At 36.0% G+C, this 58,229-nt stretch overlaps 5 protein-coding genes and 1 long non-coding RNA gene across 6 annotated transcripts; 3 read left to right on the top strand and 3 right to left on the bottom strand.

Moving 5' to 3' along the window:
• Positions 1–2,410: 2,410 nt before the first annotated feature.
• On the bottom strand, positions 2,411–3,877 carry LOC111634648 (proteasome inhibitor PI31 subunit-like). Its single transcript, XM_023379480.1, has one exon. It carries the CDS (start codon positions 3,258–3,260, stop codon positions 2,742–2,744), a length of 519 nt encoding a protein of 172 aa, XP_023235248.1. The 5' UTR covers positions 3,261–3,877; the 3' UTR covers positions 2,411–2,741.
• Positions 3,878–3,968: 91 nt separating this feature from the next.
• Positions 3,969–8,887, bottom strand: LOC111634645 (acetylcholinesterase-like). Its single transcript, XM_023379478.1, has 3 exons — positions 8,585–8,887; positions 6,218–7,691; positions 3,969–4,429 (listed from the first exon to the last, which is right to left on the bottom strand). The coding sequence occupies exons 2-3, from the start codon at positions 7,681–7,683 to the stop codon at positions 4,279–4,281; spliced, it is 1,617 nt and encodes a 538-aa protein (XP_023235246.1). The 5' UTR covers positions 7,684–7,691; positions 8,585–8,887; the 3' UTR covers positions 3,969–4,278.
• A 2,590-nt stretch (positions 8,888–11,477) lies between these two features.
• On the top strand, positions 11,478–12,699 carry LOC111634649. Its single transcript, XM_023379481.1, has 3 exons — positions 11,478–11,821; positions 12,022–12,214; positions 12,287–12,699. The coding sequence occupies exons 1-3, from the start codon at positions 11,708–11,710 to the stop codon at positions 12,331–12,333; spliced, it is 354 nt and encodes a 117-aa protein (XP_023235249.1). The 5' UTR covers positions 11,478–11,707; the 3' UTR covers positions 12,334–12,699.
• Positions 12,700–13,720: 1,021 nt separating this feature from the next.
• Positions 13,721–14,456, top strand: LOC111634650 (colipase-like). Its single transcript, XM_023379482.1, has 3 exons — positions 13,721–13,980; positions 14,055–14,241; positions 14,313–14,456. The coding sequence occupies exons 1-3, from the start codon at positions 13,867–13,869 to the stop codon at positions 14,363–14,365; spliced, it is 354 nt and encodes a 117-aa protein (XP_023235250.1). The 5' UTR covers positions 13,721–13,866; the 3' UTR covers positions 14,366–14,456.
• Positions 14,457–14,812: 356 nt separating this feature from the next.
• Positions 14,813–15,865, bottom strand: LOC111634646. The gene has a single exon (XM_023379479.1). It carries the CDS (start codon positions 15,737–15,739, stop codon positions 15,029–15,031), a length of 711 nt encoding a protein of 236 aa, XP_023235247.1. The 5' UTR covers positions 15,740–15,865; the 3' UTR covers positions 14,813–15,028.
• Positions 15,866–36,131: 20,266 nt separating this feature from the next.
• Positions 36,132–57,936, top strand: LOC111634656. Its single transcript, XR_002758257.1, has 3 exons — positions 36,132–36,484; positions 36,770–36,945; positions 57,229–57,936. It is a non-coding gene; the product is annotated as an uncharacterized LOC111634656 (long non-coding RNA).
• Positions 57,937–58,229: the final 293 nt, after the last annotated feature.

Genomic DNA, 58,229 nt, shown 5'->3' on the forward strand with positions numbered 1-58,229 from the left:
AAAAAAATATATATACTTTCTTACTACGTTTATTTATATGTAATAATAATAATTACATACATACACAGTCTTGCATTTTTATTAGTCATGTTTTTTTCAATTTAAAAGGGTTAAATAATCTGTCTAATGTCGATTGCTTTTCTCTCTTCAGGATTTTTCGTAAGTAGTTATTAATAGCATTGCAATTGTAGAAATCCCCAAGCCTCAACCTGGTTTGGATGCCATTCTATGATCGTTATTTTGACATCCTTCTACTACTACAAAAGATCTTTAATAACAGATATCGGCATTAATCCTCTTTTTAAGAAGAAACATATCTCGCCGAGTTTCTTGGTGTTATTCATTCAAGAGTTCTTGGCGTTCTTCTGTCGTCAGATCCGTTTCGGATTCCCTTATGAACTCTTCGATATTCTTTATATTTCAGATGTGATTTTTGTTACTCCTTTAGGTGTTTGAGTCTTCTTGATAATACAGTATCTTTCTTAGATAAGATTTAACTACGGTCTACTGTAGACCTGTTCAAAGCCATACTGCCCAAAAACATTAGGCATCTTCTGCCCACTCTCTACCTTTGCTATTATACTCTGACCTTTCGAAAAGAAAAACAGACGCAAAACTTAACGAGTGCCTACCCGACAGTCTCGCGAATACATAAAAGAATTGTTTTGTCAGAAAAATAAAAGGCTGGAATTACAAGNCTGAACAGAAAAATTCTCAAAATTTCCATGTTCGACACTAACGAATAATAGAATGACGTATGTCATTTATTATAGAATTTTGTTTATTTCCGTAAATAATTAGAATACAAAATAACTTCTTAGAACGAGAAATTATCTAATATAATTTAAAATTCAAATTATCTTTTGTTCAATGCAACTTAAAATTTTGTTTTTTTTTTTTTACTGTCGAAACCGTTTATCTTTATTTTTTAGAAACCTTTTTATTTTTCTTGGTGGAGACTTTCTGTTGATTTTCCTTTGATGGAGGTTCCGGAGCTTCCTTATTCGATGCCTTTGATGAAGTAATTGTGATGTTTTTCTTCGTAATCTTACTCGAAGACTCCGGTAATTGTTTCTCCTGTGTTTTACTCATAATTTCTTGTATTTTAGTTGCTGTTGTAGATAAATATTCGGCGCTTTCTTCAGTTTTCTCTGACTTTCCATTTTTCGGATTTAAGAGGAATTCCTTCATACGTTTTAGAACGCATTCATACACATCGACACCTCTTGTATATGCTGTTTCTGAACTTTTCCACCACGTCTCAGTGTCCATGGCGCAATGTTTAATACTAACGATAGTGCCGCATGCCCTATTATTTTGCAAATCACGTAAATAGACAAAAAAAAGATTACCTTCTTTTTTCCTTTCGTATCTGGACACTTTCAACAATAATCGATTAGCATAGTCGTCTACGTATTTCAGTTTATACGATTCTTGGCTGGAGTTCCAGTTGTGTGGTATTTTGTCTCCTTGGAAGTCCTCGATTGGTTTAGCCCATTCCTCTCCCACGCCAATGAAATGCATTCCATTGGAAAGCAAATAATGATGCAGCATGACGACTACAAGAGCATCTTGATGGCTACTTAATTTATCTTTCACTTTGCTGTAAAACGAATGTAGATGCTCCATTGTATTTAAACAATCAAGTTCTTTTGTTGATGTACTAATAATGATCCTTTTTTTGATTCTTACAATTATATTTTTGCAATTACATGCGTATTTACAATAAATAGCCTAAAGTTATATATTTTGTCTTCTTCATACACTTTTAACTCGAAAGGAATAACATATTTTATCATTCTGCATCAATTGCATTAACCCACTCTTATAATGCTTAATGATATCACTAATTAGTTTGGTCAAAAGTTGTGTCAACGTTTTGACGTTTTACGTATGGCCCAATGCTAATTTCAGACACTGCTTAAATGAAATTCGTGATAAATAAATCATTTGAAAAATTGCAGACTTGTAAATTCCCACTGTTGTCCGTTTGTCTATCCTTTCTTAATCTGAAGAATGAAGATAAACTTTAAGAATAGATATAGAAAGCTTAGGTTCAGTAGATCCCTATTAACTATATAAAAATTTCCGATGATTGCGGAAGTCACGTTATTTCAATTCAAAATTTCCCCGATGGTTTGTGTATAAGGGACATTGATGCTATTCGATTTTGGTAGTTAACTTTGGTAGAGATAGTGGGTTGTCACGTGTCATATCTTCATAGAAGCCAGACTTAATATAAAGTAAAGACTGGTTATAGGCATTTAAAATGTTTATAAAACTCATCTCTATCCCCAAAATTAACCTTTTTGCCATTTAATAATAACTAAAAATACAAAAAGTTTTTATAACAAAATCTCGTAACAGATAGCGCCACACACAATTTTAATTATTTATTATGATTAATAATATAAAAGTTATTTTTTACATAAAATCTCATAACATTCGATAAAGTTAAGCAACTCGTCGATAGAATTTTAAACCAATAAGCTGTCATGCAACCATCAAATCCAACACAAATAATTCTTAAGATTCAATAGAATTTACATTAATTAATCATTAGAATTTCAATTAAATCATAAAAAATTGATTTAACGTATAACAGTGAGCACCTCTGGCAAATAAAAAACCCGGAACGTAACTAATTGTTATTTTATTTTAATAATATTTTGAAAGATATATGCACATTATAGTTAAAGAATTTTGTAAACTGAAACTACTTTCACTATCGCACAGATCGCTCATTTAGTAATAATTTGGGTCTTCTCTTTCTCGACGTTTACGGGCAGTGTTTCAGATGTCGACACCTTCTCTTCTCTTGACGCTTTGATGGCATATTTTATCATATCCGTGATTTTACTTTGAAAATCATCCAGATTTTTGTACGCTGTCTCTAATTGTTTCCACGATTCACCTGTGTATTTGGGCATGTCTATTTCCATCAAGTGTATATTTTTTTCTTCCTTATCCGTCCAGGAAACAACGAGTCGCTCGAATTTCTTGTCGTAGTCCACTTTCAACAAGTAACGAAACCCTTCTTCGTCCACGTATCTCAGGTGATAAACCTGTTGATCCGCGTTCCAGCCTTCCGGTAGCTGCCAGGGATCCATCTGTACGCAATCCGGTGTCCGACTTTTTCCGATCCCCACGAAGCGTATCTTCAGACACACGATAAAACAATGAATGCCGAAGACCAGAGCATCCGTGGCACTTGTCAACTGAACTTTCGTTTTCTCGAAGATCTCCTTAAGGCATTCCATGTTTAATGCATCACAATTTTTTTATATTATTGTGACAATAATGCTATTTTGCAATTGTTTATACCTTATTTTTTATGAAGTGTTTGTTTCAAATGGTGAAATATATGAAATTAAGAAAACGAATTTAATTAAGAATTTTTCAACGGGTTGAAAATTGTGTATTATATTCGAATCACTCCAACTCCGTTATTTTCGTGAATATAAATGATCCAAAGGATGGTGATGGTGGTGATCAAACTTATGAACGTCTCTGAACTCATTATTCTATCATATTCATCTCAAATGGCTCGAGTACCATTTGTCAAGATGGCACACAAGACACTGTTCTCAATTTCTGCAAATGCCATTGGAGCCGTCTAATGATTAGAATCGCTCTTCATCGGAAAACCATACGGGTGCTTTGTTTTTTATAAAATATTTTCTGAACAAGAAATTAAATGGGGGACAGAAAAGTTTCGAAGCAAGGAGATAACAAGAGGATGATGGTGAGAGGGAGTTTCAAATATCATATTTAGAAGGAAGTACGTCGGATAATAATGTAAATAATGAAAGAAAGACAAGTGAAGAATTAGCATAAATTTAAGAATAATTCACGACTAAGACAATAAATTAATATACAGACCATAAAATCAATTGAAATAATGTGTATTCGATTAATTAATTATAATATTTATATGAATTTCACTCAAAATATCAATTATTCTGTCTTTTAACAAATGGTTGTATCGAGACATTTTATTAAAATAACCAAATATAATAATTTCATAAATACAAATAATTATATTGTTTTCACTTGTAATATTATTCAATTCAGCATAAGCAATACGAAATATAATTTCAGTATTATACCGTAGAATACTTGGTTTTTCATTGTTAGAAAGAAATTCTTCTTTGTAACAGTATTACAAGACGTACCGTTTCTATTATATTTTTGCATATTTAATTGAGTACAAGTATAAGCATTAATCGATAATACAAAAGTTAAAAATAAACAATTATTTAAAATTATTTTTCTCCATTAATTGTAATTGTGGAATTTCTCCCAAAATCTGCACTTTTCTATTGTTGCATCTCTCAGATGAAAGTTTCCTAGAGTTAAGGAAAGGCTGTTTCTTTTTTCCTGGTTAAATGTCTTCCATTCGAATTCCATTCCGTTGTACGAAGGTTTTCTGAAACGAATAAAAAATAAAGATAAATATAAACGAATAAACTTCATCTTTCCTTTAAATTTTCAGACTTTGCAATTTACTCACGTGAATGAATGTGGATAAATCATTGACATTCAGCGCAGAGGCTTTTCGTTTTTTTTTTTTTTTTTGTTTTTTTGTATTATTTTCACAACATTACTTTACAAATTTATGAATGTTATTTGTCTATAATACACTCACTGCCATAAAAATTACCGCACCAAGTAGTTGTCGTATCGCTGCGAAACTTGTCATACAGATCAGGTTCAAGTAGATATGAAGATGATTACAGTTATAGCGTAATGGTTCATTGCGTAATGCTAGCAGAAGGCGTTATAGTGCGTTTCCTTTGGTCTATAAAAAGCGCTCAAAGACATCCTGTTTATAGTTTACCTATTGCAGACATCGTATCACTAGAAATACCTTTACGTCACAATTGAAAACCGTGTGAACAACTAACCGAGTTTCAGAAAGGAAGGGTCATCGTGTCGAGAGAAGCCGGTTGGTCATCTCGCTGAATAGTCTACCACCTAGGTCATTCTTACAACAGCGTGAGGAGGTTTTCGGACCACTGAACAAGAAAGAGCTCGCACATAGGGCACCCAGACTCGAGACGCCCTCAGCAGACCACGAGCCGAAAGGACCGCCTGGTCCTCGGAGAAGCACGCACACAACCGATCGTATCGTTGAACACAGGTGGCGCCCTTTTTACAGACACCTGTATCTGTCCTTACCATTTCGAGGTGCCTGAAACGGTAAGGACAGACAGCATGGAACCGGTTTGTATACAGCGATAGTGGTTTGCGTCCAGATTCAGTTTGGGCACTGACAACGGCCGTGTTCGTGTCTAGAGGTCCCGTGGTGAAAGCCTCAATTCTTCCACAATTTGGAACGGCAAACCGCCCCACAGCTGGCGTGATAGTTCGGAGTGCCATCACGCCATCTGTGGAGATAGCCGGTCTGTCATGGTCACTTGGATCATTTCTAGTAGTAATCCAAGGGACCATGACAGATCAGCGGTATGTTAGTCACATCCTTGCAGCCACATATGTTGCTTCTCGTGGCAGGGATCCCAATGCCATTTTCCAACAGAACAATGCTCGAACACACAGATGCCCCTCCGCCACACTTTCCTGTCTGCCCAGTCCCCTAATTTGTCACCGATCCAACATGTTTGAAATCACCTGAGATGCCAAGTTGGACAGCTAAAAAGATTGGCCGAACTAGAGGACCGCTTGCAGCAACTGTGGACCGAGATGTCGCAGGACAATATACGAAACTTGTATGCCTCTGTGCCCGTTCGTATCATATTGTGTGTTCTCGCTACAGATGTCCCAACAGGGTACTAGAACCTTCTTTCATTTGTACTTTTGCATACAATAAATGGTCTTCTCTTGTTGTAATCACTTATTTCACTGTTTTCCTCGCACAAAGAAGGAATTGTTGGAATTGACGAAATTGTACAACTTCGTTCAATTCCAAAAACTCCTTCTTTGTGCGCTAATTTTTATGGCAATTATATTTCATTGTTATATTACTCTTCTTCAAATTTATTAAAATTTCATCTTATATACAGCTTTACTAATACTAAGTCATTCATAAATATTTTTCCTGAATTGATAATACAAGATTAAAAAAAACACTAAAAACTTTAGTGAAAATATATATTTAATTTGATAAATTATTAGAATTAATTACGTAATTGGCATTATACTAAAATTTGAATTTAATAGGCTTAGAGAATTATAAATGATTGTAAAACAGCCTTACCCTGTTTTGGCAAAAGAAGTCCACAGTTCAATTATTCTTCTGCTAAATCGCACTTCTTCTGCCGTAAAGTTTTCTCTTCTTACAAAAGGCATTCCAAACACGAAGTACACATCTTCGAAATGAATTACTCCTACCCATTCCTTCGCTTCCGATTGGAATCGAGTGTGATTGAAGGTATAATGGAAGACTTTCCTGTTGTATCTCGACAGTTTCTCAGCCAGATGCAATATAGGACAAGAAAATACTCCATCTCCTAAAGCTTTGATAAACTGCTGAAGGATGGTTGAGGAATCTGTTTCGGATACGTTTCCTAAATATTCCTCAAAGAGGCGATCGAGACGTTCACCTTTTAACTCGTAGTATTTACCTAAAAAGTATTTTACTTCCGATTTTGACAGAACGGGGTTCTCTTGAACCCATGTTTCTGGCTTATACCCGACTACACTAAGTGAACCTTCATCCTTAGTTTCTCCTATCAAAACATCGACGTCGTGAAATTTGCCTATATCTATGTTATGACGTGGATCCTCTGGTAGATATGGAAGTCCTTTTTGTGGGAAGAAACTCACAAACTTTTGTTCGGTTATTAAATATTTCTTTTCGGTGGCTGCTAAATCAAAAGGGTTTACTTTTCTCATGCAGTTTAAAGTGTTATTTTCTATACACCCTAATTCCTTAGCGAACTTCGATATCAATTCGAAGTTTACTATAGGATCTGATGCATAATCTTTGTAGTAATTACTTCCACTTTGCAGGATTGCTCGTTTAAATAACCCCTTCGTCATTGGCGAGATCATATGATGCGCAGCTGAGACTGATCCTGCGCTTTCACCAAATATCGTTATCAAGTCCTTATTACCACCGAAATCCTCTATATTCCGATGAACCCATTTTAACGCCATCACTTGATCCAACATTCCCATATTTCCACGCGCGCATTTCTGTTCAAAATTTGCATAACCAAGTGCTCCAACACGGTAATTGAATGAGACAACAATAACATTTCCCACCGCTGATATAACGGAACCATCATAAATATCCATATTTGAGCTGCCGGTATTGAATCCACCTCCGTAAATCCAAACCATGGTAGCAAATGGTTCCCGACCTCGTTTAGAAGTAGGAACCCATAAATTCATATAAAGACAATCTTCGCTTATGTCTTTTGGATCACGCATCGGCCATTCGTCACTGTAATAATGTAAATCTTGTATGCATGCCGGTGGTTTCCGTGTTGCATTATACACAGAATTCCAAGCTCTCGCACGTCGTGGTTTCTGAAATCTTAAATTTCCAACTGGAGGAGTTGCGTAAGGTATGCCTAAATAAGCATGAACACGTTCATCTCCAACTTTTACTACTTTGCCCGAAATTTTCCTAAAAATGGAAGAACTTTTTGCTTCTTGCATGCATTGAGATATAATGCAAATTGACAACGCGATCTTTAATACTGAGAATGACTTCATCTGTAAATCTGAAATATAAGCACTTTTAATTATATTTTCACTTTAAAAGATATCCATCTAAAACACGCTGAGGTTCGACCTTTTTACTTGATTTATGTAAGAGGCAAAATGGGACAAATAAAGATGCTATTAGAATATTAAAAGTGCGTATTTGAACCAACTTATGTGTCCTGATTTTTAATTATAATTAATTAATACTCCTTTACACACTTTATCATACTATTCTACTAATATTTTAAGTAAAATCCATTGAAATAATTCGTCATCTCTTCATACAATATTATCGTGAATTTAATAGTAGCAAAATCAGTTTATAATTATAAATATTATATTATATAATATAATATAAAATATTACTATTTAATGAGAAATTTGCCAACTCATTTTTATTTCTATATATTAATTGCCAGCGCCCTTCGGCGACGGGAAGACAATTACACACCCAAGAATCAGATGTCTGCTGTATATCCTTTGGTTTATTCACAGAAATATTGCGTAACTGAAAATTATATCAAGATACTTTCGATATCAATTATAAACGTATGGTGTAGTCAAATTTATAGAGATCTAATTGGTATAAGACTATTTAATTTAAACAATGAACATAATACAGATGGGTTTAATAGACGTAATACTTTATCGGCCATTGAACTAAAAAGTTCAATTGCTGATAAAGTGTTAGGCCTATGTTTATGTAGTGTTCTGAGTAAAGATTAGCCAGTTCTATTCTTACTCTGTTCACCATTTGCAACGCGACGTGTCTCTGACGTTCTCGATAGAAACAATATACCTTATGACGCACGCTCCACCCTTATGAATAATTTAAATTACACTAAATGACTATACACGTCTCTAATTATACAGTTAATACAATTTAGCAATCATAAACTATTATATTTACCTGTATTTAAATCATAGAATAACTTCAAAGCCGAAAAGTAAATGGTATCCTCGAAGAATATCAAATGAATTTATGTGATTGGAACCGGACAAACCACTCCTAGAAATTTGCATCTGGTGTTGTAACCGGGCAAAGAGAGTGACGAAATACTGTACTTTTCGATAAAATTAATATACTGTATCTTCCGTTTCGATTCGCAGAATATACTTATCGAGTTATACGTTCCAAGTAATGGATAATTTGTGATGTGCCAATTAGATATGTCATCAAACTTTACTTTTACCTCTTTCACGTGGAAACACAATGCGTATGTGTATACATCTATCACATCTGTCAGTAACTCTATGATAATACAGAGTATACTGTGAACCGAGGGGGTTAGAGCGGCGAGCTTCTCCCCCACTTATCGGCTTCGTTGCCAGGGATGGCCTTGTTAACTGAGTGGGGAGGGGTAGTGAACTGAGTGAAGGGGTAGGTGTCGATCGTATTCAAAGATGACACAATATTAAAATTAAGAATAACATATTTAATATAAAACAAATGATACAAATACATGCAAGTTTTCAAAGGTAGTGGAGGCTTGGAGGCTTCAGTCTTGGAGCTTCTTCCCGACGATCGCTCGGAGGTGCGGGAGCGATCCCCTTTTATACCCGATTAACATGGGAAAAATCTGGGACTTTTTTGACGCAATTGTCTTTGCAGCGTGTGTTGTTTACTTGAATTTGACACCTTCTCCAGATTTATCACCGTCTCCCCCGTCGTGGGTGACGAAGTTACATAGCCATCTCTTGACCAATTAGTATTAAAATCGTCATCACTTGGGGTAGTGACTGGCCATCCTCGGTAACGTGATATAGTTTTCACCGTACGGTCTACCCATGCAGGTGACCTTTTCGTTCACCCTCTATACAGTAACGTATGTTTGTTGTCGCTAATTGGTTGTTTAGTTACACACCCCCTGGGGTGTGTAACTGGGGTGTGTAACTAAACAACCAATGAGCGAGCGATCCCCTGGGGAGAATCAACTAAACAGTAGAGTCGAGCGATCCCCTGGGGAGAGGGAATTTCTTCCGCGGTCGACTAGGACGACTTCGCCCATCTCGGAGGTCACCCTTTGAAACTACGCAATACATTGCCCGGGGAATAGACCTTTCGACCCCCGCAAAGGGGTGAATACGGGAGAAATAAGGAGAATAATGATAAAAGAACAAATTTTTACACGAATTTAATACAGACTCTCTTGTGACAGCCATAAGTACCAAATTCGTACACATTATTCTCACAATACTATACATCAGGTACAACGTTGGGTGTGTCGTAACATTATGCAATTGCTATCTTATCTCTTCTTTTTATTACATTGTATTAGGTCTTACGTTATTAATCTCTTTCAGAGGATGGCACGACACATCGTAAATTATTTTCAAATTCAACAAAATAATTTAATTTATTCCCGAAGCAGATTCCTTGTAAGAGAGCATTTACATCTGTTAAACGTCTCAAGATTTATCTGTTTCGGATGCTGGAGAATACTCCATTATTTGATCTTGATCATCTTCTTCCCCGGTTGAGCAGTACACAATATTCTATTTCAGCATACATATATAATATAATATAAGAAAAATTCAGGATTCAAATAGGAGGCAATACGGGCATTTCATTATAAAATTATATATGACAAGATGGCTGCCTGCAGTGTCAATCAATGCACATGCCCATGAACCAAACTTTATCATCTAAATATTCGCAGCAATAATACAGCTTGTGTTCAATTATTTAATTAATAATTACAACACATTGCAGAAGCAATTAGGTAAAATACTTAATATCGTAATTTTATATAATTTAGGTATATACTTAGTCACTGTGGATTGATGGAAGTCTGTATATGCTGCCATCTGAGGAGAAAAATTATAATTAATTTATCAACTGTTAAATGATTATACAGTATTTGTGTATTAAAAGGTCTTAAAAATTTAAAATTTCACTTAAAAAATGATGAATTTAGAGAAAAGGTTTCCTTTTTAATCTATTTTTTTGTTATGAAATGCTTTAAATGAGAGTGTGAAAGTTTATTTTCGATTTAAAATATTCTTATTTATATCTAATTCTTACATCTAACACGAGATGGCGGTTTCGCTGCTTACTTCTTGCCCAATTACTTATAATCTTAATAATTAATTAGCCAAATTATAGCCTATAAAAAAAGTCCGGCTGTATCGTTTGAAAATGATTTTTCTCAATTCGTGCGATAAAAAGAAACGTAAAATAATTTAAAAAATATCCAAGAATGCTTAAAAAACAAGAATTCAATTTTATCTCAATGCAAATGAAGGAGTGAACATTTACTTTAATTTCTTCCACGAATAGAGATATTTCACGCGTGCCTTTATTGCATCATTTCATCTATTGTAATCTTCAACCGCATTTTTTGGTTTACTCGGAATTTGTCGTGACTTTCGTGAAGCAATTTAAGTCACGTCACTATATTGAATATCGTGAGGCATTTCATCGAGAATAATGTGATGTCACACGCACCAAATTTGAACTCGATGTGTGACTAATCGAAGAATCGTCATCCTTGTATCTCCAGTTTAAACCACGTGACAAATTTCCCCCTATCACAAAGATACTCTTCAAATTCGTTACGTATCAACTCAATATTTTCAAACTGATGACGAATGCCTAAAATCAACACAGGAAATACGAATTTCCTGTGTTTATTTCCTCGACTTTGAACTCGTTGTATAATACGTGTAATTATTTATAACACCTAAAAAAGTGGAGTGTGGGCATTAACGACGTGTTAAAAACAAGTCTTTTATGAATAACACGTACTGTACGTTGTATAAACAAATATACATCTGTATTAGACTCAACGTACAGTACAGTGTCGTAACGAATTACTAAACTAGAAACGATGAATCACCGAAGAAAATAAACGAATTGTGTTTTTTATGAAATATTTTAATTCGTAGTAAAACGTAACACTGTAGTGATATCGAAACACTGACGTCAGAACAATAACCTCTTTCGTAGGCGGTGACGTTTTCCTATCCAGTTTGAGAATAAATTCGACGTTGACCTCGTCTGTGTCGCAGTTTCTGTAACTTGTTAGTAAATATGGCTGCTTCGTACTGTGTACCGCTCCTTATTTTGTATTTGATTCACGCTGTGTTAACACAGGGTGATCATATTGAACAGCGTATGATCGATTCCTTCACCGGTGAAATTATCGTAAGTTTGTGATTTTATCTTTCTTTAGAATACATGCTTCGTAAACTTAATACGGGAGAAATAACACCCACTCTTTCTTTATAGAGCGCATACACAATCAAGAACAGCTTACAATACGACATATCTTTGTTTTTACTTTAGTTGACAGTAAAATGGGGTATTTTTTTCAATTAATTTTAAGTATTTTCTGTTCCTTTTAGCCATATAAATACGGTTTATCGAATGGAGATTATTGCATCAACAGTGTAGAATGTTCGAGTGGATGTTGCTTGAGCAGTAACAAAAGTACCCATAGAAAATGTACAGCCAAGTCACTGAAGAATGACAAATGTAGCAATGACGTATTGAAGGGACAAATATATTGGAATCATTGCCCTTGTAAATCGGGAGAAAGTAAGCAATTGTCTTTCATTTTTTCACTTCTATTGATGTATTTAAATCATGTTCGAATTGTATTTATTTCAGATGCGTGTGTTAAAGGTAAAAGAGGAGTCGGCATATGTTCCTCCTGAGTGCACCTCGCGTGTTTTCTCATTGTATCTAGTTCCTACTTGATTAATAAAGCATCCGACTTATTTTCATACGCTTCTTGAGTATTAGTGATTTGTTGATGCACGGTTTTCTTCACTCAAACGTAAACATTCTGTTGTTTAGTTATCACAAGGCTTTTGATCCACAGTTAAATCTAAAACAATTGCTTATAACGTTCAAGTAATCAGTCGTGGGCACACCTGTGGTAACTCCACGTTGGGAGGCGCATACAAAGAATTACAGAACACAAATTGTCTAGACACATAATTTAAAGATAATTATTCTATTTTTACGTATGAAGCACGAGTTTTAAGAATTCTAAGTTTACAATTGTCTTAACTGGAATAACCAGGGTGTGTTTTGAGATAAGTGATTCAGTTGTTTGGGGTGTATGACTTCTGCTACGTTCGTTACACCTAATTATTTCCAGGTTGAATCTTGTGTCTTCCACACAACACAGAAAAAAGAAAGAAAATTCTTTGATTGCTGCTAATTACGAGTACGAAAACACACGCAAACATGCAAATTCTGTTTCTATTAGACTCGTACATAATAAATTGCATCTGTTATCAGATTACGTTGCGTTTAAATTGTTTTCACACGGAAACTAAATTTTATGTTAATTTAATAAGTATTTAAAGTGAAATTTGACCTTAAACAAACAAAAAAAGGCAATTATTGTTACGACATTTTCATATTTATTACTTCTCGGATAACATTCTTTCCTGTTTCTTCTATATGGAATTTCTATAATTTTAAATGTAAACAAAGAAATTGTATTATTTCTTTACATTTGCCAGGCAATATCCATTTAAGTTCAAGCACGGATGTAATTCTCTGCATGATTTCGTATTAAATATTCGTTTTCACGGGTTTCGTCACGTGTTTACCGACTCGCCATTTTTATTTTTAGCTCTGATTTCGTGTCATAAAGTTGTATCACCGGGCAAAAGAAGTCATAGAGTGAGCAATGTTTTGTATTTTTACTCTATGAGTTTAAAGACTTTGGTGTATTATACTATTATTTTATTTTCTAAATTTCATGTAGCATGTTTCGCTACAAGAATAAACGGCAAGAACAAAAATGATGCAACGTCATTGCATACAGAACCGGGTCAAGATCGGAATGTGCAATGTTTCACCTAAAACCTGTTCGGTATTTATACATTTTTAAGTAAATTTGACGTGTTTAATAAGAATTACTCACTATAGAACCAAAGAAATGACGTAAAATATGTGCACTATTCTAACAAAACGAACAGATGACGGTACATATTTCATACTCTGTGTAATTTTAAAAGGTTTTGCTTAACACGAACATTATCTTGACAAGTAGATGATGGTTAATATATCGGAATACGTGTTTATTCACATTAAACAAATTGTTAAGGCGAATTTTCTAGTTCAGGAGTTTCGAATGTAGGTAGACCTCAGACGTTGACCCCACGATGACGTCGTTACGTCTCGTTTTCGATTAAATTCAAGAGTCGACCTCGTCTCAGTAGTCAACGGAGATGGAAACAACGTACTGCGTGCTGATCCTTTCTTTATGTTTAATTTGCCAGGTGACGAGTCAGGAGGAATACTTGGAGCAGCGTATGATTGATCCCTTTACCGGTTGGATTATCGTGAGTAGTATTTTAATCTATAACTAAATTCTATGGAGCAACACAGAATAACACGAAGAGAGATCTCGTTACAGCCGTACAAGCGCGATTTATCTGATGGTCACCCTTGCATCAACAGTGTAGAATGTTCGAGCGGATGCTGTTTGAGGAGTAACAAGGGTAGAAAATGCGCCGGTAAATCTCTAAAGGGACACAAATGTAGCAAATTCGCATTGAAGGGGGAGATATACAAGGATTACTGCCCTTGTCTGGCTGGAGAAAGTGAGTTAAATTCATATTTTCTATTCCGATAACGTATCGAGTGACGTATTAATTCTTTGTTGGCGTTTCAGGTGCTTGTTCCGTGACAAAGGGTAAAAATAGATTCCTCATCTGTTCGTTCTAAATATAAACCTATCTCGATGTATCGTGTTTTAATTGTTTAATAAATAAAATTCTAAATTTTCTATTAGTTTTTTTTTGTCCCATAATATAGTTCGCCATCTCCATTAGGTAGAAGCCCATATTTTAACGTACAGAATGTGGATCCTAAGTAACAAACCACGAGAAACACTAATGAAAAAGAAGGATGACATTACACACCAGAACTAACCTATCTATAATGATTTTTGTTCATTTGAAACTCAACTCAACAGGTAAGGGTGGGGTATTTCTACTCGGGTGTCTCCTAAAAAACATTGTTTGCCTCATTAGACGAATTCAATTACCCGCCTTTAAAGCCTACACTATCCTACATCGTTTAATTCTCCTTAAATTATTAACGGTACTTCGAATTTCAATTTCTTAGAAACTATCTTTCGTGTAGAGTGTAATCGTTGCCATATTTATTTAATGATAAAAATATTTTTCCGGCTGAATTTGAATATGAAATTACACTTCTTTTGGAGAATTTTATACCCTTTTCAGGTAATTTCACTTCCTTCAAAGAAATATTCTAGGGATTTTTACGTTCCACTTTATCTACTTTAAAGAGTTAGAATATAAGGTAGATTTTGGCAAGAGTTTCTTTAATTTTGACTATTCTTTTGTAGAAACGTTCAGTTTATTTTTATTCTTGAGAAACTTTCCCCTTCTTCTTGGGTACTTCCTGTTCTTTGGCCTTTGATGGAGATTTCGGAGCTCCCTTCTTCGACGCCTTTGACGAAGAACTTGTAACGTGTTCTTTGGTCTTCTTAGACGAAGGTTCCGACGATTGTTTCTTCTGTGTTTTACTCGAAATTTCTTGTGTTTCTGGTGTCGGCGCTGGAGACGAAGACGATGTGCCTTCTTTAAGCTTTCTCTTCGATGTCATTTCTATTTCCGTTTCCTTTGCGTTTCTATTCGAGACGATATCTTTCATGTGTTGTAGAATATTTTGATAAATCTGAATCTCTTCCTTATAAGGTTGTTCCGGCGATTTCCCAGTGTCTTCGCTATCTTTCACATTAATAACAGTGGCGCAAGTGTTTTTCTCCTGTAAGCAGTGTAAATAGACGAAGAGTTTCTTTTTTCTTTTCGTTTCGTACGGATGCACTTCCATTAAGAATCGGTTAGCGTTGTCGTCCACGTATCTCAGTTTATACGATTCTTTCGTGGAGTTCCAGTTAGGAGGCATTTTATCTTTTTGGATGTTCATGACGGGTTTGATCCATTCCTCCCCCGTTCCCACGCAATGCATTCGGTTTGACAGCAAGTAGTGATGCAGCATAACGACCAGAGCATCTTCTTGGCTGCTTATTTGATCTTTCACTTTGCTGTAAAACGATTCTAGATGCTCCATTGTGCGTAAACAATCGACTCGTTCCTTTGTTAATAGTGCCAATAATGATCTCCTTTCATTTCTTACGATGTATTATAACAATTACAAACTTTAACATAAAATAACTAATGCATAAATAATGATTTATTTACAATACAAGTTGAATGTGTACGGCTGACACTCTCCCTATGCTCGAGCCAAACTTACGCCTCAAAGCGATTGCAGCGCTCGAAGTGGATGAAATATTTATTACGCCACTTTCACAGCATTAGACTAATATATCGACTTTGATATAAGCAATAAATAAAGAATAAAATTATATAAAAATTAACGAAAAAAAACTCGAGTTATTTTTATTATAAAATTATAAATTTTCAGAAATAAATAACATTTAAAAAAAAAAAAACAATTTTTTTTAAATTCGTTACGACACGGATTATATTCGACAGGTGCTTCCATCTAGTGAACATATAACAAATTAAAATGCGTTTATAAATATAAATGACACAAAAATACGAACAAAAATTGATTTTATAATTACTTGTTACATGCAAAAAATAAAATATATATATAGAATCGATTAAATATGAGGAAAATGATATTGTTTGTTAAATAATTTTGCTACGTCTTAAAATAGGTCACTTAAGTGTGTGTGTGTGTGTGTGTGTGTGTTTGTCTGACCGCGATAATGATATTACTACATAATTTATGTAAACGTATGGAGTTTATATCTTTACAGAAAGTATAATTTGAAAGAAATAAAATGTTCCTTTAAAGTTTTCTCGTATATTTTACAATAACAGTTAATATTTATTATTTGCGCCGATAGATGGCGAAATTTATCTAATTTTGGGTAAACTTTAAGCGTTGAAGACAGACACTCGTAATGCGTGACGTCATACAAAGCGCTTTTATTACTTTTCAATACGAGTATTTACGTACCGTACGACGTCATAACGGGCTCGGATTTTATGATTAAAATTAGCGCCATGGGGGTTTGGGGATCGATCCTTTAAGAGATTTAAGGAAAGAATTTAAAGGAAGAGAAAAAATTCACGCGCGTTATATGGATGGTAAAGCGTGACGAGAAGTCCAGAGGAAGGGACAAAGCGCTAGCTTGTAGGTAAATAGAAAATGTTGGATGGAAACATGGTCACTAAGATGGGATTAAGTGGGGACGTGCTCGTCACTTCTCGCACCAAGCTAGACAATATCCTGTAAATCATGTGCCACTCATCCACTTCTCCGCACGTCTGCAAACGTGTTTTACCATCCCCCGCCTGAATGGAAATATTCTTTTAAATCATTAAGTTTAACCTCACGTAAGTGAAGATTTGCTTTCAATACTTTCTTTCTTTTATTCCTTTTCTTAAAACCCTTCATGCTACGATTTAATCCATTGGTTTAAATCCGTTTCCTCTTCGTCCAATTATTTAACGTTATCCACGTCACGTGGTCGGCGTGACTCCCTTTCTTACACATCTCTCCACATATAAAATTCTTTATAACTTTTTAAAACGTAAATTCCGAAAGGGGAAGGAGATTTTTTACCGCTTCTAACGCCGTCCTCCTCGAAACAGATGGAAGAGGCAAACATCAAATAGTATGCTGTAATTAGGAATGTGATGATATTGGCCAAGGACGTCTATTAGATCACATTCTTACAATTGGCTACAGCTTTTCGGATAGATAAACAATCCACATATCACACGTGACCCTAATGATGGCGTCATAATCCTGTTTTCCGCTCTTCTCCTCTATCCATTTCATCAGTGTTGCCGGCTAAATGTCCTCTGTTTCTTACCAATTTCTTTTTTTTTTTTTTTTTTCCTCCCTCCCTTAGTAATCCCTCTTTTGCTCTGCTTAGTTCGTACTGCACGCGCCGCAATCTGGAATTTTTTTTTAAAGTATTCCGGCGCGTATAATTCTCACTTTTATGCGATTTTAAGACCCGTGCCTTTACCCTTCTTTACTCGACCACGTGATCCGAGAAACCTTTAAATCTCCCGAGTGTATTCGCCTTTCCTTCGACGGATCGTGACAGCTTAACGTTACAATGGCTCCCCTTTTATATAATGTCCTTTCTTCGAATCGGGTGATCAATTTACATCGCTACAAACTTCCTTTCCAGTATAATTCCCCCTCTCTTCACCATTACGTCCTTCTAGTTTGTTTGCGTGACTACAATCTATAACCCCACGTTGGGAGGGCGAATCGATCAGAGCTTCCAAACTCTTCAAACTTTAGCTCGCGATCGCCCCCCTGTGTACAGTACCACGAGCTACACTTTGAAAACGATACCCTAATTAGTGAGCGGATAGAAAAAAAAAACCCACGTGCTGGGAAACTTGCTCCGCTTCAGTTATACATTTTCCTATTATTAGAAGAATAATTTCGAAGTTTGGAGAATCCCCAATTGAATCAATTAACAAATAAGGGAGAGCACGGGGGAACCAATCAACAAAATGACGAAAGGTAGATATAAATAGATGAAAAAAAGATGTTCCGACAGCACAAGTTTGGAGAAGAAAACAGATCATTCAATAATTCAAGCACAATCCCGCTCGAAATAGCAAATAAATAAATAAATCAACTTAACAAGATGGCCCGACCACAAAACCAGACGGAGCCACACAAATCCAATTTCCTTACACCGCTAATGCCATCTGTTCTCACCAGGTGGCGACACCAGGTGGACGTCGCGGGGGCTCCCTGACGTCCTCCTCTTATTTTTCTTCCTCTGTTGCTACTATGGCGCACCTCCTCCCCCCGTCTTTAACCTTCTACAAACTTTTTTAACTAATTTGAAAAAGAAAGTTCCTTCTTTTCGTGTTTAAGTCAACTGACGTGTTTCTCCTCCACTACCGTAATGGCGGCGTTACGTCCAGGTTTCTTGGGGGGGGGGATGCGGTATAATTCTTTCCTGCATTTTCTGACGTACACGTGATCCGGGTAATATCCTTTATTTTTAAGGGAAATATTAACACCCTCCGTCTGTAAAGTAGTACAACATCACCCTGAAATTCCCCGAAATTATTAAAGAAACACTTAAAAATTACAGTCGAATTTCTCGAATATAAAAAGAAAAATCGATTTTCCTTATCGATTTCCTTCAAAAATCGATTAATCGAAGCGTTAGATTCGATTAGAATTCGAATCTCATTAGATTCTCCACTTCGAGATTTACAAAAGAAAGACGAGGGAGGAAGAAAAAAAAAAAAGGAATTGGGAGAAGTATTTAGCAGGTTGGCCACGTCCACCCTTAATGGAACGGGGAGCGGTAAAACGCGCGCGCTCTGACGTCGCGCCGTCAGATGGCGCTGACGTTAATCCTTAGCCTTACTCCGAAGAAGGAATTAAAGACTCCCGCAAGAAAAATAAACAGCTCTCACGGTCTGGTCATGTTGAAACCCAAACCACGTGCTGATTACTTATCAAAAATAGATTCGAACTCGGATTTAACACTAAAATTCTATTTTTTAAACGTAAATATATCTTCAGAAAATGGTACGAAACCATCGATGCTCTATGGAGCAGTTATTGTTTTCGTTGTAAAGAAGAAGAAGAAAGAAAAAAAAAGTTATATTGTTTTATTAAGTACTTTTTCTCCTAGTGTTTTATTCGCTGCGATGCGTAATTGTCATTGAAAATATTCAGTTCTATTCGATCGTTCAATCTTTCTGACATATTGAAACAAAAGTTTTGTAGTGCGTCATTTCCTGTTTTCGATTTCGGGGAAAACAAAATATTTTCCAAAATATAACAATGACTGCTTTTGTTACAAGTAATAAACTCTTTCGTGACGTAATAATTAAGAATAATGATAAGAGGAAGTGACGTAATAACTGTATAATAATCGAGAAAACAATTCGTGACGTAATAATTAAGAATAACAATAAAAGAAAGTGACGTAATAACAGTATAATAATCGAGAAGTGAATTTGTGACGTAATAATTAAGAATAACAATAAGAGGAAGTGACGTAATAACTGTATAATAATCGAGAAAACAATTCGTGACGTAATAATTAAGAATAACAATAAAAGAAAGTGACGTAATAACAGTATAATAATCGAGAAGAGAATTCGTGACGTAATAATTAAGAATAACAATAAGAGGAAATGACGTAATAACAGTATAATAATCGAGAAGACAATTCGTGACGTAATAATTAAGACTAATAATATAATATATAACAATTACAGGAAGTGACGCAATAATAATAAACTAATTTGTATAAAGAACAAAACAAAAATACGACGTAATAAACAAAGTTGGAGACGTAATAATTAAGTATGGTAATTCAAAAAGTTACAGCTAGAGGAAGTGACGTGTCGTAGAAAGGAAGAACGTAATAATTAAATTTAATAATCGATTTTTATAATATTTATTTATTAATAACAATAGTAAACGATTTAATATTGGATCATCATTAAAAATAAAAGAAAAATTTGTTAGAAACAGTCTTAAAAGCTTGTTAATAGGATTTATTCAGGCACTTTTTTTATGGAACGTACAGGTTAATAATGTATTTGAAAATCTACACACGTGAAGGGAAATTTTTTTTTTATTTATTTAATATAAAGACAAGTTACCTGGGGAGAGAAATTTATCAAAANAAAGGGAAATTTTTTTTTTTTTTATTTAATATAAAGACAAGTTACCTGGGGAGAGAAATTTATCAAAAAATTCGATCGTCAAATTGAAAATATTTGATGATAATTCAAAAAGAAAATATCATTTTATTCCAATAATTAAAAAAACAAATGGCGCCTGTGAAAAAGAAAGATTATTCCATTTGTGAGTAGTAAACGTCACTTTCCTCTCCCTTTTTTTTTTTCTCTGTATTCAATTTGTAAAGAACTGCAGCTAAATACTTTAATTTTCCCTATGACAACTTTCTTTGTTATATTTTTCCTTGTCTTTATTAATTCTAGAAGATTTAGTAAAAATTAATCGCCAGGATTTTCAATTTTGTAAACGATCCCCTTTTTCGAAATTTTTCAAGAAAAAGGGGGGGAGAAAAGAGAGAGTAAGACAGAGAATTATTATCCGCATCCCTCCCCTTTCCCCTTCTAACAGAAAAAGGAAAGAAAAGTAAAATTAAATAAAAATTACTTTCTTAACTGGGATTGTTTCTCAAGATTTGTTTTGTTTCTTTAAAATAATCTCGTTTAGAAATTGGTAGTGTTCTCCTCGTCTTTCTTAAAATGCTTTAAGGGCTTAAACAAAAGAAATTAATAAATTATTTTATATTCTATGTTACAAGTTTAAAATCTCTGAATAATTACAAAAATCTTGTTTTAAAAAATAAAATTTAAAATTTAAAAAAAAAAAACGCTACGGGGATTTTCCTTAACGTCCTCTTTTTTTTTTTACACTGTTCGTAATTTTAAATTCACTCGATAGATGGCATTATAACATAAATTTCTTCTTAATTTTTTTTTTATTTATGGGTGAGGATCGATGCCCTCAGTTCATAAAACTCCCCCTCTACAGCCTGTGTCTATAGGAAAGTAGCCTAAAACTGCAAACCATCTATTATAATTTTGATTTTGATAAAAGTGTGGCTTTGAGAATGTTAATTTACACCATAATAACCATATTATATAAGTCGTATGAATCCCTCTCCCCATGAAAAACGACTTAAAACAGCATTAAAACTGCTTAAAATAATAAGAAATATACAAGTCGACCCCCCCTATAATACTGTTGATTTTTCCGTTTTATATGAATTCCATGTTGTACGAGTCACTTAGATTTTACAAATACGTCAGCCGTTCACAGCCTGGCACACGTATTTGTAAAATCTAAGTGACTCGTACAACACACGGAATTCATATAAAACGGAAAAATCAGCAGTGTTATAAGGGGTGAAATTGGGCTGAATTTTGTTTAGTTTAATTGCAATTCATTCATTTTCTCACCAGTTTAGCCGTATAATTAGGCAATTCTACAGCAAACATACCCTCTAAAATGATAATAAAATGGCTTCCACAATGAAAGGACACAGCAGCTGGACTGAATTCTCTTTAATCACTACCCCAATTTCCCATTTTATCCCCACTTTCTACTATTTTAAGGGACTTTTTTACTCTAGAATACATCAATACTACAACAGAAATTTAGAAAAACAATAAACCTCAATTAAAAATATCACTTATAACAATTTGCAATTTGTTATTTATACAAATCAGCGCACTTAATTATAATTAAATCTACTCAATGATTTTTCTATATTTAAGATCCATGGATTCCTCTTGATGTTCCCAGTATTGTTTTTTTAATTTGTTGGACCATTTCTCAACAGTACAATTTCTGAACACGGAACTAAAAACACTAACGATGTCATTGCAAGTGAGATATATATATATAATAATTTAAATATATAAATAGCAAAAAAAAAGAAAAAAAAATGGAGTCGAAGAGGCACCCCCTTACTAATAGAAAGGCATTAGTAAATAAAGTTCTAACTACTTTTTCTTAATTATAATAACGATTTCTACATTGAAGAATCACAAATCTGTCGGGTGAAGGTAATTAATATTATTTTGTCTCGTATCAATTCGATCCGTGGTTTTCATTAATCGGATTAGAAGAGGCAACGTGGACCACGTCACAGCCAAACCATCGTAACGTTGATCCACCACATTAATATCTCGACCCACAGCTGATTAATGTCATTCTGTCCTGTTCCATTCCAATTAAAGAACACGGACCGACATAGATTATTCTTCCCATTCTCTTTCATACATTAAACCTTGGAGAAACAAGAATATAAAAAAATAAATATAAATACAGTAAACTCCCTTTTTAATTTTCTCTATATTTTAAAACGTAACCGACAGATGGCGATGTTATTATAATATAAATAAATAATCGTTGCCAAATTTTAAATGGTTTATTTTATTTTTTTTTACTTTTTGTATTGTTAATTTTAAAAAAAATTAATTATATTTAAGGAATTTACCACCTGCTGCATTCTTAATCCGGTTTAAGTCGGTGCTGGAGTGTCAAACGGAGGTGTAGTGTGATTAGTTATACTTTTCAATTTTTATCAGTAAATATTTATTTATTCGGGACGATTCTAAGTAAACCTGTGTTAAAGTAGTGTGGCTTCCTGTACACGTAAAATTTTATGGGAAATTTTAATTACCGTCTTAGAATTCGAGCCATAAATGTTAAGTAGCGCGTTAGAGACTCGGAACTTAAAGGAGCTTGTGTTAAGTTTTAGACTGCTTAAAAGGTATCGTTTTCCATTTAAATATGGATAAAAGATAGTTAAAAGGCGTCAAGTGCAGAACGGCTGTCAAGGAGTGCTGACATGGAAACAAAGAGGTTGTAGGCGCAGTTCATAATCCCAATCCGTTCACTTCAGAATATTTAATTAGAGCATCCAAATAACTGGAACCGAAAATGAAGTGCATATAAAAGCTTCCCAATTACTAAATCCACTTTCATTAACGTTTTCTTATACCCTTTCCCTGTAGTGACGTCACCGACAGTTGTAAAGGGAATGACGGGTAATTAAAGTATTTCGTGATTGGATTGGTCAATTTGATTTGAACGCCTTTGCTTCAGTTATCTTGATAAAGTTTTACGCAATTCAATTTCTTAAATGCTTAATTAATCAACTTTTCTGTCAATCAATTCTTCCCTTTTAACAATTAAAGTAAAAGTGGAGAAATTCCTTTTTTTTTTAAATAAATAAATAAATAAATAAAAAATTGTTACGGTGTTATCTCCCCATTTTATCTTCTTTAGCAAATCTCGTTAAGGGTATTCTTTGCTGACAGGGTAGAAAGAGGGGAGGGGAGGAGGAATAATCGAAAATTGTGAATTATTCTTATTGTTTCCTTCCTCTTTTCTTCGCTTAAATTGTTGTTTTTTATTTATTTTTTTGAACACTTAAATTTGCGTGTTTGAATAATGTTTTGTAGTATAATACCGAAGGGAATTTTACCGTTTCGTTAATCGTATTTTTGCTGCGGAGACAGAAAACAGTACTTTTGATCATATTGGGTGTTGACACTGAACAGACCCGCCGAGAGACATTCGCATTCGTCTTTCCCCCCCCCTTCTTTTTTTGTTTCCTCTCCATCCCCTCACGAGAATTGGTTAAAATAATCTTAAAATGTTTCCCCGTATAGAGAGATGACTAGAGGAAAAATCCCCCCCAAAAAATCCCCAATCGTTCCCAATTAATTAACATGATTACAAATAGAAAGTGATTAAAAATTCTAGTATTGTTACAAAGGTCGTTCATTTTTGTCCCGTTAAATCTATATAAAACGTTTGTCTGTGACACTATTTTAATACATTAGCATCTGTAATCATCGTATTTATTTATGAATAAAGTCGTAGAAGTAATTATTAACGGAAAGAATTTATTATTCTAGAGAAATTTATTCTATAAACAAACCGCCCCCCCTCCCCGTTTAATTAGTAAAACCGTAGAAAGTTTATTACACTCTTTATAAAGTACCAGAAAGTTGTGTAATTTGGATATTATAGAAAAAAAAAACTCTATATTCTAGCATAATATTGTAGTATACTTTCCGGAATGTACCCTATTTTTAAATACAGAGTCGACCCCCCCTATAACACTGTTGATAATTCTGTTTTATATGAATTCCATGTTGTACGAGTCACTTAGATTTTATAAATATGTGTGCTGGGCTGTGAATGGCTCGTGTATTTGTAAAATCTAAGTGACTCGTACAACACGGAATTCATATAAAACAGTGTTATAGGGGGGTCGACTGTAATACATACAGTATAACGTTCTAGATTGCTCTGTATTCTAGTTATTTTCTATTAAAACACTCTGGCATTAATACTGTTTTGTAATATAGTATAATATAATTCTTTCCACGGTGTGTGCTTGGTTATTATGCTAGTATAATACTCTAGAATTTTACTAGAAGCCATTGAAATTCTACAATTTATATGCCAAGCAAAGAGGGGAGGAGGGGACTTTTCTTTTGTTTTTATTTATCTACTTTCAAGTCCAGTTGTGTCGAAAATATCGATAGAGTAGAAAGCACCTGTCATTAACAACAATGCTAATACAATACCAAAGCGATACTAGCGCCAAGTAATTAGTAAAAGCAATAGCCTGTTGCTATAGTAACAGTCCGGCGGGTGACGTGAGATCGGAAGAAAGAGGGGAGAGAGATATATATAGAGAGAGAGAAAGAGAGAAGTATAGAGACGGCCGAATCGGGCAAACGGCTAATTTGACAGATTAACAAGTTTAGCGTCAACCATTTGCTATAATGGACACGAAACATTGTTGCTAGTTAAGGTTAGTAGATTAGATTAATGAAACGGCAAACACTAGGCGACGCCATTTTTAAGTACCCGACAAAACTTTACATTAACGTCGATGAGAGTGTTGCCATCTTCTTAATTATTTAAAATTAAAATTAAGTGGTGCCATCTGTCGACCGGCATAAAAACCTTTTTTCGCTCTTAAACAAATCTTCAGGTGTTTGTGTGTGTGTGTGTGTGTTTTTTTTTTCTTATTTTTCTTTATTTATTTATTTATTTTTTTCTTCTTCTCTTTGCTTCCTTCTAGCGATTAACTTTGTGTTAATCTTAGAGGAGGAGAAAAACACAACAAATACTTATATCAATGCCAGCCGCCTTTACTAAGAAGATTAAGAGGGAGAGTCGAGTGGAGAGATCGACCTTTCAACCCCGAGGCTTCTTTGCTTTGATCCGAATAGTTTCTTAAAGGCTCCTAACCTGTCACCAAATCCTGTTTGATGACTCCTTTAATATCCATAAGAACAACTCGGATCAAGGCCGCGCTGGTGTGACGTCACGCGCCAACTTTCTATCTTCTCCTACGTTTCGCGCGTCACGGTGACGTCGAATTCATAAATGTTTGGCGGTAATTTTGCGGAAGTGACGTCGCGTCCAGGCTTCTTTATTATGCTTTTCTTCTTTTTTTTTTTATTTATTATTGTCACGTGAATGAGAGACGGTGACGTTGTCTTTTGTGTGTCTCTGTGTGTGTGTGGTGTCGTGTGTTTTGTCATGATAATTAAAGGGGGATAATCGATATTGGTAAAACATGATTTGACTAATAATTAGGTAAATTTTTTTTTATGCCATTATTATAAAAAATAAATGAGTTTTGCATAAAATAAATATAACCTAGATAAGTAGTACAGTCGACCCTCCCCCTATAACACTGTTGATTATTCCGTTTTATATGAATTCTGTGTTGTACAAGTCACTTAGATTTTACAAATACGTGTGCCAGGCTGTGAACGGCTGACGTATTTGTAAAATCTAAGTGACTCGTACAACATGGAATTCATATAAAACGGAATAATCAACAGTGTTATAGGGGGGTCGACTGTAATTGTGCCCAATAACTTCTTAAATAGTGATACAACACTCCACTAGTTGTAATTTTGGCGCATCCTACACTTATTTTTTGCATTTTCTGGTTTGTAATCTAAAACACTGCAAAGGTTGCCCGACTTTTGGGCCACCCTATAGCATTTAACCCCGGTGACACGGATTTCTGTATAAGTAACTACGCGTGTTAAAGAGATTAGTCTCGATTTACAAGCTGGCAACCGAGTTGAATTGCCTAAATCGAAGAATATACACCATTTTCCTTTCTATCAGGTGTAATCGTAACTGTTGTATTGTATATTCTACAGTTACGATTGAAGGAAGGTTGACTACTACTTAACTGTCCCGTCACCGAAGTAGATGCTTACAAACGTCGTAACGCTCGACTCTATTGGGGCAACTCTCCCTAACCGGGTCATATATACGGGATAACGTCTGGGATAATTGAGATTCGGGGATGGTATTAACAGTAAAAAAAGGGGGGAGAAGTGGATTATATGGACGTGGCGCGGTAAACCAGATTATCCTATAGGCAACATAAAAAAAAAGGGGTGTGCTCGGCCGCGTGACTCACTAATTTCGTTGACTGCGGGAGGTTTCCGTTTCCGGTTTAAGTGCCTTAATTTTGAAAGACGTAGAAGGACAATAATAGGGGAAACTGCACCAATCAAATCTAAACCGAGGAAGCGAAGGAGCTTTTCCAATTTGGTGTAGTAAAAGTGGTATATATATATATATATACGCTACCTCCATTACTTTTAATGCCAATCGTTGAAAAGGCAAACGTAAATCGTGCCAGGAATAAAAACTGCAGCGTGTAGCATAATAGACACGTCCTATCTTATTCGGTGGTTAGACTAGCGTGCAACGTACATTCGTTAAATATTAACGAGTAGAACTCGATAAAACTTTAAAAACCCTCTCTCTCTCTCTCTCTCCCTCCCGGACGTTCTCTTCTTCCACGTGCCAGTTACAGGCTAAACGGCAGATACGATGCTGCCATTCCTATGTGGTGTGTATGTGTGTGTGTCTAATGCCGCTTAACTCTTGATATTTCATTCTACTGTTGCACCTTCTACTTAAAATTGGATAAATTAACAACAGTAACCCACACGGCTCGGGTGAGTAGCTTATATATTAATTTTTCAACCATTACTCCGGTGGATCCTCGTGTGAGAAATACACCCTCCAGGCTCCTCTTCTCCTCTTTAAGTCGATTGTGATGGGGTGCCGCGATCTAAAACGGACTTTCTTAAAGTATAGAAAGGACACGGTGATGGGGGGGAGAGAGTGAGAATTTGGAGCACGATTGGCAGCATCCTCCAGCCAATAATTAGAAGTGGAGTGGGATTTTTTTTTTTTTTTTTTTTCGTCGCGTGTGGCACATGGCAAGTTTGTGTGTGAACACTCGGCATATTTACATTTATCGCAACAGTCGATCTATAATGGATTGTCAATAGCTAGTAGCAATAACATATTTCGTCTCCTTTGACTCGCTTCCTTGCCGACTTTTGTAAACAGTGTTACGTTTCAAAGGGAATCTTTTGATGTGACCCAATTGAAAAAAGTCATTTTTGTTATTTAGGGGGACGTTGTCTGAGAGCTGGCGATTTCTCTCTTATCCATCGCTCTATAAGACACGATACATTAACTAGTCTATACTCACTCCAAGCTTAAAGTATTTAGCCAGGTGTTTAAAGGGGGTGTTTGTCGGAAAAACCGTGATTTTTATCTCCTTTCCGCTTCGTCCACGTTTTTTTTTTTCTTCCACAGACTGACACACTCATGTTTCGATTTTTGAATCTACAAAAACTTGTCGCCAGAATGTTGAGTACGACTCTGATTCGGTTAATATGGAAGCGCATTCTAAGTGGTAGATCGCGATCTACAGCTAATAGTGTATTTAGACACCTCATAGTGTATTTAGTAGAAATTTTATCGAGTTTTAAGCTAGAAAAATGTACATTTGATCTGGATTTCCTTAGCCAAAGTTAAGTTCGAGTATAACATTCCACCTCCTAAATTTGGTTACAGAACAATTTCTTTAACAGAAAGAGTTAAAAGCAGATACTTTTCTTCAATTTTTCATCTTTATATTTGATAAAAACCAACGAAAAGGTGCAAAAATCAAGTATTTCGACCCATTTTTCTCTCTAGAATACATCAAAACCCTCGATATTCAGCTGGAGTTTTATTAAAATTAATTGCGAAAAACTCTTATACAAGAAGGAACTTTTTTATATATATAAATCCGATCAGGAACAGAGAGAAACAGCAGAAATATCGAAGCGGAAGAGCGTAAAAGATCTTATAACATGGCAAGGAGAAAGGAATTCTCGACATTCTTCATCCCGAAAACACTTGCTACATTAGTCTAGACTAACGAAGTGCAATTGTAATCTTTGACCATTCACTTAAGCCAATTACAGTGCAAAAGATATTATTAATGAGAGAATTCCGAAAAGAAATCTTGTCTTAACGAATGGTGTTAAGAAAGAGGGAAAAAAAACTGTACAAAATCAAATTAAACAAGGGGAATTCCTCCCCCTCTCCCTTTTTAAATCTAGAAAAAAAAAGGGGGAGGGAAGGAAAGATTCTGTAATTGTTGAGGGATGGCCGAGATACGTATAGGTTTTATTTATATAAGCAAGTTTAGTGGAAAAAAGAAGTGGATTTTTAAAAACATCTCCTCCTCTTCCTCCTCCTCCTCCTCTTCCCCTCGTGTTGGAGTTAGAGAAAAGTGGGGAGGGAGTAGAAGCGGGGTGGCCAAGAGACTAATTTTCTGAAACCTTACTCCGTACGGTTACGTGACCGTTTGGAATGTTTAGAAAGTAGAAGCCAAATCGGAGTCGTCTGACAGAAGGGGAAGTCGTAACTATCCAACATTTCGGACACTACATCTGGCTTCCCTGACAGAAGCAATGTAAGAAGCCATATTAAACTAATGAATCCACGGTTTTAATTGCTAGAAAACGAAGTTTATAAACACATCCTTTTCTTTCTTTTTTTTTTTTAAATTTTGGGAGAAATTACCTGACCCTCAAAGGGGGGAGAGGTAAAGTACTTCAGACGTGGCTAGAAATAGACGAAGAGACGGTTACGCGAGTGTCGAAGAGGGAAGAAAAACGGGCGATAGTCATCTATGGAGACGAATAAATGTTGGCGTGCATCACTGCCAGGCAACCAATAACCAGTAATTACAAGGGAGGGGATACCCTGGCATCAAGCAATAAAGACACAGTGTAACATTAGACTGTTGTCTGGGCAACTTAAAACTCTCGGTCGGTCGAGCAATTATCGATCTCTTGTGTGAGAATAGGTAACTCGACTCTTTCTGTAATAGAAGCGAACAGAAGGACACCACGTCCAACATGTTTGTCGATGAGACATTAGCATGACATTAAAACCACCATTAATTCTACCTTTTTATTTTTATTTTTTTTTTCTCTTCTCCTTTCGTCCCCTTTCTTCCACGAGTAAAAACTGCAGCGTGTAGCATAATAGACACGTCCTATCTTATTCGGTGGTTAGACTAGCGTGCAACGTACATTCGTTAAATATTAACGAGTAAAACTCGATAAAACTTTAAAAACCCTCTCTCTCTCTCTCTCTCCCTCCCGGACGTTCTCTTCTTCCACGTGCCAGTTACAGGCTAAACGGCAGATACGATGCTGCCATTCCTATGTGGTGTGTATGTGTGTGTGTCTAATGCCGCTTAACTCTTGATATTTNTTTTTTTCTCTTCTCCTTTCGTCCCCTTTCTTTCACGTGACAAATAAACCGTTCCTTCCTTTCCTTCTCCTTGTGCTGGAAATTAATTAAAAACAGAAAATGTTTATTTTAATTGTAAATGAAGTTTGCTTTTTCCCGTTCTCTTCGTATAGAAAACGGCAGTCCGAGTGGATTATCTGGGATAATCAATCGTCTCATCTAACCTCCTATTGTTTCCCTGTGTTCCCATATTGAAACGGGTGACTACCTTCTCCTTAAACTTAAAATCTTCCACTGGGAGCGACCCCCGTTTACAGAAACATCCCGCACTTCTAGTGTAAATCTGATATCTTCCACGTTCCTCTTTAACTATTTAATTTAGACATTCTCTTCTATCGAATCCGGGCGAGAGTAGGGTCGAAATTCGATACGAAACAGTGGAACTTGCGTGAGATGATAAGAATTTAATACTACATAAAGAAATTAAAACAGTGAAGTCTCCTGTTCTGTCAGAGATTAATTGCACAGAAAAAATGCGTATTTAGATGATTCTGTTCATTAGGAAATTAGGAATGTACTGTACAAGTAGACCCCCCTATAACACTATTGATAATTCCGTGTTATATGAATTCCATGTTGTACGAGTCACTTAGATTTTATAAATACCTGTGCTGGGCCGTGAACGGATCACGTATTTGTAAAATCTAAGTGATCGTACAACACGGAATTCATATAAAACGGAATTATCAACAGTGTTATAGGGGGTCTACTGTACGATCTAACAATCTAAAGACTGTACAGATTAAGATTGTATACTCTTCAGTAAAGAATTACAGTAAAATTCTTCAGTTATTACTTCAATAATCGAAGTTTATAGAGAAGTATTGTGCTTGTATGTAGTTGATTCCAGACAAACGAGTCTCTACAATACTCTGGAATTTACAATGACTCATAATCTGCCAATTCCTGTACTTGTATTCTTACACATTACATGAATATTTTCTTAATCGTTAAGTAAACTAGCGCTGCTCTTTGTTCTTTTCCATCGTACGTGTAAGCAACACCTGTTACTAGTCTTTAAAATAGAGCCTTGTAACTACAATTGTAACGCTTTTACTAACCTAGTAATGATGTTTACATTCCTAGAAACGTGTCTAACTTTATATCTTCAGTCTAAAAATAGTTATATTAAGGGGTATATATCCTTTTTCTCTGCATCTAAAGAGCTATATATCAGTTTTCTACCCTCGAATTGTGGCAAAATTGTATTGTTATTAAAGGAGGGGGTGTTAATTCGGCTACAGAATACATCCCTACAGTTAAAATGGGGGCAGAAAATTACGATCAACGACCCTGGACTGTAGCAAAAGGTGGATGGATCTCTTGTTAGATAAATGATTTATTAAACTGTATGTTTGTCCAATCAAATAAATAATAATAAGCTTACACCTTAATGGTCTAATTAAAATAATTAATTAAGTATTAAGGAGGAATTTTTTGGAGTAAAAAGCAGAAGAAAGATTAAAAGTTATAAATAATCGGATTTATGTGTAAGGAACAAAAACGAAAACTGATAATAAATCCGAAAAAGTCGAATAGAGAAAATATTCCTGGACAAACAAACAAGAGAAATTCGAAATCCCAACGGTCATTTTTGAAAAGGATTAACAAATTACACTTGAGGTTAATTAAAATCTTACACTTGAAGGATGAGAAGAATTTAATTAACCTGTTCGATCTTATTTTTAGAAGACGGGATTAACTTAATCGAGAAAATAGATTGTTTTTCATCCACTCACAAATTAACTTCTGCGATTGTCTTCCCCCCCAAGCTTCTTTTTATGCCTCGATGTCACGTAAACCTCTACGTGATATTCTGTATCTGTAATCAGTGTCATGTTAGCACAACCGCAACACAGTATCTCTCTCTCTCTCTCTCTCTCTTTCCTACTACAAAAATCTCTAAAACTCCCCATTTGCTCTTCTTTTTTCCCCTCTCTCTTGACTTTTCACCTTTCCAAATTCGCTCAAATCTCCTTTATGGCATCCCATTTAACCAGTTCGATACAAGAAGGGAGTTTTTCCGCTGTTTTAACAGTATAATTTACGTCTTGCTTCTTTAATTTTAGAGGTTTCTCCTTTAAATGTTCGAACAGTAACATCCGAAATCGAAGTTTCGGAGGAAAAACCTCCGAAAGTTTCAAAAAATCAACTCTAAATCACCAATTAGACAGCTTTAACTCTCCTAAAAAAAGGTGATAAGATACAATCTTTCAAACTATTTAGTGTTTTTTTAAGAGTAAAGAAACTTTTACAAGTTCCCACTCTACTTTTTACAGGTGTAAAAACATTTCCTACTAAAAAATCTAGTGGAAAGTTGTAGTAAAACCTTCCCTCTCCTATTGCTAAATGATCAATAAATTTACTTCGCACTATAATTTAGCTTTTAGACACACGAAACTAAGTTACTTACTAAGTCAATTTTTAAGTTAGAAAATCCAATTCCTTAACAAAATTATTAATTGTTTTCACATAACTCCTTACTAAGAAGGATACGAGATGGAAAACCCCCCGGAAAAATTAAACTGGTGAGGAGAATTAAAGCTTTAAAATTCACAGGAGCATTCCAGAAAATAAGTTAGTGTATACGTGTGTGTGTCTGTGTGTATTTATATATTTGAAAGTTATACGATCGAAAAAATTTCTCGAACTTTAACTCAGTAGAATATCGGCTCAGGTGACCATTCTAGTGTGAGAATCGTTGGATGTTTTCTCACGTCAAAAAACAGCCAGGCGTAAACAGTCGATCAGTTCTACCTAGATGGACAAACCAGGAGTTTAGATAGCGAATGTGACAAGCGGAGTCTCCAGAGAGAACACTTGAACTTCTAGTTAGGCCACCCCCTTAACAACTACTTGACTCATACAGCCATTTCATTATAAAATAAAAAAATGACAACTGTTTTTCATATAGTAATATCCTATTCATTCCCCCCCATACCGTAATTAGTTTTTCAGAGGTTTTTTTTTTTTTAGGGGGAGGGATAGAAAAAATTCTGCATCTTCTCACCGCTCAATACTGTATATATTTCTCGTGTTTTAATGTGTTTTTACGATTACAATGAATTAAACTAGTGTCTTCTTCTGTGTTTGAATTGTTTGAAAGAAGAACACTACGTGTACTTCATTAGGAGTTCAGACATATCTTAAGAGACACTCTGTTATAACTTTATTACACCAAAAACAAAGGATTTATATTAGTAGAAAACGAAACATACACTTTATTACAGTAAAAGTAAAGACATAAGAAACAATAGAGAAATTTTGATTGGATATTTCTATTGTTTTCTTTGTTGTTTCTATTGTTTCTAGTGTTATTTTTAATACTTACATTAACTGCTGTATTACTGTGTATGTAGTTACAAAACTCTTAGATATTGTATATCCATAAGAGCGATAAAACAGATATAAAAATCAAGAGGTTAAATTCGGGGGGGAAAAATATAAAAAGAACAGAGGAAAAAGTCCTTAAGTGGAGAGTTTATGTAGGGAATATAATGAAGAAACTCTGTGTTGAAAGGCCACTTTTCATAAATATCTAAAGCTTTATATATTAATGTGTAGAAGGACCTGAACGAAAACGTCGAAATAATAAATTCTCTGAAAGAAAAATGCACTTTCTTTAACCACGTTTAGCTTCCATTAACATGGAACAGAACGTTTAATGCACATCCTAATGCAATTATGGATTTCTTGTCTGCACTCCAGCAATGTTACCTTTTTGTAATAAGATGGCAAATTCGATTATCATTTAGCATGGAATATCGTGAGTTAAATGTAAATTCTGTCATGATTTTTCTGTTGGAAGATGCGGAGAAGATCCGAACAACGTTCTTACAATACAATACTTCATTCGATTTTACAATGGTACAAGCATTCTGATGGGATGCTGCCATTCTTCTAATACCTCTCTCTCTTAAGGCCGTGTTTCCAAAAGAAAATTATCATCCTGAGAGTATTTAATAGTGTTACATCCTGTATCAGTGTGCTCTGAAGACCCCGAGGATTGCAAAGGTGGATAAAAATTGGAAATTAAATAGAAACGAAATAAAATATCCTTGCACCAAGTAAAGCAAACGTGATTTAAGTCTTTTAACGTGAAATTACTTATAAAAATTCAAAAATTTCACCTAAAATATACAGTCGACCCCCTATAACACTGTTGATTATTCCGTTTTATATGAATTCCATGTTGTACGAGTCACTTAGATTTTACAAATATGTGTGCTGGGCTGTGAACGGCTCACAGTCGACCCCCCTATAACATGGAATTCATATAAAACAGAATTATCAACAGTGTTATAGGGGGGGGTCGACTTGTATTTAAGTGTGGCGCCATCTGTGGATAATTTTTCGAACCGTCGAAAGATCCTTACAAGAAAGACTACGTACGTATAACTTAATGAATGTAGTTTGGAACTCGTATCAGAATAACAGGAAGAACACAGTAAAGGGATGGAATTGATTACGTAACAAGAAGATAATCCCTCCTATTATTTTATCCAATGAGATTGGCCTTATCTAATCGCTTAGTTATGGACTTACGTACCTTAATTAGATCCTGCAGAGATAATTAAAGCAGTTGGAGCTAATCTGGCGCCATTGGGTAGTCTTATTACTCTGTGATTTTACCAATGGTTCTTTTTTATCTACAAAGTGATAGCAAGTGTTTGTCAATTTTTTTTTAAACTCAAATCGTAGGATTTAATACGGTTTCCAGACGTATTTGTATTATAATACATGTGTGTTTATATAAGTTGTGATCTTCCTCGGAGACTCATCTAGATGTAACTACCCCAGGCGATCTTCACTATACGAGAATTTAACGTTTCTTTAAGAATAAAAGTGGAAAAAATTCATTTTTCTCCACTATTTTTAATGGAAATTAAACATTTTTTTTTCCTCGTAGGAAAGGCATAAAAGAATTTTTCATTCGATAATATCTATTTGTCTGGTGTAATGTATACAAGAACTCATTGACTGATAAAATAAGAGATTCTTGTAATTAAAATTATAATTATGGTTAAATTTACTGCAATATAAATAGGGAACAATAAGATTTTCATATACCTCAAAGCTATCTCTTTATGGTTGTTTATATGGATCCTCTCCAGCATCTTACAAATCTATATATATTTATGGAAGATGAAGTAATACAGATTTGCATTTTATCTATCTTAAATTTTATTCTTGTGTAGGATACATTTATCTTTAAAATATACAAACATATTCGTCAAAGTTTTAAGTATTACAGGAGAATAAAGCATAGCTATTATCATTATAACTCTTCAATTTAAATTAATTTAATAGTATAGACACGAGATGATCTTCTCTCTATACTTATACCAGTCGACCCCCCCTATAACACTGTTGATTTTTCCGTTTTATATGAATTCCATATTGTACGAGTCACTTAGATTTTATCTTGATCTTCGAGATGCTTTAAAGATCGTCTCGTATTTAATACGTGGAAGTTATAAAGTGATGAAAGCTTCGGTGATTGACAGTCGTAAATTTTATGTCTTTCGAAAAATCCGGCTGCCAGGTAACCGTTAGAGATTTTGGAGGATAAATATGTTAAAAGAAAAATTCGTTTTTCTAACCGTTTTCCCACGATGCTACTATAGTAACCGGGGGTGAACTCTGATGCGGTTTATCCTGCGGTTTGAGCTATTATGATAACGCCCAGTTAATTTTGTGATGTTAGCGGTTATCGGGTGGTCAGACTCAATTTTTCTCCGCAGACATCCCGGATCCGTTTCCAGGGAGACGGAAGATGGGGAGGCAGCTGGAAAGACGAGAGATGATCCCACTCGTTACCGTGTTAATCCGAGCTTCCAAGGGAAGCTTTCGATTTTTTTTTCTTCTCCTCCTTCCTCCTTCCTCTTCTTTCCCCGGTATTCCAGCAGACACAAGGGATTAATTACGGTCACCCCGAGTTGCTTCGTTACCAGTAAAAAAAGCTGCCGTCTGCTCTATTATCTTATTTAAACAACCGGACTACACGAAAATATTAACCTCCTCCCGTCCATTAATGATGTCCTTATATAATTCTTTAATTTATTTTTTTTTAAATTAAAAGAATGGACGTCTTTATCTTGCAATTTTAAAGCATTTAACCCCTTAAAGTCGGCTTTCTTGTTCTAGAAACGTTGCGGAGAAGATTGATTTACAGGGGCCGGTCGTAAAGTAAATAGGAAAAATATTATACGTATAGGAATTGTCGATTGACAAAGTTTTATAAAAATTCCTAAAGAAGACCAAAAAAAATCGGTAGGGTTATTTCTCGTAGTAGATTTAGAGTGTGTAGCACGTAGAATAAACATGTCCCAACAAGAAATTTTAATTATCCATCTCAGTAGGTAGCAGCGAGTGGCTCGACCTATCACAAGGAAAGTTAATTTTCCGGGCATGGCAGGAGAACAACCAATGTTGCGTGAGGCTAGGCGCTGACGTCATCTTTGCGGGCCTCATGCCATGCGTTGCCTCGACGTGGATTTGAAACGACGCTCGTCAATCCCGCTGCGAGCAAGTAATTTAGTCTTGGCCACCTTAAAGGCCGCAGACTGGTTTTTCTATCCTGACGAATTTTACAACAATCCCGCCCGGTCATTACCCCAGGTGAGTAGAAAAATAAATACTATATATATAGGCTTGTATATATAATATACGCGTTTGTATAAAAATCCCCGCTTGGAAGAGTGTAAGGTGTCTTTTAGTTTTGCTTTTACAAAAGCAAACTCCACACGCACGCACACACATACCAAGCGATCGATAGAGAAACCTGTTGATTAGAGTGCGTGTATAAAACTTTTGGATGTAGTTTAACGTCGCACGTCTTAAAAGTAGATTTGTGACTTCTCTATCAACCTGACTCAAAACCAATCGAGAATTTTTGTCTTGCAGGATCGACCGTCCCCCTTCCTAATTACCGGTTTCTGACGTCTTTATTCGTTTATTGCACGTGGCTTTGGCTGTATAAAATCTCATCAAGCAAGCGCCCAGGACTAATCATTCGTCCGAATGGCAGACACACTCCAGGGAACGAAGGGAAGCAACAGGAAGTAATAATACTCCTAGAGGTAAGTTTGTTTGTGACCGAGAAGTTGGAGGGCGGTACACTTAAACTAATCCACGTATTGGCTAGTTTATTCAAAGTTTTTTAAACCCCCCCCCTACTTATTAAAAAAAAGAGAGGGGGGAAGAATCGAAATCCGACACCACACACACCCCGTAAAATAGAAATCCATTAAGCCACCGTATTGTTTTATATACGCGTAGTTAAGACGTGTCTCGTTACTCCCTTTTAAAAAAACACGCAACAAGTAGGAAAAAACGGAGAACATCTGTTTGTCTGACCACCCCGTTTCCAGGGTTAAAAACTCGATACTCGTTAATAGCGATAATTAAAGCTAATCGAATAAAGGAAGAGTTATTACCGCATTGTTATAGAAGTAGTGTCCTCACTATTGTCTTTATTTACAGTCTTAACCTCGTTTCGAGTGATATTTATGTGATGTTTTTACGACCAGATGTTAGTTATGTATAATTAAATTAAGTTTTCTTCATTAATTTTAAACCGTTAACCGATTATCCAGATAATATGCCCACTCGTCTAGATGTCCCGGTTAACGGGCGAAAATTGTACTAGGGGGAGAGAGAGAGAGAGAGAGAGAGGATATTATTGCGCATTATCATGCTTATTTGTTGTGTCAACATGTCGGAAATTTATTAGATCACGTAAGATAGCATGGTGGTGTATATTACTAAAATAGCACGGCAGTGTTGTAATGTAGTGGAGGTGTGGCTCGGGTTAAATTAACTTTTTTCGGGGGCGATCTCTGTAATATGTCGTTAGTTTTGGTGGGGGTTTTTTTTTTTCTTCCATTTCTTTAACTTTCTGACTTAAGAATCTCCCTCTCTCTTTCTCTAATAGGGTGTATTGCACATCCAGATGTTAGAGGGAACGTTTTTTAATACTGTAGTAGCAGAAAATAGGCACCCAAGCGAGAATAAGTCGACTTAAACTTCCAGGTTTCCCTCGAGAATAAAAATGTAAACTTCCTGGTTTATTGACATTTTTACTAGTGAAAATCTTTATTGGATCTAGGTGAGGTCACGTGAACGAATATGGATTAATCCGTCGCGTAACTCGAGATGAGGGGGTTCCATTTTCACTTTCACTTCTCCTTTTAATTTTTATTTTAAACGTTTTTAAGAATTTATCCTCCGTCGTGTAGTTGGCTAAAATGTTTCGGAATTCATCCGGAAATTAACTAATGTTTAGGCAAGTTAATATTTTAATATAAATTACGTCAGCTTAATTTTAAACGCGAGCTTCTAATCCAATTTATCAATAGGGACGATGTTCGAGCACGTGAACGTGATGAACGATTAAAGTACTAATTTCTGATTCGTTAACGTGCTTTGAAATTATTTGTCAAACCCACCGCCGTTTGCACACACAAATTGGTGTTTAAGAATAAAACAAAAAAATCCCCGTCGGGGGGGATTTAAACTCCATTGGAGGTTTACCTCTGTTAGGAGTTTAATCTCTTTTCGTTAAGGATTTAGCCAACTGGATCGAGATTCTACCACGTCAGAGGAAAGAGGAGGGAAGAAATTGCGCAAGAACCGACTTGAGTACCCCTAAACACTGTCGCGTGCCCGAGTGGACAATAGAAAAAAAAAAAAAGGTAGTCGTCCATCAGAGTCCAGTAATGCCCCCAGACGGGGTCTTTGCCTGCATTGTGTCCTTAATGCCTGTTGTCAAAACTTCTTCTTGGCTTTTACATCCCTACTTAAGCCGAATAATGAATAGTGTGTTGTGGTCACGCTATTATCAGTTTTTGTTTGCTCCCCCGCTCCGTTAGAAACACTCTCTCTCTAACCTAAAATTCGATTTCCTATGGTCGAAAAATTAATATAAAACTACTGTTTTGTGTCCCGAGAGTCACTAAACGTTCTTTTTTAATAGGGTTTATCAACTTTCGATTTGCATAAACGTCTCTTTATAATGAAGTTGTTTGTGTTATTTAGAGATAGTTCGCCTTATTTTCAATTATTCGTTACGCATCACTCCTAAACAATAGCGTAACGTATAGCTTAATAGGGCACTATTTTGTATTGTTGTAACAATGAGTAATTTAAGAAATCCTGTAAATTCGACTTGTTTTGTGTTGCTTAGTGTTAAGACACTTAAATTTACTTCTGCTTTTAGTTCCCGACGTTTATTTTCCTCGAAATCTTCGCCGTGTTTTCCTCTAGTAAGTAAAGTCTATGGTTAAATCGGATCGTAACTTTTGTTACGCTTTGAATTCTTTTAAAGTAAAGCCCCGTAACATTCGATTAATATAGGGAATTTTCTTTAAACGTGACTTTCGAGAAAGGTTATTCGTTGACAAATTGTAGCCCTCCGAATCCCTAATTGACAATCTACAAAATTGAATTTGATGGAGGGCTTCCTTTTACTTCTACACCTGTTACGTCAGAATTAATTTCGAGTATTGTAAATCACGTTAACAGATGATGTAACATAACTGCTATGTGATGAATGTTATACGTTCATCCTGGAATATTTACATTCAAATCATCATTTGCATCATCACTATTACATTTTAAGGTTATAATAATCGCATACAATACACTCTACGTAACACATAAACTATATAATAGTAAATAATACGTTGAAGAAGAATTTCATTATCCAAAAATCAGAGAGATCGTCTTCTCAGGATGAATTTTTCTCCTTAGATAAGAAGAATTTACCATTAAGGAAGGTGTATTATTGATACACTGCGGTTTATGTTATTGCCTACTGTATTTACTGACTAATATTTACTAATTAACTGTTTACATACATATTAATGCCTACATTTATCTACTAATGACTACTGGCTAATATATTAATGCTTATGCCTCATATCATTGACTTACTAGTTCGTTAATGCCTACCAGCCTACTTTTCAACTATTTATACACGTATTAATGCCTATATTTATCTGCTAATATGCTTATGCCTGCGATGCCTACTTCCTCTACGAGTTCTACCGCTGTTTCGTCACACAGTACAATTCTTCTTGTTGTATACAAGAGCTGTACCGTTGATAGTATCGGAAAAAAATTAATTTTAAGCCCTCGTAATTAATAAACTAGATATAAAACTAAACTATGGGGAGTAGGGGGGTGAAAAAAACCCTAGAAAATTTATAGTTGCGGTCAGCATTAATTTCTTGAGTGAATCTCATAAAGAGGAGACGGTGAGTCATCGAACAAATTTGTAGCCCCATAATTACCATTTTGAGAATACGAGGTTAATTTTAATACCTTATAAATCAAGCCCCCCTCCTACGAATTTTCCCCTTCTTCCATCCTACCATAGAGTGTGTGGACTTATTAAAATTCCTACCCGCGTGACGGACCACTCTGGTGTTTCTTTTTTTACATATTAGTAAAGGTTCCAAGTATTAATTCTTTGTCCTACAATGAAAAGAATAGGAGAAAGGACAAGTGTGACGACGAGTGTGTCAACAATATCTACCTTTACCTGATGGCGAAACATGGCAGATGTTGCGTTAAACCTGCACAAAGATTAATATAGGTGAAGTATCGTTGCTCGGTTACTCTCCTTTCAAGTGCCACAGTTCAGAGGTTGATTCTCCTCTTGTACGCCATCTGCACCAATTAAGATATCGACGTTGCCTTTTTTCTTTTTTTACTTCTATTACTATTGTTCCCATAATAGCATTTATGGTTAAATATATAATTTACTATTTTATTACCCGAAACTATCCTGTGGCGGAGGTTTTTAGGAGTAATTTTTAGGGGATTTTTGGGCAGTGTTTATCGTTTCGCAATGTGGTGTAATCTGTGTTTTTTCTATAGCCATGGCGTGAGGAGAGCATCCTGACGTGTGTTTCTTTCTCTTTTAAAAATTATTTTTGGGGGGAATTGTGTGTGTGTGTGTACGAGAATTTTATTTAATACAAGTCGACCCCTCTATAACACTGTTGATAATTCCGTTTTATTGGCACATGTATTTGTAAAATCTAAGTGACTCCTACAACATGGAATTCATATAAAATGGAATAATCAACAGTGTTATAGGGGGTCGACTGTAGTAAAATATGAGACTGGCTAAACTAGAAAACACATTAAATACAGTAAAATATATTTAAAGAGTTTATATATAAGATACCTTGGCTATAGATACTCGTGTACAGAAGAATAAGTATTGCATTCTTCCNGAGCCATTCACAGCCTGGCACACGTATTTGTAAAATATAAGTGACTCGTACAACATGGAATTCATATAAAACGGAATTATCAACAGTGTTATAGGGGGGTCGACTTGTATATATTATTCATTATTCGTGAATATTATCTAAAGTGGCGGTAGATCCGTTTGTCTAGGCAAGTATTAGTCTTTGTATAGAAAATTTCTATGTATTATAAAGATACTGTAGGCCTTTTTATGTGTTGTATACAGTTATTTTTCACTAATACACTTCTGTAGGTAAGGATACGTGCTTTAAGCTATAGTAAGACTTCAGTGTATTTATATTTACCGATCTAATATGAGAAATAATATCATATACAACGCTTTTCATACTGTTGCTGGTCAGAAAGTGGATACTTTGGATGAATACGAGTATATTAAATACTAAAAGAATAGAAAATCACGCGAGCATTTTCAACAGAGAAACTGTATAGATGCTTTTCATCTGGATGTTCACCAGAGATTGGAAGAGGCAGAGAGTTTTTCTTCGAGAGATTAAAACGTCCCTCTCTCCCGTTTAAAGTTTGTGGATAGGAAACGGCACTTCTTATCTACAGATGTTTATCGTTACAAAGTATGTCGATATAAACATAAACACCAAACAGACGACGTATATTAAGAAGGGGAAGATCGTAGGGAAAAAAAAAAATTCCCCGTGTTGTACGGAGATTGCATAAATACGCAATAATTCTTTAGATTTAAAGGAGGAAACGTGATATTTTTGTTCTTCGATTTGCTAGTGTGGGGTGCGTCTAAACAAGACGAGGATATATCGACTGGACCGTGTGTTGTCACTACAAATAGATACAAACTGTTGCGGATTTGTTCGCTCTCTCGCAATTTTCTCCTTTCACTTCGGATTTCCTCTTTAAGCAAACGTGATACTTTGCAAATTCCGATTAAATAGTAGTATTAGCAGTAGATATACCCTTAATGGCGTCTGGCAATTACGTCTTCCTAATCCCCGTAGCGCGCGTGCAACTTTTATACAAATCCCCCCTCGGAGTATATAGAAGGAGCGCGCGCCTGACGTCAGAAGTATATCGACCAATGATTTAAAAGTGAAGCGGGGGTGAAGACTCCACCTTTTTTTACTCCCGTTTTTCTCCCCCCCCCTCGGTTTTAACCGTACGACATTTTAATACCAGATTTTGACTCGCCGACGACTCGTTCTACCTCGTGTGTTCTTGGGCGAATAACACTTGAATGTTTGACTGTTATTGCTTGAGAATACACGTGATAGTCGAGTATCTGACGACATGAAGAGTTTTGTGACAAGGTGTGTGAACTTTCTTCTCGTCTTTCTTCCGTCTTCTCGAACGAGGGATCGTTCCGCATGGCTAACGACGCTATAGGAAACGAGCAATTTCCATTTGTACAGAAACCGAATTCCTTCGAGTCTAGTGTCCTTCCGTCGACGACAAACAATGGAAAGTTTAAATTACTCGATTTCGAATTCTCCAGCTGTTAAAGAAGGATCGAGTAACGTTTGTCTTTCTCAATGTTTCCACTTGTGTATTTTTTTCGCCTCCTCGGTAATTATTACAGACATATACAGTGTTCTATCAGTAATACTAAACACTATTCACACAAAATCTCTTACTTATCCTGTTAGAGTAATAAAAAATTCAATAATATCCCAACACTAACAGTACTTTTCTATAGGGTTTGTTACTACTGCAGTAGTATTTTCCCTAAATATTCTATTATAGTTAAAAGTTACTGGTTCCAGTAACTACTTATAATATTTTATACGCTCGTATTCTTTTAATATTATATTTTGCTTTGCATTATGTAATAATTGTAATAATTCTTCTTATAATCCAATAAATGCGAATTGAATAGTTAATTCTTCCATTTTTATTCATTAAATTTTACTACTACAGCGATGAACATTTATACTACTCCAGAGTGAAGCAATACAGCTTTAACTATAGCCAAATTTCAGTAATCGCTAATGATTTAAAGCATATAATACGAGTATTACCACAGCAATAAGTGGAATAATATTTCAGTAACTTCACGTAATATAGTAATACAATACGGTATGTTTTCTAATGGTTTCTTTCGAACATAGTTTTTGGTAATTCCAGTTTTAGCAGGCAAACTAACAGGAGTTGATGTGTTAGTTTAGCAGTGAAAGGAGAATTACTGTGTTAGTTTAGCAGTGAAAGAGGAATTGCTGTGTTAGTTTAGAAGTGAAAGAGAGATTGCTGTGCTAGTTCAGCAGTCCAATAGGGATTGATGTTTTATATCATCAGTCAAAGAAAATTGCTCTGTTAGTTGAGAAATCAAAGAGAGATTGCTGTGTTAGTTAGAAATCAAAGAGGAATTGCTGTGTTAGTTCAGAAGTGAAAGAGGAATTGCTATGTTAGTTTAGCAGTGAAAGAAGAATTGCTGTGTTAGTTTAGCAGTGAAACAGGGATTGCTGTGTTAGTTTAGCAGTCAAACAGAGATTGCTGTGTTAGTTCAGCAGTGAAACAGGGATTGCTGTGTTAGTTCAGCAGTCAAAGGGGATTGCTGTTTTAGATCATCAGTCACAGAAAATTGCTCTGTTAGTTTAGAAGTCCAATAAGGATTGCTGTTTTAGATCATCAGTCAAAGAAAATTGCTGTGTTAGTTTAGAAATCAAACAGAGATTGCTGTGTTAGTTCAGCAGTGAAACAGGGATTGCTGTGTTAGTTCAGCAGTCAAAGGGGATTGCTGTTTTAGATCATCAGTCACAGAAAATTGCTCTGTTAGTTTAGAAGTCCAATAAGGATTGCTGTTTTAGATCATCAGTCAAAGAAAATTGCTGTGTTAGTTTAGAAATCAAACAGAGATTGCTGTGTTAGTTCAGCAGTGAAACAGGGATTGCTGTGTTAGTTCAGCAGTCAAAGGGGATTGCTGTTTTAGATCATCAGTCACAGAAAATTGCTCTGTTAGTTTAGAAGTCCAATAAGGATTGCTGTTTTAGATCATCAGTCAAAGAAAATTGCTGTGTTAGTTTAGAAATCAAACAGAGATTGCTGTGTTAGTTCAGCAGTGAAACAGGGATTGCTGTGTTAGTTCAGCAGTCAAAGGGGATTGCTGTTTTAGATCATCAGTCACAGAAAATTGCTCTGTTAGTTTAGAAGTCCAATAAGGATTGCTGTTTTAGATCATCAGTCAAAGAAAATTGCTGTGTTAGTTTAGAAATCAAACAGAGATTGCTGTGTTAGTTCAGCAGTGAAACAGGGATTGCTGTGTTAGTTCAGCAGTCAAAGGGGATTGCTGTTTTAGATCATCAGTCACAGAAAATTGCTCTGTTAGTTTAGAAGTCCAATAAGGATTGCTGTTTTAGATCATCAGTCAAAGAAAATTGCTGTGTTAGTTTAGAAATCAAACAGAGATTGCTGTGTTAGTTCAGCAGTGAAACAGGGATTGCTGTGTTAGTTCAGCAGTCAAAGGGGATTGCTGTTTTAGATCATCAGTCACAGAAAATTGCTCTGTTAGTTTAGAAGTCCAATAAGGATTGCTGTTTTAGATCATCAGTCAAAGAAAATTGCTGTGTTAGTTTAGAAATCAAACAGAGATTGCTGTGTTAGTTCAGCAGTGAAACAGGGATTGCTGTGTTAGTTCAGCAGTCAAAGGGGATTGCTGTTTTAGATCATCAGTCACAGAAAATTGCTCTGTTAGTTTAGAAGTCCAATAAGGATTGCTGTTTTAGATCATCAGTCAAAGAAAATTGCTGTGTTAGTTTAGAAATCAAACAGAGATTGCTGTGTTAGTTCAGCAGTGAAACAGGGATTGCTGTGTTAGTTCAGCAGTCAAAGGGGATTGCTGTTTTAGATCATCAGTCACAGAAAATTGCTCTGTTAGTTTAGAAGTCCANCAGTCAAAGAGGGATTGCTGTGTTAGTTTAGCAGTCAAAGAGAGATTGCTGTGTTAGTTTATCAGTCAAAGAGGGATTGCTGTGTTAGTTTAGCACTCAAAGGGGGGTTGCTGTGTTAGTTTATCAGTGAAACAAATAGGAATTTTTGAAAAATTAAAACACAGAATAGTTAAAATAATTGATACTTTAGCTGACCTCTTTATTATTTTGCTGTATTTTTTATACGATTCTTCAGCGGGAGAAAATATTGAAACTGTTCACGAAAGTGTGGAAGCGCATATTTTAGTACAGTACTGTTGCTAATTAGATTATTTGTAAAACCTCCAAATTTTTAGGTCATTTTAAATGCCATATTCTCGCCATTTTTGAAAATAAAAAAAGAAAATTCAGTTATGCAGACGGCGCCTATTTCAATAAAGCGCAAGACGAAGATCGGCGCCAAGCGACCCTCTTAATTCGCATATGTCTGTTAAATGTCCAACTAGGGGGTTCTTGCCGGTCGCCATATTTAAAATTGCCTTTATGTCTTCGATTAAGTGTTAAGTGGTGTGACATTTTTTTACAGATTAAAATCAAAATAAAAGAAATAAAATTATTAACAGCTAAGAGAATAGCAAACAGCACACAGCGGCGGGAGGTAAAGTAATATTCAAAATTTCAATTTGGACTAAATTGTAGAGAAATTTACATGATTTAAGTTTAAAAAACGCGTGTTAATACTCCTTAAATGAAGAAAATCGATAGGCCAGGTGCTAGGAAACTAAGTTCTGTTTAACATTTATAAAGTTTCGGATTTTAATTAAGTATCACCTTCTCTGGAACGGGGATATTTTTTTCCTCTTTTCGAATTTCTCCAGGTTTTCTCCAATGTCCTCCACCTCGTATTAATTCTGCGAAGAGTTTTTGACATTTCGGAGCCTTTCTGCTTCAATAAAAGGGTGGTTTCGAACGTCACACCCACCTTTCTAGCAAGTGTTTAACATTATCTTGAACGATACGATGTTGTTTGTACAGAAGACATTCTGTATTCTCGACAAAAGAAAAGAAGTCAAAGGGATGGAAATTAAGAAGGCGTCTTCTCTCTCCCGTTTAACCGGATAAATATAAAACTGCACCCACTATAAGACGAACGATTTTAAAGTTTGAATAGAAACTAACGAAGTGTATTATGAACGAACGAGAAACGATATTTATCGATCATTAAAAACCAGTTTAAACTTTGAATATCTCGTTTAATTTTTCCATTCATCTCAATAGTTTTTTTTTTTTTTTAAAGTTGTTTACTAAAATTTTAAACTTTCTTCGTTCTCGGTGCTCTTCAATTCGATAAAAAGCATTAATTTTCCATTGTTAACCTTCTGTTCCTTTCCAAGTAACTTCGCTGCGGGTTTTCGCATTAAAATGTGAACAATTTTTAATTTTATAGTCTAAAAATTTATGTAATTCCACGTGTTCGATCGATAATTTATCCGGTTTATCTCTTTCTTTTATTGGTAAAAAAAAAGGAATAAAGTACAGATTATCTCGGTTATACTGTACGTTCTTGTCTTGATGAAACCCTAAAATAATAAGGATAAAAAACAATATTCGCAAAGACCCCCTCCCGTTTTATCCCTACTCTTATTGGTGTATATCTTACAAATTTTCCTTTATCTCAAAACATGGCCTAACACATCCGACTAAACTTTAATTAAATAGTTTCGAAAATCTTTACTTTTATGGCTTTGTTTCGTGGTCTAAACGTATCCATTGTATTCCAAGTATTCAATATTTGATCAGCACACATCTCTCTAAACGAAAGTTAAAGATACGGTGCTGTTCGAGAAACCACACGTAACACAAGAAGACTATATACAGTCGGTTCCAAAAGGATTTTTGTATTTGTAGAAGACACACTAAGCTTTCTTACGTGTAAGATTTCACATTCATTTCTTAGTCCATTCATGAAGGATTTTAATTCGAAAACCTTCCATGAAAGTCCTATTCGAGATGATAAAATAGGACTTTTGAAACTGTTTTGAAACCGACTGTAAACTTGGTTTAACATTAATACAGTCGAACCCCCTATAACACTGTTGATTATTCCATTTTATATGAATTCCATGTTGTACGAGTCACTTAGATTTTACAAATATGTGAGCCATTCACAGCCTGGCACATGTATTTGTAAAATCTAAGTGACTCGTACAACATGGAATTCATATAAAACAGAATAATCAACAGTGTTATAGGGGGTCGACTGTAGTAAAATATGAGACTGGCTAAACTAGAAAACACATTAAATACAGTAAAATATATTTAAAGAGTTTATATATAAGATACCTTGGCTATAGATACTCGTGTACAGAAGAATAAGTATTGCATTCTTCCTATATATAGTATTCAATACAGAAAAATATGTACTTTGTACAAAAATAGAATCTACAATACACACTTATATAAGAGACTGTACTGTACATTTATATAACTTAAGCTTTGTTACAATACAGCGTATTTATATATGAATAATTAAGAATATACTTGCAGATTCGTAAGTCTTATATAATGGATTCATCTTGGTTCACACACAAGAAGCTCTACTTTATATTCTTCTTGTTTTAGTTTATATACTACTGAATAGAAATACTCGTATTCGCTCAAAATTACAGAGAATATATATTGAATATTAAACAATAGTAAAGGTGGGTGTACAGAAAGTGTATATATTGATAAAGACACTGTAGTAAATGCAATTGTACTGTGAAGGCATCGTGTCTTAGAAAAGAATTCAGGCCTACTTATACAAAGAATGGAATTATATAAAAGTGTAGAAAGTGGTACAGTTTAAGTCAACCTATTCTGGATGAGGGGCGCATCCATGTTTTCTTATGGAGTTGCATCTTTAAGCCTGCTGAGTACTGACATATTCCACACCCTTCGGTACACTAGGCACCTTCCTTCGGCTTAATTATGGTTAGACGAGATAGAAACAGGAGAAAATAAAATGATACCAAGGCCCTGGATGCCACGGATTGCTCGGGAGTGATTCAAGTTTTGCCATTCTCTTGGAAAGCATCTTGCATCTTAACGTTCCGCAAGTTTCCAAATCGCATAACCAGGAGGCAAACGTGGCAAATGGGTTCGAGATCGTTACGTAGGAGGATGGTGACGACATACGCGCGCGCTTTTTTTTTTTTTTAATCGTGTAGCAATCGAGGAAGAGATAATGGCGCTCGTTTAATTTCCAATGGCGGAAATGAATATTGTTATCGGCGACGACGATTGCCCTATCTGATTTACTAATTTAACATTAAAACTAATCAGGTAATTAACGGACCGATCCAAACGTTCTGTTAATAACCCAAAAATATCTGATAATGGCCGCCTTTAAAATCCATTGTGTTAAATCGTTTTGTTTGGCTTTTTATCCCATGAGCAACCGAACCTTTTGTATCGGTTGGAATGCGTTAGAGAGAGGAGGAGGAGGAGGAAGAAAGAAAGGCCAGAAGCACTTTTAAAATTTACGACGATTTCTAGATTTTTGGAGATGGTCAATTTTTTTCAACCTCTTAGAAAAATTGGACCAATTTATCATCCGATAGAACGCATTTGCCTCATTGCAATCCTTTCACTCTTCGATGATGTTCCTTTTCTTCAGTGTCTGGTTTGTTTCCTGCTTTGTCTTATCTCCCGATTTTATCCCTACTTAACCGTTTTGTTCGGGGAATTTACCCCGAAAGATCCCTACGCGTGACACCGGCCTCAATAATAAAAAAACGCTTCCGTTACAGATTTTTCCGTCCGTCGTTCCTCCCCAAAGACAAATAACGACTTTAATCATTGGGAGGGAGAGGGGGTTGGCGTTGTAACCTCAGGAGTCTTGTGTGGATATTCGAGTTATCGTTTGTCCATAAATTATTGGCGTTTTATTAAAACTTTATTCGTAATTACTTAACGGGGCATTAATCAATTACGCGAGCGGGGACGATAATAAAAATTGATAATGGACGGGTTTTAGTAGAGGAAAAAAAAAAAAAATTTGCCTCGTCATGACAAAATATGTTATTTCTTGTGACAATTCAATAAACGACGTCATTAGTCTTTCGCCCGCTAAGGTATTAGTAAGATGATTGATGATGAAGATGAATAAATTAACTATTCCTTCTTATTACTTTCTCTCCACTTCGGGTTGAGCTTCCATCCTTGGATTTCCGAGTTCCGTTACGCTCCCTTTTTTTGTACTACGTCACATAACAAACTCGTTACTATCGCATTCGGAGTTACTCCCACGTGTCAAATGCTGTAATCCCTCGCGATCAACTTGCAAATATCGGATTTATCGGATCGGTGTTGTCGAGTTTATTAAATCGTGTAGTAGATCAACCACTCGAGCGCGATGGCTTCCGGTGTGAACTTTAACCCTCCCAGCCATTGTCCAATTAGTTTAACGCTCGTTAAATATGATTTTTCGGATCCTTTTCTCCATTTTAGAAGTAGAATTCGATGATATCTGTCTGGGTTGCCTCCACTTTCGACGATCGACTGTTTGTTTTACAGTGTTTAGAGATTTCTTTTCTACAGTACAGTCGACAGATGTAACTGGAATGCTGGCAATTTTTTCAGGAGGATTGATAGTTTATCCAAGCTAATATTACGAAATGGGGCCAGCTGTCGCTTATGCCGCTAACGATAACTGCAGCTTATTACGTTTCTATAGCAATGTAATATTAACCGTATTATATATTACTTTTAAGTTATAAAATGGGTTAAATTTAAACTAATTTATAACACTATTTACAATTGTAGAATAAATACACAGTTTAATGCTTTTATCCATACAAATAATCTATATTATAAACATAAGTTATAAGTCTGAATGCCTATACAAGTCGACCCCTCTATAACACTGTTGATAATTCCGTTTTATATGAATTCCATGTTGTACGAGTCACTTAGATTTTACAAATACTTGTGCCGGGCTGTGAATGGCTCACGTATTTGTAAAATCTAAGTGACTCGTACAACATGGAATTCATATAATACGGAATTATCAACAGTGTTATAGGGGGGGTCGACTGAATAAGTAATTTAACAAAAGAATTTATGAATTTTTATAATATAAAAAACACTAGTAACACAAAACATACTTGGCTAAGTACTAGCTCATATTACATTGAGAACGTATTGATTGTATTACATTGTATCACTTTGATAATACACTGCTTAAATGAGTGGTATTAATTTATACACTACATAATATAATACTAGTCTATAAAATATAGAAGACAATGATTTTACATTTAGTACACGAGTATCTATTAGTTCTATTGCGCGTAGACATGGTAAAACACATTAACTACAGATTGTAGAGAATAGAATCTTGTGTTTTCTATAACCTCTCTTAGCAAATACATAAATTTACATTGCATTGTGAGTATGCAAGCGTTACTTCCCAACTGGAATTTGAGGTTTATCGGTAACGCTTAAGTGATAGGAACCAATTAAAGGAGGAAGGAGTTAGAGACGGGAGTTACGAAGAAATGTGTCGACGTTCGAAGCAATAACAGTCGAAACGAGAAGACAAGAGAACCGCGATAAGGTAGCTTTAGTCGGGATTTACCACAATATCGTTGGAATATCACTTTTAGTCCAAGTTGGAGTGTTAACGTAACATCCGTTTCGGTGAACTTCCGCCTTGCCTGGGGCCAAAGATCAGACACACGCCAAGATAGGAAGCAATGCCGCTTTCTCTACTTTATTATTATCTCCCACGTTAGTTTTTTTTTCCTCCTTGTTCTCTTCTCTTTTTTTTTGGTCGTTCCGCCGGTTGGAGACATACCAATTACCAAAAAAATCGATGGGGGATGCCGGAGAAAGGAAAAAAAAAAATTAAACTTTTCTTTCAACAAATGGGAAAAAAATCAGCGAAACACAATCTTCATTAGCTAATAGGCCCGAGGACATTTCATCATAGGCTCGGGTGGTGTCGCGGGGACGTAGCAAAGAAAACAAGACACGACGTTTCTGCGGCCTGTTAAGGGTTTTGTGTGCCCGGTGTTTGTGTGTGTGTGTGTGTGTGTGTACACACTTTTCTTTACGATGCGTGCCGGCGCGCGCGCGATTTGATATACGTAATTCGCCATTAATCGCAAACAACTATTGCCGGCTGGCACGGGTGAATGAGTTGATTATCTTTATATTTAATTCGACTCGGAAGCCGGCGGGCCCGTCCGACATGTCTCGGCAATTGCCACAATATAATTTAGAATCCTACTTTATCTCGTTAGGGGTGAGAGAGAGAGAGAGAGAGAGTCGCTCGTCCCGAGAGGCACAAACCCGTCCAAATAAGATTCCCTTAAACAGGTTAAAGAGTCTCCATCTAGCGATAAAACTATAAAGCGAATAATCGAATTAAATGTCGTTTATATTAACTACGCTCGCATTTTTCCATCCTTCCGAAACCGAGCGATCAGTCGCTAAGCTTTCAACATGGCGCCGGATGACGGTTTACACCACCTTTTATATAAATCTACTTTTGAGTCGTTTATGCAATTTTAAATGTTCTAAATAGTTTTTTTCATTATTAAATATATATATATTATATTATACGATGAAGGTTTATCGAAAGGGAATACTTTAAACTCCATTCGAACGAGGAGTTTTATCCAATATGAAAACGCTTCTCCCCATTTTTAAACACCGCTTATGGATATAAAGAGCTTTAGAATTCCTTAGAGACGGGGGGAGAAGCGTTGTGACGTTAAAGATGGCCGGCGAGAAAAGCCGAGTCGCACCTGATTCTCTGTTAATCTTCTTCTACCGAAAATATTCCAGGAATGTCAAAATGTCCGACCCAACCATTCCTGTTTTTTGTTCGAAGTTTAATTTGTGTTCCCATCCTAATCCATTAAGATCGGTATTTTTCCAGCATCATCATTTTTTTCCTCCTCCTCCTCCTCCTGCTCCTCCTCCTCTTCTTCTCCATCTTCCTCTTAACAACCGCAACTCTCGATAGAAATTTAAAGAAGTGAGATTTTTCTAATATTTATCGCTTGTTTATATTCTATGTATGAGACATAGAAAGTCCGGTATAGAAATTTAAAAAATATGGAAAAAAAACGGACATTCCCAGACGATCCTTAATGGTGAAAAATGCTGTCGGACGGACGGACGGAAACGTTGTTGCTCATTCCTCTGTCCCGTTTAAACAATTTTTAAAACCCTTCGGAAGAAGTCTCAGCGTGTTGGCCTGGGAAACAAGGAAACACTTTTGACCAACCGCGCGTTTTAAACGTCCGAATCATTAATCATATTCAAACTTAACCCCCGGGTTACGTAGAGTAGACAGTTTTTAAAAGGAAAAGTTTGTGAAATTTATTTCCAGCGGCGACCACCCTGTTGCGCTGTGTAAAGTGGTCACGAGAGGGGCGATATTTTTTGAAAAAAAAAAAAAAAAAAAAAGAGAGAGAGAGAGCCAGAGATTTAATATTAAATGGCGTTATAGCAGCTTCCGCTCGATGCCGACAGATGGCGGAGCGGGTGTTGATTAAGTGCGACGGCATTTGTCAAGCGCATTTATATTCCCGTATTGCCGGTTTGGCAAGCGAGAAAAAAGAAGCGAACTCTTCACGCTAGATTGACTTTTTCGCGGTTTAAATCTCCGAGCGTCGCTATATATTCGACGTTATCGCCGGACAAACAGCGGCCCGACGTTACTTCTACCTTGTTAAACTCCGGGGAGGGCGTCGGCCTGGCAAAAACCGTTTAATTAAGTTGAAAAGACGCCTTGGGGAAAGAGCGGACGGGTTTTAATCGAGTGGAGGTCGGTTCCGAAAGGAAGAAAGACGAGAGAGAGAGAGAGAGAGAGAGAGATTAAAAGACGGAACGGCGCGGCGACGGCGGCGGCGGCGGCGCGCGTAGAGGCCGCGCGTAGAGAAGGTAGAAGAAGAAGTTGGAACGAACGGGGTGGAGGGTTTTTTTTTTCTTTTTTATCGGGGAATTAGAGGAAAGCCGGGCACAGGATGTTTTGACACATCAGACAAGAAAGCATCTCGTGCAGACGCGGGACTCGTTAGGGGTGAGAGAGAGAGAGAGAGAGTCGCTCGTCCCGAGAGGCACAAACCCGTCCAAATAAGATTCCCTTAAACAGGTTAAAGAGTCTCCATCTAGCGATAAAACTANGTACGTTCGGGGTCACCCGCCGTTCGTCTTGTAAAGAGATACGGTCTCGGATATTTTCAACAGGTTACCACTTGTTGGACGAGAGAAACTCTCCGAGTCTCCTGTCGCCGCTCCGATCGATAAGGAGCCTTGCCAATACCAGTTGTCTCCATTAGAGTCTGGAACGAGTCGGCGGAATCGACCGCGCGGCGGGGAACCACCCCCCGTTAAGCGGTCGCGTCGCGCAGCCTCTAGCCATGGCGAGTAGGAGGAAACATTAGGGGACGAGACGCTCCGGTCCTGGGCAAAAATCCGCATTAAGCGTAAGAGAGAGAGAGGAGAGGAGTGGGAAGCAGACGGGACGGCCCCGGGTATTTCGGATGTTTTATGTAACCGGCAAAAACCGGGATATTAAGTAGAAGCGGGTAAATTACCAATATTTATTTGACACCCCACCGTTCCGTGCCAGACTTCAATCGATGCCTGCCCTTAATATCGGTCGTTTCTTTATCTTCCTTTATAGGCGGCCAGATACATTTTAATAAATTTATAAGCTTTTCTCTCTTTCCTCCTCCTCCTCTTCTTCTTCTTCCTCCGTTCCATCCTTCCGTACAATTATTAAAAGACAAACTTTTTTATTTTTAGATGCGGTGACGACACGGCCAGAAGCGACGGGCCCCATGTAAATATATAAATAAATGAGAAAAAATTTCTGTCTCCGAATTTGCAGAAATAAATTTGCGGTCGTATTATGGCCCATTGATTGATGTGTGGTGTTGTTTAATGGCGGCGGAGGATGATTAAGGTCGAATGCGGAATCTCTCCCTCCCCCCGTTTTGTTTGGTTGGCGATTAAAGCCCGCCTCCCTAAATTAAGGCTCGCTTGTTTGTTTGTGCGGATGGACCGGGCCAAACGGCGTTCCGTGGTGGAGCGGCTCCAGAGATTTAAATTTAATTATACGGAGATTAGGCGGCCTAGACCTCCTCCGGCAAACATCGCCCGAGGACTTAGCGCGCACCGACGACGCGATATTAACACTCCCGACGCGTTTATCTCTCCTTCTTTCCTCCTCCCACGATCCTCCTTCCTCCCTAATCCCTCTTCTCTTTTCTTTTCCTTCTTCGTACCTCCCCCCGCTCCGCCCCGAATTTACGGCTCCCTCTCAATCGGTGCCGTTCGCGTTTTAGTGGCAATCTTCCTAAATGCTTCGAGTGGAAAATATGGAGATCTTATTTGCTTAACGGCTGCATTAAACGGTACATTTGTTGATTTATTAGTAAAGCGAGGCGTCCGCGCGCTCTCGAATCTATTAAAACTTGCATCTGGAACGATAAGTTTGCCTGGCATCGTCTTGTCTCCATCGGATGTGCCACTAATGCAGTTTACTCATTATCTCCGATCTAATCTTGCCCGCGAGGAGGTGATGGTCTAAGACCTGGCTTACTTTGATGTTTCAGCAGGCTGTCTATTCCCACAGGACAAAACACCAGCGAGATTGGAGTCGAGTGGACGGACTGACTGCAACAATCTACGCTTCCTCCATTTGGAAACCTCCTTTCTGCAAACCTTCCCCATCTCTCAACAGAAAAGAAAAGGAAAAAAAAAAGTCTAACACCGGATAAAGGATAACTCGGTTTATTTTTAGATAATTACACTCCGATTACCTGGTTTTAAGGTGAGGCCTATTGACGGGTGGGAGGAAAATTGTAACTTTTTATTTATCTGTATATATTTTTTTTTTTTTTGTTTCCTCTATATATTAAAATGCGAAAAACAATCTTGAATAAAACATCACGACCTATCCAGTACGTCGCTCTTTTATACCCGAGGGAAAGTATTAGATAAAAACCTTTTAATGACGCGAAATTCGGTAAATAATAAGATTAAATTCTGCATTTATACATTAACCTTCCCTATCCGTCCATACATTTTTAAACCTGTCTCTAATAGGATTTTATTCTATCCACGAATTAATTTATCTTCGTTTTCCTTCCCTCCTATTCTATTAATAAATTATTTTCGTAATAACAATAAAACGATCTAATAGGAAGTGACAATTATAAACTCCTCACTGCCCCTCTTACGTCAGATCGAAAACAATAATAACAATCCCATTGGAAAGTTTAAATTCCATTTTAACGGTATTCTTATTCCTATAGGATCGTTTAAATTCGAATATAATAACGGTAACTTCCGATTGGCTAAGCTTAGATTCGAATCAACCAATAATTTCAAATTACTAGCGACCCCTGGTTAAAAATGAAAAATTCGATTTTCTTATATTTTAGTAATTATTTTATCGATAAAATCTTACAAAAATGAATAATAATTCTTATTTAATATATTATAATTTTTCAGTTGGAAATTCGATTCAATTAATTCTCCAAACTCGTGTATCGCGTATCGTACAATGTTAAGTGAGGCACAGGAAGACAGCTTTAGGGATGTAAAACGGTTTGCGGATAGCGTTAATCCATTAAGGGACAATTTAGCGACGGACAACACCTATAAAGAAACATTCTACTTATTTATCCGGAAAAAAAAGGGGGGAGCCGAATCCTAGACAAAGCTGAACTTCCGGAATGTAGTACTTTATAACCGTGATCGGCGAGTTACTTATTGTCTAGGGGTGAGTATAAAACAGTGTGTCGACCGTTTGAAGACAGGCTCGACAACCAAGCTGGCTATAAACTTGACCAGCAATGACGTTTATTTGAAAGCGCAGTTTGGGGGTGCATTCCAATACTTTCACATAACATTTATGAGTCTATTATTGTGAATTCCGAGCCATATTTTTATATCTTAAGCATTTCTCCATATTTTTTTTTTTTCTTACCAATGGACAAACATTGATTTACGAGTTTCTCTAAGAATTACTAAAATGCACTTTTTTGCATCTCGGAAGGAAAAAAAACATAACTGTAAAGGGACAGAGAAACTAGATTTTGATTCTATCAATCATAGATAATTTACAATACGTAACAGTATAGGTCTAATAATAAAAGAACACACACTTATATAACCTGATATATGATTTTACATTCTAAGAGTTTCTATTTTTAAAATCTACAGAAAAAAATTCTTATAAAATCTATGAAAAATTAAACTTTCAACTCCTTTACATAATGAATAATATCGAATGACACCGTTAATTAAAGTTTGTCTTCTGTTTTGTTTAAAGTAGGTTTACGTTACAGCTTTTTGTCATTTTGATAATAATAATAATGTGTACTGGAGTTTTTTTCGGTAGTTATTATTAACGAAAAGCGTACAAATTTGATATTTTCCAGTGGTAAACTAAATCCAAAAAGTGCGAAACTCTGTTTATCCATCTTGTAGCTAGGTTAATAACGCTATCTGATCTATATTATCTCATCGGATTTCTCAATAAAAAATACATGCTCTAACATACCCAATAAAATTGGAACGATACACAAGTTATTACATGGAAACCAGTTGGAGGAGGTGGTTTACTTCAAGTCGTTTTCACTTATTACTCTATTCGTAATAAAAATAAAAGAAAATCTTACTTCTATTTAAACTCTTATTTAAAATTTCTTCACTCCCGCAAACGTCACACCGGAACGATTAATGACAGAAAAATGGAGGATACTCGTATCCAGATTTATGAACGGTTTCCGTGATTGCACCCGACTAATGAAGCGGTTGTTGGTCATAATGGAATTTGATAACTTCCGAACCGAAATCCGATATAACAACACCGGGTCTTTATATATCTAATTTCGGAACGCAATTAATAAGCAATCGCGTTAGTCCATTACCGAATACCTCATATTCGTGGGGGAGGAGAGAAAGCTTTTTGGCTTCTCTCCCTCCCTCGGCTGTGTGTTCGGTGTGGCTTTTGCGGTATTTAAACACTTCGTTGCTTCCATTTATCGCCACAAACGAACCGTTTTCGATACGTTAATGATAGAACAACGTTAACAAAAGGTAACCAGATTTTGAAGAGACGATTCTGTGGTTTAAAAGAGGATCTACTATTCCTCTTTTATGATATTCCTATTAACGAACAACGTAGATCTTATTTTTCTTTAATTAAAGTCTTACTTATAATATCATTTTCTTTTATATTAGAATGGATTCGGGAAGGAGAAAAAAAGGCAAGAGTGCAGATAATCCCCGTGCTAGCCGGTAGCCTAGACCGATCGGATTTTTTTTAAATAGGCTGGATTAACGTCACGGCATTCTGTCAAACCTGAGGGATTAACCACCCGATCCAGCGATTAGCGACTACTTTACGCGATGTCTAAAACGTCCAAAACACGGATTTCGACTTGTAGATTAGACTGTTTGGAGCCACCGGACGAAATTACTTCCTCCAGGTTTCCGCGATCCGGCTCACTTATCCCATTTTTCTCAATCCGTTTGTTATTTGGATGCACACGTTACGCCCAAGTCGTTGCAACTTGAAAGAAAAAGTATCCCTGGTAACAAGGCAATTCGCTTTAAATCACAACGTAATGTAGTTTAGTAAATCTACTTATTACAGTTTAAAACTAAATCTTCTGCTAAGTCTGGTATTGTCAAAAATCTTCTCTGGCGCATTTGAAATCCCGAGAATAACATTGATATGGTGGTGTATGTCGTCGTTATGAAATAATAAAACTTTTTATAATGATGTATCAGTATGTACTGTACTTCTTTTTTAAATTTTATTTTCTCATAAAAATCTGAACTTGCATGAATTTTTATATATCTTATTCTTGAGAATACAATCGAGAAGGGTTTTAAAAAAATATGGAAGACCAGTGGCGTAACTAAGATTTTTCTGTGAAGTACCAGTCGACCCCCCCCATAACACTGTTGATTTTTCCGTTTTATGCGAATTCCATGTTGTACCAGTCACTTAGATTTTACAAATATGTGTGCCGGACTGTGAACGGCTCACGTATTTGTAAAATCTAAGTGACTCGTACAACATGGAATTCATATAAAACAGAAAAATCAACAGTGTTATAGGGGAAGTCGACTGTAATCTGGAAGGATGACCTCGCTTATATACCTGGCAGACAAAAGTTCTACAATGTTCCTGATATATCTAGAAGGAAACTTCGAGAACAAAGTCCATCTTTCTT

This window comes from Centruroides sculpturatus, unplaced genomic scaffold, assembly GCF_000671375.1.
Source record: "Centruroides sculpturatus isolate CEXI.00-Female unplaced genomic scaffold, Cexi_2.0 scaffold899, whole genome shotgun sequence".
NCBI lineage: Eukaryota > Metazoa > Arthropoda > Arachnida > Scorpiones > Buthidae > Centruroides > Centruroides sculpturatus.

Excerpts from the sequence above, each read along its gene's own strand:
- LOC111634648 (XM_023379480.1), bottom strand. The coding sequence starts at position 3,260 with ATGGAATGCCTTAAGGAGATCTTCGAGAAAACGAAAGTTCAGTTGACA.
- LOC111634645 (XM_023379478.1), bottom strand. The coding sequence starts at position 7,683 with ATGAAGTCATTCTCAGTATTAAAGATCGCGTTGTCAATTTGCATTATA. Across the intron at positions 4,430-6,217 it reads ACTTCTTTTGCCAAAACAGG|AAAACCTTCGTACAACGGAA; the intron begins GTAAGGCTGTTT and ends TATTCGTTTCAG.
- LOC111634649 (XM_023379481.1), top strand. The coding sequence starts at position 11,708 with ATGGCTGCTTCGTACTGTGTACCGCTCCTTATTTTGTATTTGATTCAC. Across the intron at positions 11,822-12,021 it reads CCTTCACCGGTGAAATTATC|CCATATAAATACGGTTTATC; the intron begins GTAAGTTTGTGA and ends TGTTCCTTTTAG. Across the intron at positions 12,215-12,286 it reads CCCTTGTAAATCGGGAGAAA|ATGCGTGTGTTAAAGGTAAA; the intron begins GTAAGCAATTGT and ends TATTTATTTCAG.
- LOC111634650 (XM_023379482.1), top strand. The coding sequence starts at position 13,867 with ATGGAAACAACGTACTGCGTGCTGATCCTTTCTTTATGTTTAATTTGC. Across the intron at positions 13,981-14,054 it reads CCTTTACCGGTTGGATTATC|CCGTACAAGCGCGATTTATC; the intron begins GTGAGTAGTATT and ends ATCTCGTTACAG. Across the intron at positions 14,242-14,312 it reads CCCTTGTCTGGCTGGAGAAA|GTGCTTGTTCCGTGACAAAG; the intron begins GTGAGTTAAATT and ends TTGGCGTTTCAG.
- LOC111634646 (XM_023379479.1), bottom strand. The coding sequence starts at position 15,739 with ATGGAGCATCTAGAATCGTTTTACAGCAAAGTGAAAGATCAAATAAGC.